General features: G+C 46.8%; 1 protein-coding gene across 1 annotated transcript; it reads right to left on the reverse strand.

Annotated features, from left to right (window-relative positions):
- Window positions 1-18,658: 18,658 nt before the first annotated feature.
- Window positions 18,659-34,894, reverse strand: LOC134352525 (tubulin polyglutamylase ttll6-like). The gene is made up of 4 exons (XM_063059791.1): window positions 34,656-34,894; window positions 30,935-31,116; window positions 25,069-25,228; window positions 18,659-18,709 (listed from the first exon to the last, which is right to left on the reverse strand). The coding sequence occupies exons 1-4, from the start codon at window positions 34,854-34,856 to the stop codon at window positions 18,659-18,661; spliced, it is 594 nt and encodes a 197-aa protein (XP_062915861.1). The 5' UTR covers window positions 34,857-34,894.
- Between the last annotated feature and the right edge of the window lie 37,195 nt (window positions 34,895-72,089).

Genomic DNA, 72,089 nt, shown 5'->3' on the forward strand with positions numbered 1-72,089 from the left:
AGATTGAACATCAAATCCCAAACCCCCCCCAATCGCTCCATTACACAAAAACTAACAGATCGTTAACATGGAAACTTCAGATTGAACGTCAAACAACAAAACCCCTCCCTCACACAAAAACGGATTGATTGTCTGCATGGAAACATCAGATTAAACATCAAACCCCAAACCCACCCCCCCCCATCTCATCTCTCACACAAAAACTAACAGATTGTCCACACGGAAACGTCAGAGTGAACATCAAACCCTAACCACGCCCCCCCCCCGAATCCCAACACACACAAAAAAACTAAGAGATCGTCCACACGGAAACGTCAGATTGAACATCAAACCCCAAACCCCCACAATCCCCTCCCTCACACAAAAACTAACAGATCGTCCACACAGAAACGTCAGATTGAACATCAAACCCCAAACCCCCACAATCCCCTCCCTCACACAAAAACTAACAGATCATCCACACGGAAACGTGAGATTGACCATCAAACCCCAAATCCCTCCCTCACACAAAAACTGACAGATCGTCAACACGGAAACGTCGTATTGAACATCAAACCCCAAACCTCCCCCAATCCAGTCCCTCACACAAAAACTAACTGATTGTCCACACAGAAACGGAAGATTGAACATCAAATCCCAAACCCCTCCAATCCCCTCCCTCACACAAAAACTAACAGATCGTCTACACGGAAACGTGAGATTGAACATCAAATCCCAAACCCCTCCAATCCCCTCCCTCACACAGAAACTAACAATCTTCCACACGGAAACGTCAGATTGAACATCAAACCCTAACCCCCCCACCAATCCCCTGACTCACACAAAAACCGAGAGATCGTCCACACGGAAACGTCAGATTGACCATCAAACCCACCCCCCCCCCGAATCCCCACACTCACAAAAAAACTAACAGATCGTCCACACGGAAACGTCAGATTGAACATCAAACCCCAAACCCCCACAATCCCCTCCCTCACACAAAAACTAACAGATCATCCACAGGGAAACTCAGATTGACCATCAAACCCCAAATCCCTCCTTCACACAAAAACTAACAAATCGTCCACATGGAAACTCAGATTGACCATCAAACCCCAAATCTCTCCCTCACACAAGAACTAACAAATCGTCCACACGGAAACTTCCGATTAAACATCAAACCCCAAACCCCCACAATCTCCTCTCTCACTCAAAAACTAACAGATTGTCCACACGGAAACGTCAAAGTGAACATCAAACCCTAACCACGCTCCCCCCCCCGAATCCCAACACTCACAAAAAAACTAAGAGATCATCCACATGGAAACGTCAGATTGAACATCAAATCCCAAACCCCCCCAATCCCCTCCCTCACACAAAAACTAACAGATCATCCACAGGGAAACTCAGATTGACCATCAAACCCCAAATCTCTCCCTCACACAAGAACTAACAAATCGTCCACACGGAAACGGGAGATTGAACATCAAATCCCAAACCCCCCCCAATCGCTCCCTTACACAAAAACTAACAGATCGTCAACACGGAAACGTCAGATTGAACATCGAACAACAAAACCCCTCCCTCACACAAAAACAGACTGATCGTCTACATGGAAACTTCAGATTAAACATCAGATCTCAAACCCCACCCCCAATCTCTTCTGTCACACAAAAACTAACAGATCGTCCAAACAGAAACGTCAGATTGAACATCAAACAACAAAACCCCTCCCTCACACAAAAACGGACTGATCGTCGACATGGACACTTCAGATTAAACATCGGACCTCAAACCCCCCCACAATCTCCTCTCTCACTCAAAAACTAACAGATCGTCCACACGGAAACGTCAGATTGAACATCAAACCCCAAACCCCCAACCCCCACAATCCCCTCCCTCACACAAAAACTATCAGATCGTCCACATGGAAACGTCAGATTGAACATCAAATCCCAACCCCCCCGCCAATCCCCTCCCTCATACAAAAACTAACAGATCATCCACAGGGAAACTCAGATTGACCATCAAACCCCAAATCCCTCCCTCACACAAAAACTAACAGATCGTCAACACGGAAACATCATATTGAACATTGAACCCCAAACGCCCCCCGAATCCCTCCCTCCCACAAAAACTAACAGATCGTCTTCACGGAAACATGAGATTGGACATCAAATCCCAAACCCCTCCAATCCCCTCCCTCATACATAAACCAACAGATCGTCCACATGGAAGCGTCAGATTGACCATCAAACCCCAAACACCGACCCCCCCCCCCGAATCCCCTCTCTCATACAAAAATGAACTGATCGTCAACATGGAAACGTCAGATTAAACATCAAACCCCAAACCCCTCTATTCCCCTCTCTCACACAAGAACTAACAGATCGTCCACACGGAAACGTCAGATTGAACATCAAACCCTGAACCCCCCCAAACCCCTCACTCAGACAAAAACTAAGAGGTCGTCCACACGGAAACGTCAGATTAAACATCAGACCCCAAACCCCGCTTCCTTATGAACTGCAGTGCATAAACGAGCCCTTCGGCCCATCTAGTCCATGGTGGAAATGTTTTCCTTCATCTCTGCTCCCAAGGGTCGACCGTTTATTCTGAGGCTAAATTTAAGAACCCGACTTGGATGATGAGCGGACCGACCCACAAACACCCTCCCACCCGCCGATAACACTACCGGCAATGGACGCACCCCACCCACCCAATACCGGATTGCCTGCCATTTATTTGGTCGTTACCTCTTCCGCCTCATCATCTTGGCCCGTGCTTCACGGGCATGGCAGAGAATTACGGTGTCGGTTTGGGAAGCGTCTTGCGGCGTCTCGCAGTCATCTTCCCTGTGGCTGGCAGTCGCAGCCCCCGAACTCCCTTTTGGAAGACTCTCCTTTGAGGAGCCTCGGGACAGCTCGTTCAGAGAGTGTTTCATTCTGCCGAAAGATCAGCGAGATAGAGAGAGAAATCTCCCCGTCAGACCCGAGTTTTCCGATCGTTCTCTGTCCCTCTGGAGAAAAGACTGAGAGAGAGAGAGAGAGAGAGAGAGCCCTGACAGGATTCTTGACGAGCCACCCCCTGTCACACCGACAGTCAAGACTCCACAACTGGGAACTGATGTCCAGCTGTTTGACAGTTGAGTCCCACTGGAATGGTGGGTTGGAATGGCAGCGGTGTAACAGGCACAAATAATCCCTTTCTTGGAGGAGGGAAGGAGGGAACAATGCCTTTCACACAAGTAGTGATGTGCTTCTGCACGTCCCACCCCTGTCAGCAGTGAGGAAGCACATGAGAGTTCCAGTGCAAAGAGTAGCCCGAGCTGAGAGTGCAAGCCTGTGCCTGTTCCTACAAGTAGAAAGATTGTAAACAAAATGCATACTTTTAGGTTAAATGGATGACCGAAGGGCTTCGAACACACGTTGCATTCGTATTTGATCTCCCCATTCTGTTTTTTCAGTGGGTAACAAAGTGACTGAAAACCAGGGAGACCTGCAGAAGAGGTCTTTCGTTTGCTCAGATTCATTGCCTCTTCACTCCCTGGAGCACGTGAGGCAGCTTTCAGATGCATTGGTGGTTCTGAGTTTATTGAGGTACATGAAGTTGACGGCTGGGCGAGGGGTATCTCCTTCAGCCCACCCCTGGAGCCATGGGTGAGAAGGCACTGGTGGGAGCAGAGATAGGAACGTCTTTTAGCTGCTCTGAAACATGATCCCTTTGCCTTTCTTCTGGAGGCAGCATGATGGGCAACACAGTCTGACTCATCATGGCATTGGAGAGGCAGTTTGCCACGACGAAGCCACCACAAACTGGAGGCATCTTGCCAAACAGGCTGAGGTTGTTCATGTTGTTGAAAGTGGCTGGGCTGCCGAGAGGATGAAGGCCACTGAATCCAGGTGAGTACTCAGGCAATGCATGTCTGGTATAGTGAGGAGATAGAGTGCTGTATGGATACATGTACTGACACAGGAGGTGGCCTCTCAGTGAACACATCTGGTAGGAGACCAAACCCTGGGCATGGCTAGAATGCCCGTTCATGGGCAGAGGGAATTTGTTGGAAGCTGAGGTTGTCGAACTAGGAGAAAGAATGTGAGGGGTTTGTTGAATTACAGAAATCTCAAACCCTAAACCACCTCCCCAATCCCCTCTCTCACAGAAAAACTAACAGATCGTCCACACGGAACTGTCAGATTGAACATCAAACCCTAAACCCCCGCCCCCCCCACCGAATCCCCTCCACCTCACAAAAACTAACTGATTGACCACACAGAAACGTCGGATTGAACATCAAACCCCAAACCCCCTCAATCCCCTCCCTCACACAAAAACTAACTGATCGTCCACAGGGAAACGTCAGATTGAACATCAATCCACAACCCCCTCTTCCCCTATCTCCCCGACACAAAAACAGTTGAAGTGATTTGGACATTTCATTTATTCTCTTTGGTTAATGTGTTGGGCAGTTGTTGGGATATAATTTTACTGCTACAGATGTTTCTGCCCCACCCTGGTGGATTTTCCGTTCATGGGAGTTATATGATTTTTCCATCTGTGTTCCAGCAAGTTGGGCACACTATGAAATGTACACCCTTTTGTTGTATCACAGCCTGAACATTGATCCTATCGCTGCTCAACTGTACCCGTTTTCTCTCCTCTTCCAGAACAGACTCGATGGGCTGAATGGCTTAATTCTGCTGTTTACAGTCTGTGCAAACATCTCGGGCGCCTGTATATAGTTGGGGTGCCCAAGACTTCTGCACACAGTATTGTGTTTGTCAATGTGCACTGAGAGCGTGCTTTTAAATCCGGCGGGAGCAAAGGGATGTTGGGAATTTTGCATGTGGAATACCACCGTAGGGGTGTGGGGACAGGTGGCAGAGAAGGTGTGTCTGGCGGGGGTACCGACACACCCGGCCCTGAGACACCAGGCAAGGTCATTTGATTCCAAACAATTGGTTTATCGATCATTACGGAATGTCTCTCTGATGCTTCCCACTCCCACCCTTTTCCCAACCATGATTCCCCTCTCCCTGCCCCACTTCCCACTCTCAGTCCACAATGGAGACCCACATCGGAATCAGGTTTATCGTCACTCATATATGTCATGAAACTTGTTTTATTTTGTGTGGCTACAGTGCAGTACAATACATAAAATTACTACAGTGTTCTGCAAATTTTTAACCTCCCTCGCTCTGTGTGTGTGTGTGTGTGTGTGTGTGTGTGTCTCTCTCTCTCTCTCTCTCTCACACACACACATATAATGTACACCTTGTGTGTTGTAAGATCTGTTATTCTCAATATGAGAAACTGTGTCTGATTCCTAGTCCCAACTTTTTGACTGAATAGATGCCAAATGATTAATGTCAGGAGAATGTCAGGTTTTCATGAGATCCTGTCTGCCACCATTGTCCATCTTAAATGCTGGTCTGCTGCAGTGTTTCTGGCTGTTTTAAATAGTTTGTTCCCTGCAATTTCTTTTTCATTCCCTTTCATGTCACTTGTGTTTGAATTTCTTTCCTTGCACAGACTGATCCAAATTGTTCTCATTTTCTTTGGTGATAAATGAGGATCAGATTTGATTAAGTTTTTTAAAAAGCAATCCCTGTGTTCAGATCCTTCCCTCACCTCTCCCGCTCTCATCCCTGGATGACGGAACTGCTGGCTTTGTGGCCAAGTTTGTGGACGATACAAAGACGGGTGGTGGGGGCCGGTGGTGTTGAGGAAGCAGGGAGGACTTGGACAGATTGGGAGAATGGACAAAGAAGTGGCAGATGGAATGCAGTGTCGGGAAGTGTACAGACATGCACTTTGGTAGAAGGAGTAAAGGCATGGGCTATTTTCGAAACGGAGAAAATTTTAAAAACCCGATGTACAGAGGGACTTGGGAGTTCTCACACAGGATTACCTAAAGGATAAGTTGCTGGATACGACAGCCGGGAGGAAGGCATATGTGATGTCGGCATTCATCCCGAGAGGACTAGAATACGAAAGCAAGGATGTGATAATGAGGCTTTATAGGGCACTGGTGAGGCCCCACTTGGAGTATTGTGAGCAATTTTGGGAGCCTTATCTGAGCAAGGATGTGCTGACATTAGAGAGGAGGTTCACGGGGATGATCCCAGGGATGGAAGGGTTAACGTGCGAGGAGCATTTGAATGCTCTGCTCTGGGCCTGTTCTCGCCAGAGTTGAGACGGGAGGATCTGACTGAAACCCGTCAGATAGTGAAAGGCCTCGACAGAGTGAACATGGTGGGCACAGCCTCAGAATAGAAGGTCCTCCCTTTAGAACAGAGATGAGAAGGAATTTCTTTTGGCAGAGGGTGATGAATCTGTGGAATTCATTTCACAGAATCACGGTCCTTGACCATGATTGTTCTTGGCATATTTTTCCTCAGAAGTAATTTGCCACTGCCGCCTTCTGGGTGGCGGGTGGAGATACGTCCCTACCAAAGGAGGTGTAAGGCACTCCTTCCCTCCACTAGCCTGCAGGTCACCCTTGGGCAGGGTGTAGCACCTGCTTAGCTGCCCCCCCCCACACCCTCCCAGATCTAGGTCACATGAAGCCACAGGAGCAGGTGGTGGATGGTCATATGAGCAGCCGGTGCAGATCACAAGTCCTGGTTATGCGACCACTGACGCCAGGCAGATAATCTCTGAAGAGTATTGATAATGGCTGCGGTCACCTGTCTTGTAAATAGCAAGGATGTCAAAAGATACAAGGAGGAGGCAGGGGAATGGGGTTGAGGGGGATAATACATTTTGAGGAGAGATTGAGTCGCCTGGGACTGGGACGGGAGTTCAGAAGAATGAGAAGAGATCTTATAGAAACATATAAAATTATAAAGGGATAGATAAGATAGAGACAGGAAAGTTGTTTCCACTGATAGGTGAGACTAGAACTAGGGGACATGGCCTCAAGATTCGGGGGAGTAGATTTAGGACAGAGATGAGGAGAAACTGCTTTTCCCAGAGGGTGGTGAATCTGTGGAATTCTCTGCCCAATGAAGCAGTGGAAGCTACCCCAGTAAATATATTGAAGACAAGGTTGGATAGATTTTTGCAGATCAGGGGAATTAAGGGTTATGGGGAAAAGTCAGGTTGGTGGAGATGAGTCCATGGCCAGATCAACCATGATCTTATTGAATGGTGGAGCAGGGTCGACAGGCCAGATGGCCTACTCCTGCTCCTATTTCTTGGGCTCTTATCAGCCTCGATGGAATGGTGGAGGAGATTTGAATTTGAATTTAAATTGCGTCTATTTAAATCTTGCATCCATCCCACAATGTGAGGGAGTAAAAATCTTTGACTCTATCGCAGTGTACAGACATGTGAATTTAGAAGTCTAATAGTTTGAAGAAGTTTGGTTCCTAAGGTTGTCAAGCCGAGGAGTGGTAATGGGGACAAGCTCCCACTACCTAAAGGTGCTCCTTACGGCATGTGACTCAAATAGCCTCTGACAACCAAGTTCAACTCCTGGCCTTCTCGTGTGGTTTAGCCTCTAAGCCCAGCGGAACTGTTTCTACTGACAGGAGAAGGGGCGAAGGTGGGTCCTACTGCCTTAAAACCAGTGCTTCAGGTAGATCGAGCTCATCAGCCTGGGAAGGCAGTCCATCTAAGAGAGGGAAAGCTCTGATTTCAAACCTCCGTTGCCTTGCAGCCATACCCACTCATGGGAAAGGCTTTGAGAGTAAATCCTGAGGACAGATCCGGAGCTGGAGTCCCTAAGGCAATCCGACACTGCCTTCAACCTCATTCTGGCAACTCCTGCGACGACACCGGTGCCAAGTTCTATCAGCCCTTGCCCTTCCCTTGGACAACGTCGGTGTCGTGGAGAGGGAAGACTTGCTGCATGGGCAACTGCCGGTCTTCCATAAAACCTTGCCCAGGCCTGCGCCCTGGAAACCTTCCAGGCGTGGATCCGTGGTCTCGTGAGACTAATGGATACCACCACCAGTTTGAAGAAAGAAGCTGTCCCGTAGCCTATTGATCCTGGCTTTAATGCTGTGGTAGTGAAGCAGCAGAAACAGTTTATGGTTGGGTGGGGGGTGACTGGTGTCCCCGATGATCTTCCTTTCTGCACCTGCTGCTGTAAATGTCCTCAATGGAGGGAAGTTCACATCCACAGATGTGCTGGGCTGTCCGTACTACTCTCTGCAGTGACCAGCAATCAAGGTTGGTGCAGTTCCCGTACCAGGCAGTGATACAGCTAGTCAGGATGCTCTCAATGGTGCCCCTGCAGAAGGTCTTGAGGATTTGGGGACTCGTGCCGAACCTCTTCAGTTGCCTGAGATGGAAGAGACGCTGTTGTGCTTTTTTTTGCCACATAGCCGGTGTGTACAATCCAGGTGAGATCTTTGGTGATGTGTATACCGAGGAGCGTGAAACTACTCACCCTCCCAACTGTTGTCCCAAATGGCCTAATTCTGTTCCTACCTCTGTGGTCTGGCATCATAAAGGTGTTTTTTTTCCCCTATGAAGGAGATCTCAGACACTGTGGCTAAATACATTTTGTTTCTCTCTTTGTTGCTCAGTCTGGACACCGTGAACGAAGAGTCATTGACTGGCACCTCTTCACTGTACTCCAGCACCTTCGCCCAAGTAATCTCTGTCAACGTAGAAAAGCAGTACACGAGAGACGTTGCTGTAAAATGCAATTACACCTTGACCCCCAGGATCACACCCCATAAGATCGACTGGATTGGAATTTTCAAGGTAAGAACCTCCCCGCCCCACCCGGCAAATACAAAATAGTAATCGGTTTATCGATTTAGAGACAGAGCACGAGATAGCCCTTCGAGCAGCCCCCACCGATTTTAAACCCAACCTCTCAACACACACAAACTGCTGGAGGAACTGCAGCACATAAGGCAGCACCCATGGAAAGGAGTAAAACTGGTGATGCTTTGGGCGGAGAGTCGTCTTCAGGACTGAGAAGGAAGGGGGATGATGCCTGAATAAAATGGTGGGGGTGAGAGGGAGGGGGAAGAGGCTAACTGGAAGGTGCTAGGTGATGCCAGGTGGGTGGGAAAGGTCAAGGGGGCTGGAGAAGGAAGAGTCTGACTGGAGATGGAGAGTGGACCATTGGAGAAAGGGAAGGCAGGTGAGAAGAAGTGAAAGGTCAGAGCCGGGAATTGGCGGGGGGGGGGGCGGGGGGAATTTTGTTCACCGGAAGGAGAAATCGATGTTCATACCATCAGGTTGGAGGCTACCCAGATGGAATATGAGTGTTGGGGCTCCCCCACCCTGAGGGTGGCCTCATCTTGGCACGAGAGGAGGCCATAGATCGACATGCGGGAATGGGAATTATCTTATTAACCTACCCGTCTTTGTTCTGTGTGAGGGACCCGGAGCACCGGGGGAAACCCACGAGCACACAGGAAGACCACACAAACGTGCTGACTGAGGATACGGGACTTTAACACCAATCCCAATGCCCTGAGCTGTAATAGCCTCACGCGAACCACGAGGCTACTGTGGAGTCCCACCCCTTACTATTGTCACATGTACTGAGGGTCATGTGGGTGGCGGGATGGAGATGAATCTCTACCAAAGGAGGTGTGAGGCGCTGCTTCCCTCTGCTGGCCTGCTGGTCACCCCTGGGCAAGGTGTAGCACCTGCGTAGCCCCCACCCCCCGATCAGGGTCACATGAAAGCATGAGAGCAGGTGGTGGATGGTCGTATGAGCAGCCGGTGCAGATCACAAGTTCTGATTATGTGACTGCTGACGCCAGGCGGACAATCTCTGAAGAGTATTGATAATGTGGCTGGGGTGAGGTCACCTGTCTTGTAAAGACACTGGCCAGAAAAAGGCAATGGCAAACCACTTCTGTAGAAGAATTTGCCGAGAACAATCATGGTCATGGAAAGACCGTGATCGCCCACGTCATGCAACACGGCGCATGATGATGTCAGGCGACGTGGCCCATAACGAATGAACTAAGAGACGGTGAAAATACTTGCTTCGCCTGCCTTCCGCAGAGATTGTTTCATTCCAACACGACATTTGAGGGAAGACAAGAACGGAATACAGAATATATTACAGTTACTCAGAAAGTGCAACGCCAGCAGATAATAAAGTGAACAGTTACAATGAGGTACATTGTGAGGTTAAGAGTCTATGTTATCCTGTTAGGGGATCGTTCAGTTGTCCTATAACAGCAGATTAAAAACTAACCTGGAACCGGGTGGCACTTTATCCGTCTGTCTGATGGGCGGGGAAAGGATGAAGTAATCCAGATTGACTAGTTTTGTCGTTTTTTACAAATGCTGCTTAACTACAGTACAGTGCAAAAGTCATAGGTATATATATATGTACTGTATATGGGTAGAGTGCCCAAGACTTTTGCACAGTACTGTATTTATCAATGTGGAGCAGAGAGTGAGTTTGTAAATCCGATGGGAGTAAAGGACGTTGGGAATGGCGAGGACGGAGCACTGCGGGAGGGGTGTGGGACAGATGGCAGAGAAGGAGTGCCAGAGGCAGGTGCAAACACACCCAGCCATGAGAGACCAGGCAAGGTCATCTGATTCCAAACAGTTGGTTTATTGATCATTACAGAATGTCCCTCTGGTGCTTCCCGCTCCCTCCCCTCTCCCTTTCCCTGTTCCCAACCATGATTCCCCTCTCCCTGCCCCCTTCTACTCTCAGTCCACAATGGACACCCACATCAGAATCAGGTTTATTGTCACTCACATATGTCGTGAAATTTTATTCCTCATAGCAGCAGTACAGAATTGAGAGCTACAGAGTAGGAGTTTGAAGAGGTTTGGTATGTCAACAATTGCACTTGAAAACTTCCGTGGAGAGCATTCTGACACTGTCAGATATGGGGGTGGGGGGCGGTGGGGGCTACTGCATAGGACCGAAAGAAGCTGCAGAGGGTGGTAAATCAGTCGGCTCCATCTTGGGTACCAGTCTACAAAGTACCCAGGGCATCTTCAAGGAGCGGTGTCTCAGAAAGGCAGCGTCCATTATTAAGAACCTCCAGCACCCAGGGCATGCCCTTTTCTCACTGTTACAATCAGGTAGGAGGGACAGAAGCCTGACAGCACACACTCAGCGATTCAGGAACAGCTTCTTTCTCTGCCATCCGATTCGCAAATGGACATTGAACCCTTGGACACTACCTCGCTTTTTTAATATATAATTTCTGTTTCTGCACATTCTATTCAACATGTATATACTGTAATTGATTTACTTATTTATTTTTCTTTTTTTCTTCTACATTATGTGTTGTGTTGAACGGTCGCTCCTAATTGGACAAATTACACGACACATGCCGGTGATAATAAACCTGATTCTGTGTGATACATAAATTTACTACAGTACTGTGTAAAAGTCTTGGGCACCCCACTATATACCTGAGCCTTTTGCACAGTGCTTTATGTCTTGTAGTTTTGTGATCTGCCTGCACAGCTCTTTGGCTTTTAGCTATCCTTCTGTTTTGCCGCAGGTTGGACGGAGTACAGCTGGAGATTACCGCACGTTTGTTTGGGCTCCTGTCCCGAAGGAGGCCGGTCAGGTAGAACGCCAGCAGCAAGTAACGTTCGAAGGTAAGGGGAGTTTGAAAGCTTCCGATGCACCCAGCTTGCTCGCAGAGTGTTGCCCAAAAGAGGGACCTTAGATGCTGCAAGTCGATTCAGTTCCTCAGTGAAGTTACTGATTGACTCTCGGAACGCAGGAGAAGTCCACGATTGGTTAATGTCAAGTGTAAAGGAGAACAAAATAAATGTTACTCCAGATCTGATACAGGACAAAAAAAAACACAAGATAACCAACACAATAAGATAAAGAACACTGTAATTTAAAAAAAAAATGGAATAAATATAAAAACATAAGATAGCTTATATACCCAGATTTCAAAATGGACATTCAACCCATGAACTCATTACATTTTTTGGTAAATTTTCTGTTTTTTGCACTACTCATTTAAATTTATCTATTTAATATACTGTACATATACTTGCTGTAATTCGCTTGTTATTGCATTGTGCCACTCCCGCAAAGTTAACAAATTCCATGACGTATGCCGGCGATGTTGAACCTGATCCTGAGACAAAATTTAAAGAGTGCAAAATGAGAGCAAAAAAAGCAGCGAGGTGGTGTTCATGGGTTCAGTGTCCGTTCATAAATCTGATGGCAGAGGGGAAGAAGCTGTTCCTGAATCATTGGGTGTGTGTCTCCAGGCTCCTGTACCTCCTCCCTGATGGCAGAGGGGAAGAAACTGTTCCTGAATCGCTGAGTGTGTGTCTTCAGGCTCCTGTACCTCCTCCCTGATGGCAGAGGGGAAGAAGCTGTTCCTGAATCATTGGGTGTGTGTCTTCAGGCTCCTGTACCTCCTCCCTGAAGGCAGCGGGGAAGAAACTGTTCCTGAATCGCTGAGTATGTATCTTCAGGCTCCTGTACCTCCTCCCTGATGGCAGGGGGGAAGAAACTGTTCCTGAATCGCTGAGTATGTGTCTTCAGGCTCCTGTACCTCCTCCCTGATGGTAGCAATGAGAAGAGGGCATGTCCTGGGTGATGGGGGGTCCTTATTAATGGATGCCGTCTTTCTGAGGCATAACCTTTTGAAGATGTCCTTGATGCTGAGTGGGAGGCGGGGTAGGCTATTTCCTATGTCGGAGTTGGCTGAATTTGCAACCATCCACAGTTGTTTCCAATCCTGTGCAGTGGCCCCTCCATACCAGACCAGTGATGCAGCCGGTTAGAATGCTCTCCATTAGTAGTAGAGCTACTAGAACTTGATGTTTCAATTCTTTATGGTAAGTTGGCACTCTCGATGCTGGCAGTGGGCTTGGAGTGGTGACAAGGAGGGAGGGTAGGTACGTTATCGGGGTCATCAGGTGGGCACCCTCCTTCTTTGATGTTTCGTTGATAAGCCCACGACGTCTCCAGAGGGCTCAACGGTGCTACCTGGCGTCCCAGATACACCCCACTCAGTTCCATACCCTCCTGTCTTCATCTTGCAGCCCATTTGTTGTCTTTCCTTTTAATCCAAATCCAGTTGCTGCTTTCTCCTGCTGCATTTGACAAGGACTTGATTGCTTGTTGGAGGGAGTGACCCCTCACCCCCATCTTCTTCAATAGACTGGTCGTAGATCTGGCAACGAATCCCCTGCATCCCACTTCTGCAGGGAAAATCTTGGTCTTCCAGCCCTTCTGGGCAGCTTCAGTTGCCAGTTCGGAGTACTTGGGCTTTTTCCTCTCATAAGCTTCTTCGACACCATCTTCCCATGGTACTGTCAATTCCACAATATATGCCAGCTTGGCTGTTGTGGACCACAGGACCATGTCTGGCCCGAGTGTTGTAGCTGCAATGTCTGGGGGAAACACAAGCTTTTTTTCCAAGTTCCAAGTCCACGTCCATTTTCCAATCCCGAGCAACCTGCAGCATGTTTACATCTTCTGATGTTATATGGTGCTCTGGAGGTTGGCCTGCTGGTACAAATCGTGTGATGTGGACATTTACTGCCCATGTTTATGGGAGAGCATTTGTGGTGATTCGCCTCTATTCCAAGATTGATGCCAGCTGTCTGAGAACTTGGTTATGCCGCCAAGTGTACCGCCCCTGGGTGAGGCTCGTGGTGATCCTGTTAAAATGTGCCTTAGTGATCCAGGTGCTTGACAAAGAGAGCAAGCGGGGTCTTCTCCCCACCACTGGTTCAGATCTGGGGTGTGGGTAGGAGGTCATAAGTGGCTCTGATGACAAAACTTAGCCGAGATCCCTCCATCTCCCAGATGTCACGCCAGCTAAGTTTCCTCTTTTCCAGGCTCTCCCAATTAGTCCAGTGGTCCTGCTTGGTCATTGAGACGGCCCTGGCGTGTCGCTCTGCCTCCTCCTGTCTTCTCAACTCCTCCACCATGAGCTGTCCCTTCTGCACTGGTGTTGCCCTGTGTCATTGAGGAGCCTTTGGGACAAGCCCGAGCCCGGCTCTCCCATGTTGGACTTGGCTATCCACATCCCTGAAGTGAAGAGCAGACTTAGCACTCTGAACGGCTTCAGATGGAGTCCACTTCCTCTCCGTTGCCACACAGGGGGCCACTGTTCGAATAACAGCATCTTCAGATTCAGTGAGTGCATTTGATTTCTTCCACATGACTTGCAATTGGTAATTCCAATTTGCCATTCCTGCACAGTCCAACAGGACCACCTTGCCAGATTGGGGAGAGGCTCAGGAGTAAACCCAGAGGGAAAATTCTGAAGCCGGAGTCCCTACATTGAGTTCAACACTAACTGGAAACTCCTCTGACATTGCCGGTGCCAAATTGTCGATCTCTGCCATTCCTTTGCATTCATCAGCTGCATGGAGAGAGCTAGCCTGCTGTGTGGGCAACAACTTGCTCTCAGTGTTGTACTTCCCTGGCTTGCACATCATGTAGACAGCTGGGACACAACATCCACGGTCCATTCCAACCAATGGAGGACCTCCAGGTCTAGCTCATTAACAGACTCCTTCAGCGGACTGGAGGACAGTCTCCATATGAAAGACCGGAAGAACTTAAGACATTGGAGCAGAGTTAGGCCTTTCAGCCTATCGAGTCTGCTCTGCCGTTTCATCATGGCTGATCCATTTCCCTCTCAAACCCATTTTCCCTTTAACCTTTGACGTCCTATCTAATTTTTTGGTGATGCGTTGCCTGAGCTGCCTATTCAAACATCCAATATCAGTCCATCCTTTCTGAGATAAGGGGCCCAAAAATGCACACAAGACTCCAGGTGAGGCCTCACTACTGCCTTATAAAGCCTCAGCATTACATCTTTACATGCAGAAAGACTGGAATCCTCTCTCTCTCTCTCTCTCTCACTCACGCTGACACCAAGCTGTCTGGCCAGGGCAAACATCTGCCAACAGGTTTGGTTGCTAACTTGAAAGCCAGCTCACGTTCCCAACCTCAAAAACAAAGCCCCGCTTGGGCTGAAGGCTAAAGCAGTGAAAAGACCCGTTGGCGTGACCCTCAGACGTTCGTTCAAAGATATCCCTGCAACTGAGGGCAGGAGTCCTTTAATAGAACATACAACAGTATAGTACAGGAACAGGCCTTTCGGCCCTCAATGTTGTGCCAGACCAATTAAATTAGTCATCAAATAGCTAACTAAGCTCATCTCTCCTGCCTACACAATGTCCATATCCTCCCATCTTCCTCACATTCATGTGCCTATCTAAACGTCTCTTAAAAATCTCTAATGTATATATCTCTACCACCACCGCAGGCACCCACCACTCTCTGTGTAAAAGATCCGCTCTCACATCTCTGAGATTACCCTCACTCACCTCCTCCTCTCCTTCGACTCCCCGCTCTGGTTCTCTGCCTGCTCTGGATCTTCTCATCTCGAATTGCCGAAGGGACATCAACCGTCTCGACTGCATCACTCCTTCACTCCTCCACTGAACGCACTGCCCTCGACTCTCCCCGCACCAATCCCAACCTGACCATCAAACTGGCAGGCAAATGGGATGCTGTTGTATTGTGGCCCACTGACCTCTACTTTGCTGAGGCCAGGCGGCGACTCTCAGACACTTCCTTACACCTACCCCTCGAGGAGGACCCCACCTCACACCATCAGAAAACTGTCTCCGACACATCACTGACTTCATCCACTCTGGAGAACTCCCAACCACTGTTACCAAACTCATAGTTCCCTTACCCTGCACTGCTCGCTTCTACCTCCCACCAAAGATCCACAGATCGGACTCTCCGGGTAGGCCTGTTGTCTCTGCCTGCTACTGCCCCACTGAACTCATGTCCTCATATCTCGATTCCATTCTAAGCCCTACACAAAAAGCTGCCTGATATTCAGGAGAACATAGATGGGCCCACGAGACCAGAACAGCACCTTATACAAAGTGGAAATTTCTCATCAGTCAAGCCTTGGAGTGAGACCATAAGCACCAGACTGCCACCTCCTACATAGGAACATAAGAAATAGGAAAAAGGAACAGGAGTAGGCCATCTGGCCCATCAAGCCTACTCCACCATTTCATAAGATCATGGCTGATCTGCCCATCGACTCATCTCCACCTACCTGCCTTTTCCCCGGAACCCAGCGGCCTCAATGACTAAAGACCGGTGGCATTGACCTCCAACGTCATGAAGACACTGGAGAGACTTGTTCTGGAGCTGCTCCGGCCTATGGTCAGGCCACACTTAGATCCCCTCCAGTTCGCCTACCAGCCCCGACGAGGAGTTGAGGATGCCATCGTCTACCTGCTGAACCGTGTCTACACCCACCTGGACAAGCCAGCGAGCACTGTGAGGGTCATGTTTTTTGACTTCTCCAGTGCGTTCAACACCATCCGCCCTGCTCTGCTGGGGGAGAAGCTGACAGCGATGCAGGTGGATGCTTTCCTGGTGTCATGGATTCTTGACTAGCTGACTAGCAGACCACAGTACGTGTACTTGCAACACTGTGTGTCCGACAGAGTGATCAGCAGCACTGGGCTCCACAGAGGACTATCTTGTCTCCCTTTCTCGTCACCATTTACACCTTGGACTTCAACTACTGCACAGAGTCTTGTCATCTTCAGAAGTTTTCTGATGACTCTGCCATAGTTGGATGCATCAGCAAGGGAGATGAGGTTGAGTACAGGGCTATGGTAGGAAACTTTGTCACATGGTGTGAGCAGAATTATCTGCAGCTTAATGTGAAAAAGACTAAGTGGCTGGTGGTAGACCTGAGGAGAGCTAAGGTACCGGTGACCCCTGTTTCCACCCAGGGGGTCAGTGTGGACATGGTGGAGGATTACAAATACCTGGGGATACGAATTGATAATAAAGTGGACTGGTCAAAGAACACTGAGGCTGTCTACAAGAAGGGTCAGAGCCGTCTCTACTTCCTGAGGAGACTGAGGCCCTTTAACATGTGCCAGACGATGCTGAGGATGTTCTACGAGTCTGTGGTGGCCAGTGCGATCATGTTTCCTGTTGTGTGCTGGGGCAGCAGGCTGATGGGAGCAGACACCAACAGAATCAACAAACTCATTCGTAAGGCCAGTGATGTTGTGGGGATGGAACTGGACTCTCTGACGGTGGTGTCTGGAAAGAGGATGCTGTCCAAGTTGCATGCCATCTTGGACAATGTCTCCCATCCACTACATAATGTACTGGTTGGGCACAGGAGTACATTCAGCCAGAGACTCATTCCACTAAGATGCAGCACAGAGCGTCATAAGAAGTCATTCCTGCCTGTGGCCATCAAACTTTACAACTCCTCCCTTGGAGGGTCCGACACCCTGAGCCAATAGTCTGGTCCTGGACTTATTTCCTGGCATAATTTGCATATTACTAATTAACTATTTATGGTTTTATTACTATTTATTATTTATGGTGCAACTGTAACGAAAACCAATTTCCCCCGGGATCAATAAAGTATGACTATGACGATGACTAATTCCCCTACTGTGTAAAAATCTATCCAACCTTGTCTTAAATATATTTACTGAGGTAGCTTCCACTGCTTCATTGGGCAGAGAATTCCACAGATTCACCACCCTCTGGGAAAAGCAGTTCCTCCTCATCTCCATCCTAACTCACTTCCCCCAAATCTTGAGTCTATGTCCCCTCGTTCTAGTCTCACCTACCAGTGGAAACAATTTTCTTGCCTCTCTCTTATCTATCTCCTTCATAATTTCGTATGTGTCTATACGATCTCCTCTCATTCTTCTGAATTCCAGCGAGTACAGTCCCAGGCTACTCAATCTCTCCTCATCGTCTAAACTCCTCATCTCTGGAATCAACCTGGTGAACCTCCTCTGCACTGCCTCCAAAGCCAGTAAATCCTTCCTCAAGTAAGGAGACCAGAACTGCATGCAGTACTCCAGGTGCAGCCTCACCAGTACCCTGTAGAGTTGCAGCATAACCTTCCTGCTCTTCAATTCAGTCCCTCTAGTAATGGAGACCAACATTCCATTTGCTTTCTTGATAGCCTGCTGCACCTGCAAACCAACCTTTTGTGATTCATGCATAATTACTCCCAAGTCCCTCTGCACAGCAGCATGATGGAAATTTTTACCGTTTAAATAATAATCTGCTCTTCCATTTTTCCTTCCAAAGTAGATGACCTCGCATTTACCAACACTGTACTCCATCTGCCAGAGCCTTGCCCACTCACCTAACCTATCTATACGTATCTCTCTGTATCTTCTGCACAATTTACTTTTCCACTCAAATTGGTATTATCAGCAAACTTAGATACACTACACTCGATTCCCTCTTCGAGATCGTTAATATATATCGTGAACAGTTGCAGGCCCAGCACCGACCCGTATGGCACCACCGCTGACTACTGATTGCCAACCAGAGTAACACCCATGTATCCCAACTCTGCTTTCTTTCAGTTGACCAATCCTCTATGATGCTAAAACGTCACCCCAACTCCTTGCATCCTTATCTTATGGATAAGTCTTTTATGCAGCACCTTATCAAACATATTCCAGAAATCCAAGTAAATAACGTCCATCTGTTCTCCTGTATCCACTGCGCTCATTATAACCTCAAAGAACTCCAGTAAGTTTGTCAAACAGGATCTGCCCTTGCTGAATCCATGCTGCATCTGCCTGATGGATCCATTTCTTGCCAGATGTCTTGCTATTTCTTCTTTAATGATAGCTTCAAGCATTTTCCAAACTACAGATGTTAAACTTACTGACCTATAGTTACCTGCTTTTGCCGACATCATTTTTTGAACAGTGGCGTGACATTCGCCGTCTTCTCATCCACCAGAACCTGCCCAGAATCCAGAGAATTTTAGTGATTACCAATGCGTCCACGATTTCTAAAGCCACCTCCTTAAGTACCCTGGGATGCAGACCATCAGGTCCCGGGGACTTAGCAGCCTTTAGACCCAACAGCCTATCCAACACCATTTCATGCCTAATATAAATTTCCTTCAATTCATCCATTACCCTAGGTCCTTTGGCCACTATTACATCTGGGAGATTGTTTGTGTCTTCCCTAGTGAAGACAGATCCAAAGTACCTGTTCAACTCGTCTGCCATTTCCTTGTTCCCCATAATAAATTCACCTGCTTCTGTGTTCAAGGGCCCAATTTTGGTCTTAACTATTTTTTTCCTTTTCACATACCTAAAGCAGCTTTTACTATCCTCCTTTATATTCTTGGCTAGTTTACCTTCGTACCTCATTTTTCTCCGCGTATTGCCTTTTTAGTTACCTTCTGTTGCTCTTTAAAAGTTTCCCAATCCTCCGGCTTCCCACTCATCTTTGCTATGTTATACTTCTTCTCTTTTTTTTTACACTGTCCATTACTTCCCTTGTCAGCCACGGCCTCCCCTTACTCCCCTTAGGATCTTTCTTCCTCTTTGGAATGCACTGATCCTGCACCTTCCGCATTATTCCCAGAAACACTTGCCATTGCTGTTCCACTGTCATCCCTGCAAGGGTATTGTTCCATTGAACTTTGGCCAGCTCCTCCCTCATAGCACCATAGTTCCCTTTGTTCAACTGTAATACTGACACTTCCGAGTTTCCTTTCTCCCTCTCAAATTGTAGAGGGAGGTGGCTCTGGAAATTGCAGGTGCATTGGTGATCATTTTCCAATGTTCCTTAGATTCAGGATCAGTTCCTGAGGATTGGCAAATGGCTAATGTTATCCCACTTTTTAAGAAAGGGGGGAGGGAGAAAACAGAGAACTATCGCCCTGTTAGCCTAACATCTGTAGTGGGGAAGATGCTAGAGTCCATTATTAAAGATGAAATAGCGGCATATCTTGATAGCAGTGATAGGATTGGGCCGAGCCAGCATGGATTTACCAAGGGAAAATCATGCTTGACTAATCTATTGGAGTTTTTTGAGGATGTAACCAGGAAGATAGACGCGGGAGATCCAGTGGATGTGGTGGACCTTGACTTTCAGAAGGCATTTGATAAGGTACCACATAGGAGATTGGTGGGTAAAATCAGAGTTCATGGCATTTGGGGGAGGATATTGACATGGATAGAAAACTGGTTGGCAGATAGAAAGCAAAGGGTAGCAGTGAATGGGTGTTTCTCAGAATGGCAGGTGGTGACTAGTGGGGTGCCACAGGGCTCGGTATTGGGACCACAGCTGTTTACGATTTACGTCAATGATTTAGAGGAAGGCATTGTGAATAACATCAGCAAGTTTGCTGATGATACTAAGCTGGGTGGCAGTGTGACATGTGATGAGGATGTTAAGAGAATTCAGGGTGACTTGGATAGGCTGGGTGAGTAGGCAGAAACTTGGTAGATGGCGTTTAATGTGAATAAGTGCAAGGTTATTCACTTTGGGAGCAAGAACAGGAAGGCAGATTATTATCTGAACGGTGTGGAGTTAGGTAAGGGAGAAATGCAAAGAGATCTAGGAGTACTTGTTCATCAGTCTCTGAAGGTGAATGAGCAAGTGCAGCAGGCAGTGAAGGGGGCTAATGGAATGTTGGCCTTTATTACAAAGGGAATTGAGTAGAAGAGCAAGGAAATCCTTCTGCATTTGTACAGGGTCCTGGTGAGACCACACCTGGAGTATTGTGTGCAGTTTTGGTCTCCAGGGTTAAGGAAGGACATCCTGGCTGTGGAGGAGGTGCAGCGTAGGTTCACTAGGTTATTTCCTGGGATGTCCGAACTGTCTTACGCAGAGAGGTCAGAGAGACTGGGCTTGTACACGCTGGAATTAAGGAGATTGAGGGGGGGATCTGATTGAGACATATAAGATTATTAAGGGATTGGACAAGATCAAGGCAGGAAATATGTTCCAGATGCTGGGAGAGTCCAGTACCAGAGGGCATGGTTTAAGAATAAGGGGTAGGTCATTTAGGACAGAGTTGAGGAGGAACTTCTCCCAGAGAGTTGTGGAGGTGTGGAACGCGCTGCCTCAGAAGGCAGTGGAGGCTAATTCTCTGGATGCTTTCAAGAAGGAGCTAGATAGGTATCTTATGGGTAGGGGAATCAAGGGTTATGGGGACAAGGTAGGAACCGGGTATTGATAGTAGATGATCAGCCATGATCTCAGAATGGCGCTGCAGGCTCGAAGGGCTGAATGGTCTACTTCTGCACCTATTGTCTATTCTCTATAAAACTTAGCATATAATGGTCACTACCTCCTAATGGCTCCTTTACCTCGAGGCCCCTGATCAAATCCGGTTCATTGCACAACACTAAATCTAGAATTGCGTTCTCTCTGGTAGGCTCCAGTACAAGCTGTTTTAAGAATCCATCTCGGAGGGACTCCACAAACTCACTTTCTTGGGGTCCAGTACCAACCTGATTCCTCCAGTCTACCTGCATGTCGAAGTCCCCCATAACAACTGTAGCATTACCCTTGCGACATGCCAACTTTAACTCTTGATTCAACTTGCACCCTACATCCAGACTACTGTTTGGGGGCCTGTAGATAACTCCCATTAGGGTCTTTCTACCCTTAGAATTTCTCAGTTCTATCCATACTGACGCTACGTCTCCTGATTCTATGTCCCCCCTCGCAAGGGACTGAATATCATTCCTCACCAACAGAGCAACCCCACCCCCTCTGCCCATCAGTCTGTCCCTTCGATAGGACGTATACTCTTGAATATTCATTTCCCGGGCCCTGTCCACTTGAAGCCATGTCTCTGTTATTCCCACAACATCACACTTACCAATTTCCAACTGTGCCTCAAGCACATCCACTTTATTTCTTATACTCCGTGCATCCATAGACAATACTTTTAATTCATTACTCCCCTCACCTCCCACATCAATTCCTATTTCACTTGGCCATACTGTACGATCCCTTCTTGAGCTTTCTGCTCTTTTGATTCTGCTGTCTTTCTGAACTTTTCTTATTCTCATTTTCCCTTTATCTCCATCCTTATGTTTCCAGCTCGTCCCCTCCCCCCCACTACTTAGTTTAAACACACCCGTGTTGCAGAGACAAACCTGCCTGCCAGAATGCTGGTACCTCGCTTATTAAGGTGCAACCCGTCCCTTTTGTACAATTCATCCTTACCCTGAAACATACCCCAGTGGTCCAAGAATGTAAATCCTTGCTTCCTGCACCAGTTCCTCAGCCACACATTCAGATCCATTATCTCCCTGTTCTTGACCACTCCAGCACGGGGAACTGAAGCAAACCGGAGATAACCACCCTGGAAGTCCTGCTTTTGAGCCTTCTTCCGAGTTCTCTGAAGTCACGCTGTAGAATTGTCTTTCCCGTTCTTCCCCACGTCATTTGTGCCCACATGCACCACTACTTCCGGATGTTCACCTTCACTCTTGAGGATTCTCTGCAATCGGTCCGTGACATCCTGAATCCCGGCACCAGGGAGGCAACACACCAACCTTCAATCTCACCTGTTGCCACAGAAACCCCTTTCTGTACCTCTCACTTTGGAATCCCCTACTACCACGGCTCTGCCTGACATCTGTCTCCTCGGCTTTGCCTCAGCGCCAATTGTTGACTCATAGACCCGTCCGCCTCTCAGACTGGCACTGTCTTCTGTCCCGACAGCTTCCAAGAGGGAGAACCTGTTTACGAGAGGCACATCTCCCGGGGTCTCCTGTACTTCAAGCATCCTTTCCTTGCTCATCGTCGTCCCCCTTCCCTCTTCTGGTATCCTGGGTGTAATGACGTTACTGTAGGTCCTGTCCAGAAAACTCTCGTTCTCCCAGATGAACCTAATGTCATCCAGTTTCCTCTCCAGTGCTGCAACACGGTCCTTCAGAAGCTGAATCTGGACACATTTTCCACAGGTGCAGGAGCCAGAGGCGCTATCAGTGTCCCTGACTTCCCACATCATGCACGCAGCACACTGAATCAGCCTAGCGGTCATCTCTTCACCACTTCTCACCCCGTCCAACTGTGGCATAGTCTCCACTCTCAGCCTCCTCGCCGAAGACTCCCGAGCCAAAGACTCGCACTTTTCTCACAAGGCACTTCCCTCGACAAGGCGGCTTCCCTAGAGCGAGCCTTGCTTATATCAGCTGATAATTTGAGTCATTAGCTTCACCTGCCGCTCCTCCTCCGACCTGGAAGGTCCGTTTAACTCGCTGCTCACCACCACAGAGGGATCAGAAGTGGAGAGAGTGAGCAATTTCATGTTCCTGGGTGTCAACATCTCTGAGGATATCGATGCAGTTGCAAAGAAGGCACAACATCAGCTACATATCATGAGGAGGCTGAGGTGATTTAGTATGTCTGCAAAGACACTTGCAAATCTCTACAGATGTACCATGGAGAGCATTCTAATCGGCTGCATCACCATCTGGTATGGTGGTGGGGGTGGGCACTGCGCAGGACCGAAAGGAGCTACAGAAAGTTGTGAACTCAGTCAGCTCCATCATGAGCACTCACCGCCCCCCCAGCATCCAGGGCATCTTCAAGGAGCGATGCCTCAAAAAGACGGCCTCCACCATCAAGGACCCCCATCGCCCAGGACATGCCCTCTTCTCATTGCAACCATCAGGGGGGAGGTACCGGAGCCTGAAGGCACAAACTCAACAACTCAGGAACAGCTCCTTCCCCTCAGCCATCAGGTTTCTGAATGGACAATGAAACCATGAACACGAGCTGACTACTTTTCTCCCCCTCTTTTTGCACTACTTAATTAATTTAACTATTATATATATACAGTAATTCACAGTTGTGATTATTATGTATTACATTGTACTGCTACCACGTAACAACAAGTTTCACGACGTATCCCAGTGATATGAACCAAATTCTGATTCTGTTCCGTATCACCAGTGATGAATCACCACACTTGATCAGAATCAGGTTTCACATCATTGACATATATTGGGAAAGTTGTTGTGAAACTTGCGACATAAAAACACTGTAAGTTGCAATAGGAAACATACTAAAAATTAAACTAAATGAGTAGTGCAAAAAGACGGCAAGAAACAGTGAGGTGGTGTTCCTGGGCTCAATGTCCATTCTGAAATCCGGTGGCACAGGGGAAGAAGCTGTTCCTGAATCGTTGACTGTGGGTCTTCAGGCTCCTGTACCTCCTCCCTGATGGTAGCAATGAGAAGAGGGCATGTCCTGGGTGGTGGGGGTCCTTAATGATGGTAAGAATAGATAGCTGTGGAGGGACAGAACATAGAACCTGACAGCACAGTACAGGCCCTTCACCCCACGATGTGGTGCTAATCTTTAACCTACTTTAAGGTCAATTTAACCTTTCCCTTCCATAGAGCCCTCCATTCTTCTATCATCCATGTGCCCATCCAACAGTCTCTTTAATGTCCCTAATGTATCTGCCTCTACCACCACCCCTGGCAGGGTGTTCCATGCACTCACTACTCTCTGTGTGAAGTATTTACCTCTGACATTCCCCCTATACTTTCCTCCAATTACCTTAAAATGATGCCCCCCTTCCCCATTAGCCACTTCCAACCTGGGAAAAAGTCTCTGACTGCCCATTTGATCTACGCTTTTTTCACCTCCTTCATCAAGTCACCTCTCACCCTCCTTCGCTCCAAGGAGAAAAGCCCTAACTCGTTCACCCATTCCCATAAAGACATGCTCTCTGATCTGGGGAGCATCCTGGTAAACCTCCTCTGCACCTTTCCAATCATGAGGCAACCAGAACGTGACACAATTGTGTTGTGGGTAGTGGGGAAGTGGTGTGGGATTAGAAAGAAGGCGAAAGGATTGGGGAGGGATGATAGAGGGGTAGTAGAGAATGTGGTTAAGACCATAAGATGCAGATCAGAATTAGGCCATTTGGCCCATCAAGTCTGCTCTGCCATTTCATCATGGCTGATCCATTTTCCCTCTCAGCCGCAATCACCTACCTTCTCCCCTTATCGCTTCATGCCCTGACCAATCAAGAATCTATCAGCATCTGTTTTAAATATACCCAATGACTTGGCCTCCACAGCCACCTGTGGAGCAAATTCCACGGATTCACCACTTTCTGGCTAAAGAAATTCCTCCTCTCCTCCTTTCTAAGGGGACACTCCTCCGCCTCTGTTCTGAGGCTGTGTTCCCTGGTCCAAGACTCTCCCTCCATAGGAAGTATCTCCCACATCCACTCTTTCGAGGCCTTTCACCGTTTGACAGGTGATGGTACACTGGGTGGCTGTGGGACACTGGAGAGGGAGGGAGGGGGCAGTGTAAACCTGCCTGACATATTCTTCCCGATCCTTGGTGTCAACTGTTTCCAAGAACTTCTCGTATTTCTCTGAAGTGGAGCTCGGGTAGATCCTTTTGAAGTTCTCCATGTTTTCGTCTTCGTACTTTTCCACCTGTTCCACCCAGGTAGCCTGGTTGTTTCGTGTCTCGTCAGCTCTAATGTGAAAGCAAAGAGGAGGTGTCAGTTATTCCTTTTGAAAATCGATCTCTTGCCATAAGACCAGAAAACACAGGAGCAAAATGAGGCCATTCAGCCCATCGAGCCTGCTCCAGAATTCCATCACGGCTGAGATATTTTCCTTCTCCAGCCTTCTCTCCATAACCTTTGACCCCCCCTTACTAAACAAGAACCTATCAACCTCCACTTACCCAATGACGTGGTTCCACAGCCATATTTTGCAATTATTTCCACAGATTCACCACCCCAGCTGTTGAAATCCCTCCTTGTCTCTGTTCGAAAGGGACATTCTTGTATTCTCAGGCTGTGTCCTCTGGTTTTAGATTCCCGTACAGAAAGAAACGGCCTTTCTACATCCACTCTGCCAAGGCCTTTCAATATTTGATAGATTTCAATGTGATCCTCTCACATCTTTCTAAACTCCAGCAAATACAGGCCCAGGGCCATCAAACGCTCCTCAAAACTTAACCCTTTCATTCCCAGGATCATTCTTTTGAACCTTCTCTGGACTTTCTCCAATGCCAGCCCATCTTTTTTTGATGTTAAAGGGCTGAAATGGTTAGCACGAGAGGGCACAGTTTTAAGGTGCTTGGAAGTAGATACAGAGGAGATGTTGGGGTAAGTTTTTTTACACAGAGAGTGTTGAGTGCGTGGAATGGGCTGCTGCCAACGGTGGTGGAGGCGGATATGATAGGGTCTTTTAAAAGACTCCTGGATAGGTACATGGAGCTTAGAAAAATGGAGGGCTATGGGTATCCCGAGGTAATGTTTAAAGTAAGGACATGTTCGGCACAGCTCTGTCAGCCAAAGGGCCTGTATTGAGCTGTACGTTTCTATGTTTCTATCATTATGTGCAGGGTCACATGACATCATCATTATGTGCCGTGTTGTATGACATGGGCGATCTTGGTCCCATGGCCATGATTGGGCCATGGCCCCAGGGGAAGCAGGGATTTAGATTCTTAGACCACTGGGATCTGTTTTGGGGCAAGGATGAATTGTACAAAAGGGACGGGTTGCACCTTAACAGGCGGGGGAGCAGCATTCTGGCAGGCAGGTTTGCCACTGCTACACGGGTGTGTTTAAACTAAATAGTGGGGGGGAGGAGAGGAAATATAAGGATGGAGTTAAAGGGAAAGAGAGAATAAGGAAAGTTAAGAAAGACAACAGAATTAACGGGGCAGAAAGCTCAGGAAGGGATCGGAGAGTATGGCCAAGTGCAATAGGTATCGATGTGAAAGGTGAGGGGAGTACTGTAATGGATTAAAAGTATTATATATCCATGCACGGAGTATAAGAAATAAAGTGGATGAGCTTGAGGCTCAGTTGGAAATTGGCAAGTATGATGTTGTAGGAATAACAGAGACATGGCTGCAAAAGGACCAGGGCTGGGAAATAAATATACAAGGGTATACGTCCTATCAAAAGAACAGACAGGTGGGCAGAGGGGGTGGGGTGGCTCTGTTGGTGAGGAATGAAATTCAGTCCCTTGCAAGGGGCAACACAGAATCAGGAGATGTAGAGTCAGTATGGATAGAACTGAGAAATTGTAAGGGCAAAAAGACCTTAACGGGAGTTACCTACAGGGCCCCAAACAGTAGCCTGGATATAGGGTGCAAGTTGTATCAAGAGTTAAAATTGGCATGTCGCAAAGGTAATGCTACGGTTGTTATAGGGAATTTCGACACGCAGGTAGACTGGGAAAATCAGGTTGGTCCAGACCCCAAGAAAGGGAGTTTGTGGAGTGCCTCTGAGATGGATTCTGAGAGTAGCTTGTACTGGAACCTACCAGGGAGAAGGCAATTCCGGATTTAGTGTTGTGTAATGAACCGGATTTAATAAGGGAACTCAAGGTAAAGAGGCCATTAGGAGGTAGTGACCATAATATGATAAGTTTTCAAATACAATTTGAGAGGGTGAAGGGAAAATCGGAAGTGTCAGTTTTGCAGTTGAACAAAGGGGACAATGGAGCCATGAGGGAGGAGCTGGCCAAAGTTGACTGGAAAGATACCCTAGCAGGGATGACAGTGGAACAACAATGGCAGGTACTTCTGGGAAGGTGTAGGATCAGTTCATTCCAAAGTGGAAGAAAGATTCTAAGGGGAGTAAGGGACGACCATGGATGACAAGGGAAGTCAAGCATAGTATAAAAATAAAAAAGAAGTATAACATAGCAAAGATGAGCGGGAAGCCAGAGGATTGGGAGACTTTTAAAGAGCAATAGAGGATAACTTAAAAGGTAATACGGGGAAAAAAGATGAGATACGAAGGCAAGCTAGCCAAGAATAGAAAAGAGGATAATAAAAGCTTCTTTAGGTATGTGAAGAGGAAAAAATTAGTTAAGACCAAAGTTGGGCCCTTGAAGACAGAAACAGGTGAATTTATTATGGGGAACAAGGAAATGGCAGACGAGTTGAACAGGTACTTTGGATCTGTCTTCACTGGGGAAGACACAAACAATCTCCCAGATGTAATAGTGGCCGGAGGACCTAGGGTAACGGAGGAACTGAAGGAGATTCATATTAGGCAGAAAATGGTATTGGATAGACCGATGGGACTGAAGGATGGTAAATCCCCAGGGCCTGATGGTCTGTACCCCAGGGTACTTGAGGTGGCTCTAGAAATCTTGGATGCATTGGTAATTATTTTCCAATGTTCTATAGATTCAGGATCAGTTTCTGAGGACTGGAGGGTAGCTAATGTTATTCCACCCTTTAAGAAAGGAGAGAGAGAGAAAACAGGGAATTATAGATCAGTTAGCCTGACATCAGTGGTGGGAAAGATGCTGGAGTCCATTATTAAGGATGAAATAGCAGCACATTTGGATAGCAGTAACAGGATCGGTCCGAGTCAGCATGGATTTACGAAGGGGAAATCATGCTTGACTAATCTTCTGGAAATTTTTGAGGATGCAACTCTGAAAATGGACAAGGGAGAGCCAGTGTACCTGGACTTTCAGAAAGCCTTTGATAAGGTCCCACATAGGAGATTAGTGGGCAAAATTAGAGCACTTGGTATTGGGGGTAGGATACTGACAGGGATAGAAAATTGGCTGGCAGACAGGAAACAAAGAGTAGGGATTAATGGGTCCCTTTCAGAATGGTAGGCGGTGACTAGTGGGGTACCGCAAGGCTCGGTGCTGGGACCGCAGCTATTTACAATATACATTAATGATTTAGATGAAGGGATTAAAAGTAACATTAGCAAATTTGCAGATGACACAAAGCTGGGTGGCAGTGTGAAATGTGCGGAGGATGTTGAGATAACGCAGGATGACTTGGACAGGTTGGGTGAGTGGGCAGATGCAGTTTTTATGCGGATAAATGTGAGGTTATCCACTTTGGTGGCAAGAACAGGAAGGCAGATTACTATTTGAATGGTGTCAAGTTAGGAAAGGGGAAGTACAACGAGATCTTGGTGTCCTTGATCATCAGTCACTGAAAGTAAGCATGCAGGTACAGCAGGCAGTGAAAAAAGCTAATGGCGTAACAAGGGGAGTTGAGTTGAGTATAGGAGCAAAGAGGCCTTCTGCAGTTGTACAGGGCCCTGGTGAGACCACACCTGGAGTATTGTGTACAGTTTTGGTCTCCAAATTTGAGGAAGGACATTCTTGCTATTGAGGGAGTGCAGTGGAGGTTCACGCGCGGGATGGCGGGACTGTCATGTGGTGAAAGATTGGAGCGAATGGGCTTGTATACACTGTAATTTAGAAGGATGATAGGGGATCTGATTAAAACATACAAGATTATTAAGGGATTGGACACGCTAGAGGCAGGAAACATGTTCCCGATGTTGGGGAGTCCAGAACCAGAGGCCACAATTTGAGAATAAGGGGTAGGCCATGTAGAACGGAGTTGAGGATAAACTTTTTCACCCAGAGAGTTGTGGATCTGTGGAATGCTCTGCCTCAGAAGGCAGTGGAGGCCAATTCTCTGGATGCTTTCAAGAAAGAGCTAGATAGAGCTCTTAATGATAGCAGAGTCAAGGGATGTGGGGAGAAGGCAGGAACAGGGTACTGATTGTGAATGATCAGCCATAATCACAGGGAACGGTGGTGCCGGCTCGAAGGGCTGAATAGCCTACTCCTGCACCTATTGTCTATTGATTGCTCTTGGCAAAGTTATCTACAGAAGTGGTCTGCCATTGCCTTCTTCTGGGCCAGTGTCTTTAAAAGACGGGTGACCCCAGTCATTATCAATACTCTTCAGAGATCGTCTGCCTGGCGTCAGTGGTCACATACCCAGGACTTGCGATCTGCACCGGCTGCTCATACGACTATCCACCACCCACTCCCTGATCAGTGGGATAACCAGGTGCTACATCTTGTCCAAGGGTGACCTGCAGGCTAGAGGGGGGAAGGGGCACCTTACACCTCCTTTGGTAGAAACGTATTTCCGCCCGCCACCCGGAACTGCTCACAATACTCCAAGTGCGGTCTGACCAGTGCCTTATAAAGCCTCAGCATTACTTCCTTGGTGATATGTTCTAGTCCTCTCGAGCGCAGTCGAGCCCACAGTCCTCACTCCACCTCTGCCTGCCTGCTGGATCCACCTCCTTTCCCCTTTGTTGCAGCTCTAAGCAGCAGGAGGAACTTCTGACACAAGAAAGTCTGCAGTTGCTGGAAATCCAAAATGCTGGAGGAACTCAGCAGGTCAGGCAGCGTCTGTGGAAGGGAATAGACAGTCGACATTTCGGGCTGAGACCATTCATCGGGACTGGAAAGGAAGGGGAAGATGCCTGAATAAGAAGGTGAGGGGAGGAGGAGAAGGAGGATAGCTGGGAGGTGATAGGTGAAGCCAGGTGGGTGGGAAAGGTAATAGTTAGAGGGGGTTGGTGTTCGGGGGGCGGGGGAGTAACTAGGATGGTTGAGCAGATGAACTGCCTGAGGGGAAAAAATCTTTTGAGATGGCATGAGGTCTCTTGTTTTCAGAAACCCAAGGTGCTTTCCCGAAGGGAGCTTTTGGAAAAGTGAGCTTGCAAGGTGGGTACAGTCTTCAATGATTTTCCTGCCCACTTCTTTATTCTGAACACATGTATGGCTTCCCCTTCTGGGGAAATAGTCCTTCCCCCTTTCCTCTGCTTCTGTTTCCCACTCTGGCCTCTCACCTCTTCTCACCTGCCGATCACCTTCCCCTGGGCACTCCTCCTCCTTCCCTTTCTCCCACGGTCCACTCTCCTCTCCTATCAGATTCCTTCCTCTCCCACCCTTCACCTTTCCCACCCACCTGGCTTTACCTATCACCTTCTAGCTATCCTCCTTCCCCTCCCTCCCCACACCTTTTTATTCCTTTCCAGTCCTGAAGAAGGGTTCCGGTCCAAAATGGCGACTGTTTGTTCATTTCCGTAAGAGGAGCAGAATTAGGCCATTTGGCCCATCGAAGCTGCTTTGCCATTTGATCACGACTGATCCCTTCCCATCTCAGCCTCAATCTCCTGCCTTCTCCCCATAACCCCTCATGCCCTGACTAATCAAGGGTCTATCAACCTCTGCCTTAAATATACCCGATGACTTGGCCTCCACTCCCATCTGTGGTGATGAATTCCACAGATTCACCACCCTCTGGCGAAAGAAACTTCTCGTCATCTCCGTTCTAAATGGGTGCTGCCTGGCCTGCTGAGTTCCCCAGCAGGAATATTCATTAATTATCGTTGCCCAACGTGGCACTCTTCAGTCTTTCAGTCACCTATACTCCCACGACCACCAGATCTTAGGCAGCTGTTCCTTCTTTCGCGGCCTCTCTTCCTCCAAGTCTTTCTGCCGGCCACAAGCTGCAAGGTTAATCATGCAGAGTGTATCATAAAGAAGATCCTCCTTCACCTCTTGATCAAGATTGGAGTCCATCACAGAGCTCAGGGAATGCTTAACCTGCAACGTTAATAATTAAAAATTAATAGTGTTGGCAAAAAAGAACAACAGTCTACAAATCAGTGAATTCAAATGAATTAAGGGCAGTGGAAGTAGGCAAACAAACTGTCTTTGTTCTTGCCACATGCTGAAAGGAGGTGGAGGTGGCCATTTTGTGAGACTGTCATTGCACACCCTCCATTTTGTGAACTCTTCGATTCTAGCTCTGGGATTATCTAATCAGAGCAATTGAATGTGGACGCAAGGAGTTTCAGCTAACGACCGGCTAACCCGGGACCACTCTCAGACAAGCAGCTATTTATAATGTAAAGTGACAGACTTGGAGAAGAAATCTACAACCTCATTAGGCTCAATGCCTGGGTCAGCTACCTTAACTGGTTTGAACCAGGCCGAGTTGAAAAAAACAAAGGCACGGGTCTGGGGGCAAAGACCATTGAACAATGCTGGCTGGAGCCCTGGACCAGAGCCATTAAGAAGGTGACCCAGGTAGGGTGCCACTTCTCAGCCCAGTTTTGCATCCTATCAATGTCCCGCTGTAACCTCTGACAGCCCTCCACACTATCCACAACACTTCCAACCTTTGTGTCATCAGCAGATTTACTAACCCATCCCTCCACTTCCTCATCCAGGTCAATTGGTGGCCACCGGGAGGTCCCGTTTTTCTCTGGTGGATGGACTACAGGTGCTCGTTGAAGTGGTTTCCCAAACTGGGCCGGGTCTCTCCGATATACAGGAAGCCACACCAGGAGCACCGGATACAACAGATGACCCCAACAGACTCACAGGTGAAATGTCACCTCACCTGGAAGGACCGTTGGGCCCCGAATGGTAGTGAGGGAGGAGATCCAAGTGCAGGTGTGGCACTTCTCCTGGTGGCCACCAATTTTAATTCTATTTCCTATTCCCATTCCAACATGTCAGTCCATGGCCACCTCTACTGCCACGATGAGGCCACACTCAGGTTGGAGGAACAACTCCTTATTCCGTCTGGGGAGCCTCCAACCTGATGACACAATTTCTCCTGCTTCCGGTAATGACCCCCCCACTTCAGTATTCCCCATTCCCATTTTGCTCCCTCACCTTATCTCCTTACCTGCCCATCACTTCCCTCTGGTGCTCTTCCCCCTTCCCTTTCTTCCATGGCCTTCTGTCCTCTCCTATCAGATTCCCCCTTCCCCAGCCCTTTATCTCTTTCACCAATCTCTCAGATCTTTATCTCCCCGCTCCCCATCTCCTGGTTTCACCTATCACCAACAACCTTGTACGTCTTTGTGTGTGTGTGTGTGTGTGTGTGTGTTGCTTTGGATTGCCAGCCTCTGCAGATTTTCTCTTGTTTTTAATCACCCTCTGGTGTCTTCCTCTCTGGAACCATTTTAATGTGGATTTAACTATGGACAAATGCCAGGTCTTTGTCTATGGGAACTATCATAAACGACCATGGTCCTCCACCCATCTACAGATGCATATCTTCCATTGTGTCATAGCCTAAGAGCTCTAAAAGACAGAAGTAGGCCATTTGGCCCATCTAGTCCATGACAAAATATTATTCTGCCAATTCCTATCAATCTGCACCTGTACCGTAGACCTCAATACCCCTCCCATCCACATACTTATCTAAACTTTTCTTAAATGTCGCATCCGCCACTTCCGCTGGCACACTCCCACCACTCTCTCAGTGAAGAAGATCCCTTTCATGTTCCCCTTAAACATTTCACCTTTCTCAATTAACCCATGACCTCTAGTTCTAGTCTCACCCATCCTCAGCGGCAAAAGCATGCTTCCATTTACTCTATGTTCCTCATGGTTTCGTACACCTTTATCAAATCTTCCTTGATTCCCTGTGCTCCAGAGAATAACTTTCCCTGTAACTCAGGCCCTCGAGACCCAGCAACATCCTTGTGAATATTTTCTGCTATCTTTCAAATCATTGATATTTTTCCTGTAGTTAGGTGACCAGAATACTCCAAAGTAGACCTCACCAATATCTTCAAGAGCTTCAATCTAACAACTCAGCTTCTGTACTCAACAATTTGATTAATGAAGACCAATGTGCCAAAATCTCTCTTTATGAACCCTTCTATCTGTTTCCACAGGGAGCAGATTTTGGGATAACAGTCGGAAAGTTGGATTAACTTTTTCTTACCTTAAGGCTGTCATTGTCAAACTGCTTCTGCACTGTGTTCGCTCTTCTACTCAAAGTCAAGTTCAAAGTAAATTTATTATCAAAGTACATATGACCATAGGCATATGTTGATTCACTAAGATTCACTTACTTGAGGACATTCACAGTATTTAAAAGGAATCAAACAAAACATCCAGAATAAATAAATAAACAAACAATAAATATCAAGAATATGAGATGAAGAGTCCTTCAAAGTGAGTCTATAGGCTGTGGGAGCAGTTCAATGCTGAGGTGAGTGAAGATATCCCCTTTGGTTCAAGACCCTGTACCTTCTTCCTGATGGTTGAGTGGGGTAATAACTGTTCCTGAACACTTCCATTGAACTCCTGCTGCTAAGTTAACAAATTTCATGACACATACCGGTGATAATAAACCCGATTCTAATTCTGATCATATTTGCCAACCTGCAACTGTGCCACGAGTTCACCGACCTTATTCTCTACACTGCACACATCCAAATATAACACCTTTTCGATAACAATAATAATGGAAAAGCGGAAAAAAAACACAATAATAATGGGAAAAAACACAGTAAATATAAATACATTAGATAGCTTATATGCATAGCTTGATTGTATGTCCATAAAGTGACGCTGGGCACAGGAGTTTCTGTACATAAGGTGACTCTGACAGGAAATGATAAAGTAGTGGTGGTTGCGGGTGTGTGGAGGGGTGGGTTAGTGGGTGGGGGTGTTGATCAGCCTCAGTACTTGGGGACTTACTGACTGCCCATTACAGCGCTGGTGTTTAGGACAACAGTGAAGGTCCTCCATCTGTGGTGGTGTTCAGAGATTCCTTGATCATGCCCGTAGCTTCCTCTCGGTTTTCACTACTGTCGGACATGTAAGTCCCAGGTGGAGACTCAGGAACACCACCACACTCAGATGTAGGAGGATTCTTCATTGCTGTTTGCGTAACGGTTTTGTTTTAGTGGTCAGTGCTGTTAGTGCTGAGTTGAGCCCTCAAACCTGGAGGACCGGTACACCGCTCTCAGTCTGGCCTCTACCCTTTGACCTGTTTGTCATGGGTGACCCTACCCAGAGCCAAAGCCTAAAGCCCCGGCTCCAGCGTGCAGACCTCTCCGGGACATTGAGGCGCGCAAGCCTCCAAACCCTACAACACGGTTGCGGTCCTCTTGGAGGACTGCTTGGGGAAAGTAACAGTTTTTGAGTCTGGTGGTCCTGGTGTGGATGCTACAGAGCCTCCTCCCTGATGGGAGTGGGGACAAACAGTGAGCAGGGTTGGTGCGATCCTTCACGATATTACTGGCCATCCCATCATGATGTTACATTTGCTTGTTTTATGTGGTCACCTAAATTATCTGCTTAATCTTTATGTATCCCAGAGGCGCGCGTACCTTCATCAGCCAGGGTTTGAAGGTGTGGTCCAGCAGGATGTCAAAGCCGAGGAGCTGAAAGCAAGCACTCCCAGACACGTGATTTGGGAAGAAGGTGAAGTAGGTGTTCCTGAGGGCTGGATACACAGACAGAATGGTTTTGATGATCACGTCTTCAATACTGCTCCACAGCACCTCCAGGTCATTGGCATTGCTCTCCATGTACTGGTTAAAGAAAGACAGCTTTCTGCAAGAAACAACATTTTACAGAGCCGTCAGTTCTAATCTATCGCAGGCCACCGTTCATCCATCGGATGGCATTGCCGAGTGACTTCGCTGATCAAGTACTCTGCCCACCATTTGTGTTATTGTGTGAGAGGTCAATACTGTCATTAGTTATTCATCATTAATAATGACTCCTGTCTGCAGATTTGAATGAGAGAGTGTTTAGCATTGTCTTTCCACTCACTTTTATCTGTTATTTCAGTCACGGTCCAGTCAGTTGATTCCTCATTTCTGTTCATTTCCTTTTCCCCGTGTTTTACCTGGCTCCTTGACTAAGGCACCTGATTCCCATCCCAACTGGAAACATAATAACTCTGGCTTACATCTACTTGGGACTGGACCATCACCTCAGCCAGTGCGGCGAAGCACGTTCCCGGCCACTAAGAATAGTGGACTCTAAGTTGCTTCGGTGCCTGGGGTTGCTTTGGGAATTCTGTCGTCTCGTGTCCAGCTGAGTATTGCCGGCCGTTTGCTACTGTTTCGAGTCAAGATACGAACGGACCATCGTTGTTTGGTTTTGTAGTTTCGTGTGCTGCTGAGTATTGCTGGCCGTTTGCTGCTACTCCAAATCAAGATACAAATTGTCTGTCGTTGTTTGGTTTTGTTGTTCTGTGTCCAAGTCCGGGCTCCGTATCCGAGTCCGAGTCCAAGTCCGGGCTCCGTGTCCCAGTCCGGGCTCCGTATCTGAGTCCGAGTCCAGGCTCCATGTCTGAGTCCGAGTCCAGGCTCCGTGTCCAAGCTGCATAACCAAGCTCTGGGTCCGGGCTACTCCGGTTTGTTGTCCATGTAAGCATCTAATCCTCACTCTCCGGCCTTCCTCGCAACTATTAATAAACACACTTCTGTTAATTCTACCTCCGTGTCGGTGTTCTGCAGTTGGGTCCGCTTCCAGTCGTCCATTGCAACAATTTCAGCTTCACTCCGTTCCTTAAGGTTGTTATAGCCATGGGGTGGTAATGGGGACCAGCTCCCGCTGCCTATTAAATGCTCCCAATGGCGTGTGCCTCAATATTGCCTCTGACAACCAAGTCACAGCTCCTGGCCTTCACGTGTGGCTTAGCTACTAAGCCCAGATATGGAGAGCAAGCTGTTGCCCATGTAGCAAGCTCCCCATCTCCACACAGTTGATGAACCCAAAGGAACGGCAGAGAGTAACACAGCCTGGTACCAGCAGCATCGCAGGAGTTGCCAGTCAGTGTTGAACTCAACGTGGGACTGCCGCAGATGTTTTCCCTCAGGGTTTACTCCTGAAGCCTTCCCTATGAGTGGGTGTAGTCGCAGGGCAATGGGAGGTTTGAGATCAGAGTTTTCCTTCTCCTAGACGAGGGGCCAGCCATGGTTGATGAGTCCCACCTGCCTGAAGCGACTGGATTTAAGATGCCATTAACCCACCTTTGCCCCTTCTCATGTCAATAGAAATGATTCTGCCCAGCATAGTGGCTAAGCCACATGTGAAGGCCAGGAGCTGGACTTGGTTGTCAGAAGTTATTGGAGGGCATGGGACAGGATTCTAGGACAAGAGGGCATAACTTCAGGATTGAAGGATATCCATTTAGAACTGAGATGCAGAGAAATTTCTTTAGTCAGAGGGTGGTAAATCTGTGGAATTTGTTGCCATGAGCGGCTGTGGGGGCCAAGTCATTGAGTTCATTTAAGGCAGAGATAGACAGGTTCTTGATTAGCCAGAGTATGGGGTGAAAGCAGGGGAGTGGGGATGACTGAAAGAATTGGATCAGCCCATGATTAAATGGCAGAGCAGACTCAATGGGCCAAATGGCCCACTTTGCCCCTATATCTGATGGTCTTATAGCATGCCATTGGGAGCATTCCGCCAGTTATGACAACCTGAAGTAGTGGCAACAGAGTTAAGGGCTTTACTAAGCTGCTGCTGTGTGCTCCCCTTCCTTCTGCAATGTGCCTGCTCACTAAGGTCGTTGCGTGAGTGAAGCCAGCGGAGAAAATTACTGGTAGATACAAAGCAGCTTCTTTATTCGACAAAGCAAGGTAGAGAAGGCATTTTATGGAGACACTGCTGGTCAAAAGGTCTGGCCGGCCTGACGTGGGGCTCGATATTTTATGTGCCAAACGGCAAAGGGCAACTCCATACTTACAATGCATGGACAATGCTTTCTTTGAAACTACATTCGACCTTCACGCCTCCTGATTCAGAGCCACACCACACACATCCAAATGAATTTTAATCACCATTGTCATTGTGCTGGGATTCATGGCTTTTAGAAACCCATTGTTCAGAGCTGGCCACATGTTCGGACTTGGTCACGTGTTGGCATGTGGCCAAGTGGTTAAAGCGTCCCTCCAGTGAGCTGAAGGTCGCTAGTTCGAGCCTTGGCCGAGGCAGCGTGTTGTGTCCTTGAGCAAGGTACTTAACCACTCATTGCTCTGCGTTAACACCACTGCCAAGCTGTATGGGTCCCAATGCCCTTCCCTCGGACAACATCGGTGGCGTGGAGAGGGGAGATATGCAGCATGGGCAACTGCTGGTCTTCCATACAACCTTGCCCAGGCCTGCACCCTGGAAAGCTTCCAAGGTGTAAACTTCCAAGGGGAACCTTCCATGGTCTCACAAGACGGATGCCCGCATATAAAGTTCAGATCTGCACTCCAAATAAAATCCACAACACATATTCAGATATGAAGACTGGTAGCCAAATTCAATTGCTAAATGTCTATGTCCTAACCCCAAAAATCACTCCAACGCTGACCTTCTATAATGTGCCTGCTCATGGTGAAGGGTGCACCCTGCTGCATATGGTCTCACCTTTTACTGCCTTTCTTTTCATCCGGGACAACGTTCATCATACGCTTGTTGATGGCATAATTGGTGAGGTGCTTGCGGACGTCATCCTGTGAGAGGCAGAAGATAAAGATGTTGGTTTCTCATTCAGGGACATTGCCCTCAGTTATCGTGTCACACTAACGCCACCCCAGTCAGAAGCTGCTCAAATGCTATTTTCCTCATTCCTCTCGGCTTCACTTTTCCTGTGGTGATGAAGAGCAGTCGGCAGGTGGCAAGAAGGTGAAACTGAAGGAAGCCTTGCATCTTAAAGCAGTTTTTGCAGCCCCAAAACATCGCCAAGTCAAAGGATCGCTCATCTGAAGCGCAGTGCATAAGGATGGGTGCCGTCAGTCAGAGCAAGGATGCGAGGCTGAGGCTTTATAACTCAGACCGAACTCTGGAGTATTGTGAGCAGTTCTGAGCCCCTTATCTAAGAATTGTGAGCTGGCATTGGAGAGGGTCTGGGGGAGGTTCACGAGAATGAAAGGGTTGTCATTTGAGGAGCATTGCTCCCTCTGGGCCTGTACTCACTGAAGTTTAAAAGGATGATGGGGGATCTCAACGAAAACCATCAAATATTGAAAATCAACATGGAGAGGATGTTTCCTGTAGTGGGAGGGGGGACAGCTGTCTCTAAGAACAGAGGGCAAAGCCTCAGAATAGAAGAACTTCCCTTTAGGGCAGAGGTGAGGAATTTCTTTAGCCAGAGGGTGGTGAATCTGTGGAATTTGTTGCCACGGACCGCGGTGGAGGACAAGTCATTGAGTGTATTAAAGCAGAGGTTGATAGGTTCTTGTTTAGTCAGGGCATCAAAGGTTAACAGGAGAAGGCAGGAGAAAACAGTCGAGAGGGATAATAAATCAGCCATCCTGAGCACAATCCTCCCCACTTTCGAGGACATCTTCAAAAGGCAACATCCATCTTGAGGGAGCCTCGCCACCCAGGTAAAGCCTCTTTTCATTTCTACCGTCACGGAGGAGACACACACTCAACAATTCAGGAACAGATTGTTCCCCTCCGCCATAAGATTTCAGAATAAACAATGAACCCATGTACAGTACCTCAATAACATTTGTCTCTTGGTCTTGTTTTGCACAACTTATTTAATTTTTAAAATATATTTCTTTTTGTAATTTATAACTTTCATTATTACGTACTGCAATGTACTGATGCCGCATAACCTCAAATTTCATGGCAAATGACAATGATAGTAAACTTGATTCTGATTCCAATTCTGCTTATGAAATATGGGCTGAGCTTTTCTTTTCGGAGTAGTCCACGTCATAAGATTGTAAGTTGTAGGAGCAGGATTGGGCCATTTGACCCATCCAGTCTTGTCTGACATTTCATCATGGCTGATCTATTTTCCTCTCAGCCCCAATCTCCGTATCCATTTATGCCCTGACAAATCAAAAACCTAACAAGCTCTGCCTTAAGTATACCCGACGACTTGGCCTTCACAGCATGCAGTAACGAATTCTACAAACTAAAGAAATTCCTCCTCATCTCTGTTCTAAATCGACGTCCCTCTACTCTGAGGCTGTGTCCTCTGGTCTTGGCCTCCCCCACTATAGGAAACATCCTCTCCACATCCACTCTGTCAATGCTTTTCAACATTCGATAGGTTTTGATGAGATTTCACACCCTCCCCCAACACCTCATTCTTTTAAATTCCAGTCAGTTAAGGCCCAGAGCCATCAAGTGCTCCTCATATAATAAGCCTTTCAATCCCGGAATCATTTTTGTCAACCTCCTTTCAACCCTCTCCAGTGTCACCATATCCTTTCTGGGGCCCAGAACAGCTCACAATACCCCAAGGGAGGGAGGCCTCGCCAGTGCCTTCTAAAGCCTCAAGGAGGAGAAACCCTGCAGATGCTGGAAATCTGAGCAACACACACACAATACTGGAGGAACTCGGCAGGCCAGGCAGCATCTATGGGAAAGAGCAAAAGGTTGACGTTTCAGACCAAGACCCTTCATCAGGACAGATGAGAAGTTACAGCAAGAAGGTGCGGGGGGAGGGGAGGAAGGAGTACAAGGTGGTAGGTGATGGGTGAAACTGCGAGGGGGGAGGGGGTGAAGTAAAGAACTGGGAAGTCAATTGGTGAAAGAGATAAAGGGCTAGAGAAGGAGGAATCTGATAGGAGAGGACAGGAGACTTTGGAAGAAAGGGAAGGGGAGGGAGCACCAGTAGGAGGTGATTGGCAGGTAAGGAGATGAGGTGAAAGAGGGAAACGGGAATGGGAATGATAAAGTTGGGGGCAATTACCAGAGGTTAGAGAAGTCGACATTCATGCCATCAGGTGGGAGGCTACCCAGATGGAATACAAAGTGCTGCTTCTCCAACCTGAGTGTGGCCTCATCGTGGCAGTCGAGGACTAACATGTCAGAATGGGAATGGGAAGTAGACTTGAAATGGGTTTTTCTGACAGACGGAGTGTAGGTGCTCTGCAAGGCGGTCTCCCAATCTGCGTCGGGTCTCACTGACATACAGGAGGTCAGACCAAGAGCATCAGATACAGTAGATGAACCCCAACAGACTCACAGATGAAGTGTTGCCTCCTGAATAGCAGTGAGGGACGAGGTGTAGTGTCAGGTGCAATGCTTGTTCCACCCGCTTGCCCTGCACCTCCTCTCTCACTTCCATTCAGGGCCCCAAATACTCCATAGATGCTCCTGGGCCTGCTGAGCTCTTCCAGCATTCTGTGAGTGTTCCATATAAAACATTATATCCTTGTTTTTATGTTCTATTCCTCTCAAAATGAATGCTAACACCTTCCTTATCACTGACTTAACCAACAAATTAACCTTTATGGAATCCTGCTTGAAGACTCCCAAGTCCCTTTGCACCTCTGAGTTTTGAGTTTTCTCTCCAGTCATACAATTGTCTATGCTTTTAAGTTTTCTACCGAAGTGCATGACCATACACTTCCCAACACTGTTTTCCGTCTGCCACCTCTTTGCATATTCTCCTACACTGTCTAAATCCTTCTGCACCTCTCTGCTTCCTCGATACTACCTGCCCCCCACCATCCCCACCGATCTTCGGATCGTTCGCTAGCTTAGCCTCGAAGCCATCAACTCCATCATTGAAATCCTTGATATATAATGTAAAAAGAAGTGGTTCCAACATAACATCCCAACTTCTGTACTCAATACCTTGACTTATGAAAGCCAGTGTGCCAAAAGCTCTCTTTACGACCCTACCTACCTGTGATTTCTTTTTCAAGAAGTTACGGATCTCTCTGTTTGAATGCATTTCTCAGTCCTAACGTTCACGGTGTTAAATTCTCTGTACTACCATAAAATCATAAGCCACAGGAGCAGAATTAGGCCATTTGGCTCATCGTCAGCTCCGCCATTCAATCATGGCTGATCCTTTTCCTCCCCTCCTCAACCCCACCACACAGCCTTCTCCCCGTAACCTTTGGTGCCACGGCCATTGAAGAACTAATCAATTTCTGCCTTAAATACACCCAACGACCTGTCCTCTACAGCTGCCTGTGGTAACAAATTCCACAAATTCACCACCTTTGACTGAAGAACTTTCTCCGCATCTCTGTTTTAAGCGGATGCCCCTGTACCTTGAGGTTCTGCTCTCTTGTCCTAGACTCCCCCACCATGGGAAACATTCTTTCCATCTCTACTCTGCCTAGGACTTCCAATATTCGAAAGGTTTCAATCAGATCCCCTCTCATCCTTCTAAATTCCAGCGAGTACAGGCCCAGATACATCAGATGTTCCTCATATGATAACCCTTTCATTCCCAGACTCATCCTCGTGCACTTCCTCTCAACCCTCTCCAATGCCAGCACATCTTTTCTTAGATAAGGAGCCCAAAACAGTTCACAGTGCTTAAGGTGAGGCGTCAGCAGTGCCTTATAAAGCCTCAGCATCATGTCCCTGCTCTTGTATTGTAGACCTCTTGAAATGAATGCTAACATTGCATTTGCCTTCCTCACCACTGACTCAACCTGCAAGTTACCCTTTAGGGTGTTCTGTAGAAGGACTCCCAAGTCCCTTTGCATCACAAATTTTTGAATTTTTCTTCCCATTTAGAAAATAATCTGAACATTTATCTCTTACTACCAAAATGCATAACTATGCATTTTCCAACATTGTATTTCATTTGCCACTTTCTTGCCCATTCTCCTAATCTATCTGTCCTTCTGCATCCTACCTGCTTCTTCCACACTACTTGCCCCTCCACCAATCTCCGTATCATCTGCAAACTTGCCATCTATTTCATCATCTAAGACATTTATATACAGCACAAAAAGAAATGGTCCAACACCGACCCCTACGGAACACCACGACTCACTGGCAGCCATCCAGAAAGGGATCCTTTTATTCCCACTCGCTGCCTCCGACTAATTAGCCAATGCTCTAACCATGTTAAAAACTTCCCAGTAATACCATGGGCTCTTAACTTGGTAAGCAGCCTCATGTGTGGCACCTTCTGAAAGCCCAAATATACAACGTCCACTGCGTCCCCTTTATCTATCCTACTTGTAATCTCCTCAAAGAATTCCAACAGGTTCGTCAGACAGTATTTTCCCTTAAGAAAACCGTGTTGACTTTGTCCTATCTTGTCCTGTGTCACCAAGTACTCTATAGCCTCATCCTTAACAATCAACTCCCACATCTTCCCAACCACTGAGGTCAGGCTGACTGGTCTATAATTTCCTTTCTGCTGCCTCCCTCCTTTCTTAAAGAGTGAAGTGACATTTGGAATTTTCATACCAGAGTCCAATGATTTTTGAAAGATCATTACAAATGCCTCAACACTCACTACCACTACCTCTTTCAAAACCCCAGTTTGCAGTTCATCTGGTCCAGCTGAAAAAAGTACCTTTTGGTCTTTCAGCTTTTTGAGCACCTTCAACCTTGTAATAGAAACTGCACTCACTTCTCTTCCCTCACACTCTTCAAATCTGGCACACTGCTAGTGTCTTCCACAGTGAGGATTGGTGCAAAATACTTACTTAGTTCATTTGCCACCTCTTGTCCCCCGTTATTATTTCTCTGGGCTCAGTTTCTAGCGGTCCTATATCCACTCTCATTTCTCTTTATCTTTTATATACTTGAAAATGCTTTTTCTATCAACTTTGATATTATTTGCTAGCTTGCTTTCATATTACATCTTTTCCCTCCTAATGATTCTTTTAGTTGCTCTCTCTAGGGTTTTAAAAGCTTCCCAGCATTCTTTCTTCCCACTAATTTTTGCTCTGTTGTATACCCTCTCTTTTGCTTTTACATTAGTTTTGACTTCCCTTGTCAGCTGCGGTTGTAGCATTTTGCCATTCGAGTATTTCTTTTTTTTTGGAATACATTCATCCTGCAACTTCCCCATTTTTTCCCAGAAACTTGTGCCATTGCTGCTCTGCTGTCTTCCCTGCCAGCATCTCTTCCCAATTTACTCTGGCCAATTCCTCTCTCATACCTTTACTTTACTTTCCGTTCCAATTTCCTTTTCTTCACTGAAATATCGCTACATCAGACTCTACTTTCTCCCTATCTGAATCATATTGTGTTCACTGACTCCTAAGAGTTCCTTTACCTTCAGCTCCTAATCGCCTCCAGTTCATTACATAACACCCAATCCAGTGTAGGTGATCCCCCAGCAGGCTCAATGACAAACTGCTCTAAAAACCCATCTCTTAGGCATTCAACAAACTCACTCTCTTGAAATCCATTACCAACCTAATTTTCCCAATCGAGCTGCATAATAAAATCTCCCATGACTACCATAACGTTACCCTTTCGAAACACCTTTTTCCTTTTCCTGTTGTAATCTGTGCTCCATGTCTCAGTTACTGTTGGGAGGCCTGTATATAACTGCCATTACCCTTGCAGTTTCTTATCTGAACTCACAAGGATTCAACATCTTCTGATTCTATGCCACACCCTTCTGCTGATTTGATGCTGTTCTTTACCAGCAGAGCTACACCACCCCCTCCGCCTACCTTCCTATCCCTCCGATACAACGCGTAACCTCATGTGAATATGATTTTGATATCAACATTTAAGAGAAGTTTGGATGGGAGGGGTATGGAGAGCTTTGGTCCAAATGCAGGTTGATGGGATTTGGCAGATTAAATGGTTTGGCACCAACTAGACGGGCCAAAAAGCCTGTTTCTGTGTTGTACTTTTCTCTGACTCTATTGCTTTTTCTTGAAATCAAGGCAGATTAACTCCGGACAAGATGCAGGGCCAATAACCCTGGCTAGATATATCCTTGAGTGTTATATCACACACCTCCCATTTTCAATCTGTTTTACAATGGAATCATCAATTTTTCTCAATATTTAGGAGGATTACCAGGATGCTGCCTGGATTGGATTGTGAGGATAGAAACACAGAAAACCTACAGTACATCACAGGCCTTCGGCCCACAAAGCTGTGCCAAACATGTCCTTACCTTAGAATTACCTAGGCTTATCCACAGCCCTCAATTTTTCCAAGCTCCATGTATCCATCCAGGAGTCTCTTAAAACAGTGGTCCCCAACCACCGGGCCGCGGAAAGGTACCAGGCCGCAAAGCATGTGCTACCGGGCCGCGAGGAAACGATATGATTTGGCAATATGAAACGATATGAGTCAGCTGCACCGTTCCTCATTCCCTGTCACATACTGTCGAACTTGAACACCCCCCCCCCCCCACCATTGGCCAGTCTGGTCCGCAAGAATATTGTCAATCTTAAACTGGTCCGCGGTGCGAAAAAGGTGGGGACCCCTGTCATTTCCGCCTCCACCACCACTGCCGGCAGCCCATTCCACTCACTCACCACTCTCTGAGTAAATAAATTACCCCTGACATCTCCTCCGTACCTACTTCCAAGCACATTAAAGCTATGCCCTCTCGTGCTAGCCATTTCAGCCCTGGGAAAGAGCATCTGATTATCCACACAATCAATGCCATTCATCATCTTAAACACCTCTATAAGGTCACCTCTCATCCTCCATCGCTCCAAGGAGAAAAAGCCGAGTTCACCTATTCTCATAAGGCATGCTCCCCAACATCCTTGTAGATCTCCTCTGCACCCTTTCTATGGTTTCGACGTCCTTCCTGAATTGAGCACAGTACTCCAAGTGGGGTCCGACCAGGGTCCAATATAGCTGTAACATTACCTCTCGGCTCTTAAACTCAATCCCACGATTGGTGAAGGCCAATGCACCGTATGCCTTCTTAGCCACAGAGTTGAGATAGGTTGAGAAAGCTATGGCTTTTCTCCCTGGAGTGAAGGAGGATGAGAGGTGACTCGATAGAGGTGTAGAAACTGGTCAGAGGCATAGATGGAGTGGATAGCCAGGGAAATGCTAAAGCAAGAGGGGATCGGAGGAAAGTATGGGGGAGGGGGAGGTCAGAGGTAATCTTTTTACACAAAGAGCGATGGGTGCGTGGAATGCACTGCCAGTGGCACTGGTAGAGGCAGATACACGAGAAGCATTTAAGAAACTCTTAGATTGCCACATGGATAGAAACATAGGAAACCTACAGCACAACACAGGCTCCTCAGCCCACAAAGTTGTGCTGAACATGTCCCTACCTTAGAAATTACTAGACTTCCCCATAGCCCTCTATTTTTCTAAGCTCCATCTACCTATCCAAAAGTCTCTTAAAAGACCCTATCGTATCCGCCTCCACCACTCTTTCTGGCAGCCCATTCCACGGACTCACCACTTTGAGTAAAAAACCTACCCCTGACATCTCTTCTGTACCTATTCCCCAGCACCTTAAACCTGTGTCCTCTTGTGGCAACCATTTCAGACCTGGGAAAAAGGCTCTGACTATCCACACGATCAATGCCTCTTATCATCTTACACACCTCTATCAGGTCACCTCTCATCCTCCGTCGCTCCAAGGAGAAAAGGCCGAGTTCACTCAACCCATTCTCATAAGTCCTGCTCCCCAGTCCAGGCAACATCCTTGTAAATCTCCTCTGCACCCTTTCTATGGCTTCCACATTCTTCTTGTAGTGAGGCGACCACAGTACTACAAGTGGGGTCTGACCAGGGTCCTATATAGCTGCAACATTACCTCTCGGCTTCTAAATTCAGTTCCATGATTGATGAAGGCCAATACACCGTATGCCTTCTTAACCATAGAGTCAACCTGCGCAGCAGCTTTGAGCGTCCTATGGACTCGGACCCCAAGATCCCTCTGATCCTCCACACTGCCAAGAGTCTTACCATTAATACTATATTCTGCCATCATATTTGACCTACCAAAATGGACCACTTCACGCTTATCTGAGTTGAACTCCATCTGCCACTTCTCAGCCCAGTTTTGCATCCTATCAATGTCCCGCTGTAACCTCTGACAGGCCTCTACACTACCCACAACACCTCCAACCTTTGTGTCTCAGCAAACTTACAAACCATCCCTCCACTTCCACTTCCTCATGCAGGTCATTTATAAAAATCACGGAGAGTAAGGGTCCCAGAACAGATCCCTGAGGCCGACCTCCATGCAGAATATGACCCGTCTACAACCACTCTTTGCCTTCTGTGGGCAAGCCAGTTCTGGATCCACAAAGCAATGTCCCCTTGGATCCCATGCCTCCTTACTTTCTGAATAAACCTTGCATGGGGTACCTTATTAAATGCCTTGCTGAAATCCATATACACTACATCTACTGCTCTTCCTTCATCATTGTGTTTAGTCACATCCTCAAAAAATTAAATCAGGCTCGTAAGGCACGACCTGCCCTTGACAAAGCCATACTGACTATTCCTAATCATGTCATACCTCTCCAAATGTTCATAAATCCTGCCTCTCAGGATCTTCTCCATCAACTTACTGAGGTAGGACTCACTGGTCTATAACTTCCAGGGCTATCTCTACTCCCTTTCTTGAATAAAGGAACAACATCAGCAACCCTCCAATCCTCTAGAACCTCTCCCGTCCCCATTGATGATGCAAAGATCATCACCAGAGGCTCAGCAACCTCCTCCCTCGCCTCCCACAGTAGCTTGGGGTACATCTCATCCGGTCCTGGCGACTTATCCAACTTGATGCTTTCCAAAAGCTCCAGCACATCCTCTTTCTTAATATCTACATGCTCAAGCTTTTCAGTCTGCTGCAAGTCATCACAATAATCACTAAGATCCTTTTCCATAGTGAATACTGAAGTAAAGTATTCATTAAGTACCTTTGCTATTTCCTCCGGTTCCATGCATACTTTCCCACTGTCACACTTATTAGGTCCTATTCTTTCATATCTTATCCTCTTGCTCTTCACATACTTGTAGAATGCCTTGGGGTTTTCCTTAATCCTGCCTGTCAAGGCCTTCTCATGGCCTCTTCTGGCTCTCCTAATTTCCTTCTTAAGCTCCTTCCTACTAGCGTTATAATCTTCTAGATCTCTAACATTGCCTAGCTCTCTGAACCTTTTGTAAGCTTTTCTTTTCTTCATGACTAGATTTATTACAGCCTTTGTACACCACAATTCCTGTACCCTACCATAACTTCCCTGTCTCATCGGAACGTACCCATGCAGAACTCCACACAAACATCCCCTGAACATTTGCCGCATTTCTTCCGTACTTTTCCCTAAGAACATCTGTTTCCAGTCATGCAATATATGTTGTCTGCATGGATTTCAGTGAGACCTTTGACAGGGTCCTGCACGGGAGGCTGGTCCTTACTGTTAAAACTTCTGGCAAGCTGGCAACGTGGGTTAAAAGATGGCCGAGGATGGTGGAGGGTGTTTCAAGCAAAGCTTGGGTTGTGTTTATAGTCAGTTGTACTGTATAGAAGCATGCCCTCTTGTCCATTGCATCTATACTGACAATCACTCCTTGCTATAGTAAACCCACTCAGCCACACTAACTCCACATCCCTCCGTCTTGCTCACTGAACCTGTAGAACAGGCCCATTGGCCCACAATGTTGTTCCAAAGTAACTCTTCCTTTTCAGTCCGGACGAAGGGTCTGGGCCCGAAACGTCACCTGTTTATTCATTTCCATAGGTGCTACCTGACCTGCTGAGGTCCTCCAGCATTTTGTGTGTGTTGCTCTGGGTTTCCAACACCTGCAGACTTTATAATTAAAGCAGCGCCTAATTGAACCATATCCTTTTGCCCGCACGTGGCCGATATCCTCCATTCTCAGCACGTTCATTTGCCTGTCTAACAGTGTCTTAAATACTTCAATGCTCACACAAAACGCTGGAGGAACTCAGCAGGTCAGGCAGCGTCCATGGAAATGAATAACCAGTCGGCGTTTCAGACCGTGACCCTTCACTGGATCGTAAACACTTGTTTCATACCTGCATCCAGTTCCACCAGACCCGTCGGTGTGTTCCAGGTACTCAAATCCTCAGCACATCTTTGAGCTGTTCTCTTCTGGCTCTTACATCTCAACTGTGAGCCGTCTGTCTTTGCCTCAGAATTTTGTAAACTTCTGTCAGCTCGTCCCTCCCTCAGACTCCATCACTCTGGAAAAAGCAACCTCTCTGGTAACATCTGCAGTACCAGTCAGCATGTCTTCTGTACCTTTTTCAGACCCTTTAAAGGGGAGACCAGAGCTGAATTCAGTACTCCAAATGTGACCTAACCAGAGGTTTATCAGGTGACTGTCCAGGTTTTGTTCCTGTCTGCACCACCACCACCTCCTTTGGCAGCTCAGCTACCAACTCCTGCATGAAAAGGTTACTCCTCCGATCTTCTTCAATACATCTTCCCTCTCTCCTTCAACCACTGATGGATAAATCCTGGTTAGAAGTGAAAACCGCACAGTGAGATTTCAGTTAACACCACCACCATCTTCATCATCATGTGGTGTGGGCGATCGTGGTCTCTCCATGGCCACGATTGTTCTTGGCAAATTATCCTGCAGAACTGGTTTGTGCCATTGGCGCCTTCTGGGCCGTGTGTGTCTTTACAAGACGAGGTGACCCCCCCACCCCACAAACCCCCAGCCATTATCAGTGCTCTTCAGAGATTGTCTGCCCGGCGTCAGTGGTCGCACAACTGGGACTTGTGATCTGCACCGGCTGCACACATGACTGTCCACCATCTGCTCCCACGGCATCGCGTGACCCGGATCAGGTGGGGGGGCTTAAGCAGGTGTTGCACCTTGCCCAAGGGTGACCTGCAGGCCTGCGGAGGGAAGGAGCACCCTACACCTCCTTTGGTAGCGACGTATCTCCACCCCGCCAACCCGTCCGGTGAACGATGTTTGTGAAATTGTGCGTTTGTGATTTGATTGGAATTTGTGTGGAAAGCAATAACAGATGGATTGCATTAAAAGGAAGTTCAAGCATTCTGTGCCCCCTCTCGTCAATGGCATAAAAATGGAGCATCCAAATTATTCTCCTTTTGCATCCCCTAACCCAAATGAGCTCAGCTGCAGTTTCTGACTGTAGTCTGCTAGTTGAGCTCTAACCCGTATCTGGCCAGTAAACGATCAGTTGTGGTAGTGGGAGCCTGCGTGAGAGGCAGAAATAGGAGATTTTAATATGGGTAATATCCAGTATCGCTTTAGATTTAAGTGAATGTGCTGCTGTCTTGTTTTGAAGGTCAGAGGTACTAAAGATTGCTTTTAAATCACAGCACTTTACAGAACAAGTTCAAACCACTATTGGAGAAATTGGGTCAGGACCAAGATATGGATGTAAAGTAGTTTGCACAGGAAGCCATGACTGGTTAAGTTGTGGCTTTGGACCCAGCTCGGTACGAGCATAAGCATTCTCCCTTCGAGCAGTTGTGGCCTGCATTGTCCCAGAGTCTGTCACTGGGTCTCTGAAGATGAGCACAAGACAAGATGGGTGTCTGCTGGGTTCCTGCTGTAGGTGCACTGATGGTAGAAAAGGCTCTTTAAACTAAAGATGTGTGTTTTGTAATCTGCACATGTAATTAGTGAGGATCAGGGAAAAACATGCAGTCCTCAGCACGTTCATTAAAGGGGATAAAACACAAATTATGGATTCAAAACTCTGAACCAGCAAGAGGGTTATTCGAGGTGCTGGAACAATGCTGTGATATTTGGAACTGTTTCCAGTTGGAGGGATTTGCTAATTGTTCAGAATTATAAACCTCGTTATAGAGCCAAGCATGAAGTTCTCAGTTCTGTCTCTTACTTGCCTCCCTGTTTCTGTAGGCCGAATATTTTAAGAACCAATCCAGAGTTGTGAGTACAATCCTCAGTAAAGAGTTCTGTGTTTATATTAGGTGATTTTTAGGGTTTAGGAACGGGTGTTAAAATCTAGTGCCAGACATCCCACCCTGCAAAAACTCATTTCAGGGAGGGAGCACCATCAATTTGCGGGAGACTTCCGGGAGAGGTGGGATGTCTGCAATAGAGTAGCCGTTAGCAGCTAGCCAGCTAGTTTAAATAATGTTAGCTCTGCTAATGAACAAATGACACCTGTTAAACTCACCTCAGCACGTCTTTTACAGTCTTAACCCACCACGGGCAAGAGAAAAGTCACTGTTGCAAACAGTGCAGCGAGCAACACTGTCATTATTTTGACCCCTGTTAGGCAGGGGTACACTTCAGTGTAGTCTGGGGTGACGTATGTTTTATTTTTTTTTTTGGAACACTCTGCCATGCTGCGCTCTCGCTCGCGCTCTCTCTCTCTCTCGTGGTCGCTCGCGCACTCTCAAGTGCTCTCGCTTGCTCTCTCTCTCTCTCGCTTGCTCTCTCTCTCACTCACTTGCTTGCTCTCACTCTCTCTCGCACTTGTGCTCTCTCTCGCCCTCTCTCTGATGCTCTCTCTTGCTTTCTCTCGCTCGCTCTCAAAAAGATTGATTTCCGTGATATTGTATATAATTTGCGGGCATCAGGGAGCCTCTATTCATATGCGGGAGACTCCCGGAACTTCCAGGAGAGGTGGGATGTCTGCAGTGCTGCCATTCAATAGGTCTTCTAGTGACTGAGGCCTCCGTCGGTCAGAGTCGACCATGGATGTTGTGTCCTAGCTGTCCAGATACGCCAGCCTGGGCAGTACGAGATGGAGAGCAAGCTGTTGCCCCATGTAGCAAGCTCCCCGTCTGCACGCACCCAAAGGAACGGCAGATTGAGTTTGGTACCAGGAGCAGCACAGGAGTTGTCAGTCAGCGAGGACTGCCTTCGGGACACCAGCTCCGGGTTTACTCCCGAAGCCTTCCCTGTGAGTGGGTACAGCCGCAAGGCAGCGGAGGTTTGAGATCCGAATTTTCCTTCTCCTAGATGAGCTGACGAGTCCCATCTGCCCGAATAGGTCTGGAAGCAACAGGAATTAAAAGTTGGCAATTATATGAGTTCACTTGCAATATTTTAGAAATGACATACTCCATCGCTAGAATTCCCACAAGTTGTCGTCATAGCTTACAGATAGATGCGTGTTCTGATTATCTTCAGAAACGTTCACATTTTGTCTCCTTTTAATATCTAATCTGCATGTTTTCCTTCTTATCTAGTGCTTGCCTTATCGTAGAAAGGAGTGAAGAAACGGCTCTCCAGACTTGCAACGAGATCTACTGCCGACATCTTTAAAAACCTTCTTCCACTCTCTCTTTGTACCGTGTAGGAAAAAGGAAAGTTACGTCACATCTGGAGTTTCTCCAGTTAGCGGACGATTTCCCTCCACGCCTCTCTGACATAGTGGGGAACCATGTACGAGGCAAGTTACAGCAGTGGTTTGCCATTGCCTTCTGCCGGGTGAGTTTCCAAAGTGATCACCAGCTCGTAACCCAGCACGGACGGAAAGTGTGCAGGGGAGCCGGCTGGATTCGAACTCGGGGTGACGCCACTACATCACCAGCTGGGTCAGCCTACTGTATAATACGGGGACTACTTTATGTTGTAGTAACACGTCATTGCATGCGCTATTAGGCGCACATTGATACGTATGTGTGTGTTCTGCATTGTTTTCTACTAGTAAAGAACCATGAAACTTAGCTCCCGTCTCCAGCATTTTTATTAATAGCATTGTTGTGTAGCCAGGCCACATATACAACACTCTTAAAAGAATTACCCCGGAAATGTAAACGTCTCGTACGTAGTGTCACTGGATTTTCGTTGCCTTGTAGATTCTAGTTCTGCAGTCTTTCTGCTGTCTCAATTTAGCTTGAGATATCAAGCTGTCTACTCCCCCTATTTATTTTCATTGACTGTAGTGTACCCAGTGACATTGTGTATCCGATGGGTTTAGCTGTTAACAAGAATGTGAGGTGATGAGCTTTGCTGCTCTGTCGACAGTCACTTGTATCCAGCATGCCTCCTCCTCATTTCCCAAAACAGCTTCGCTCGTATTCCCAGCATCCAGTGGCAAATGCTGGAATTAAAACTGAAGATGTTGTCCAATCTGAAAATGTTCTTGGATGGGGTGGCAGAGGGGGGGGCCAGTGAGGGGTCCACGTTGGATGGGCCTTGGCTTGGGGAAGTGGTCCACATTGATGGGGCCTGACCCTGATGTAGGAGAGGGTTTCGCATTTGATGGGGCCTGGTGAAGGGGTGGAGTCCACATTGATGGGTTCTAAGGTGGGGCCCACATTTAATGGGGCCTCATGTGTCTGCACTGCATTGTCCCCAGGTTGCTGAATGACGTGCTATAAGTTTTGACCGACCTTAATTTCCCTTTTAATCATTTTTAACATTAAAAGAAAGAGTGCCCGTTAGACAGTTATTGAAATGACTTTCAATGCCGACCTCATTATTCCAGTGACTTGAACAGCAGTGCCAGTGGATGCTGTGATTACCTGATGGTTTGGTTATGCAGCCATTGCTTCTGTACGTATTAGTTAAAGTAGATCTTTCAATAGCTGAGCTTCTCTTCCCGACCAGAATTACACAATATTGTATCATTCCAGTGGTCTAGTCACATTTGGGATGCCATTTCAATATTGCAAATCACGTAATTTAATCTCTGATAGCTTTTTGAATGATTTTAGAGATTGTGTTAGGCACGTTTAACCTGTTACCGGTGGACGTCTTTCTCCTAATTTGTACGTGACATCGTTGTTTTGACTGCTTTCCCTAATAAAGTGGATTAAGGTAAACGCTGCTTCATGTTGCACACCAGAGAGGTGCAGGATTTACCTCCTTGCGACTTTTGCGGAGCAGAAACACGTAAAACGCATGTCATGTGTTTCATTTCCTTGTAATTTTTTCCTTCTGTTAAATTTCCTTTTGAGGTAGCTTTCTGTGCTGTTCACTGGGTTTTAGACCAAAGTCTTGCGCACAAATCAGAGTTAGTCACTGAAGATTTAGTCAACGTGGAGAGACAAGTACAGCAGGGGAACAGGCCCTTCACCTCTTCTCTCTGGCGTCTTCTCTCTTCATCTCTTCCTAACAAAAGCCCCAAGCCCAACCTTAGTGTCCCTCACCAGAAAAACCTCCCCTTAATCATAAGACCATAAGATGGAGGAGCAGAAGTAGGCCCATCAGCCCATCGAGTCTGCTCTGCCATCCAATTCTTCCAGTCATCCCCATTCCCCTTGCCTCCTCCCCATACCCTTTGATGCCCTGGCTAATCAAGAGCCTATCTGTCTCTGCCTTAAATACACCCAATGATTTGGCCTCCACAGCCGCTCATGGCAACAAATTCTACAAATTTACCACCGTCTGAATAAAGAAATTTCTCCGCATCTCTGTTCTGAATGGATGTCCTTCAATCTTGAATTCGTGCCCTCTTGTCCTAGACTCCCTGACAATGGGAAATAACTTTAACATATCTAATCTGTTCAGGCCTTTTAACATTTGGAATGTTTCTATGAGATCCCCCTTCCCTCATTCTGGACCGCCTTGTGATTGGTAAACATTAGCATAGAACTCCGCAAAACACTTACTAATTTTTTTCCGGGTCTGTCCATTAAAAGCCATCTTCGCCTTTATACGATGTATGGCCCTGGAGGCCCGCATCTGTCTTAACTGATGGGCTAATAATTTATGGGGCTTTTCACCAAGCTGAAAATACCTCTGTCTGACTTGTGTCAGTAGTTTTAAGATACTCTTGGACGTTATAGAATTATACTCATACCGTAAGACAGTAATCTTATTAAGTAATTCTGCTTCCTGGTCATATTTCTTAAGTTCTTGACCATTTGTGATAAATATGCTGCCATTAAGATTCCATCTCCCCTGCCTGTGAACCGTTGGATCCTCCGTTCAGCATTTCTTTGACTTCTTCCCACCTAATCCCTTTAATACCAAGATACTTTTCTGCAGACTTGACTATAATTTTAATTTTTTCAGTTCTTTTGCTTGTTTGTGCTGAACAATTAATTGCATCCACCATAAAAAGTACGAAATCCTTTCTACTCATTAATAGTGTATCCTTATTTTTCATATTAGAACCCTCACAATTCACCAGTTTATTATTCCCTGTATTTGTTTGCTTGACAGCCTTTTTTTCAGTAAATTCTTTCACTGCCTCTGCATAACTGATTCCTTGAGTTACTTTTACATATTGTATCTCAGCCGCCTTCTTGCTATAAATGCACCCTCGATAAGCTGCGCTGTGTTCCTCACCACAATTGCAGCATTTCAGCCCAGCGCCCACTTCACGTTTCCCATATTCATGCTCTCCAGCGCATCTCCCACATCTTTGTTTTCCTCTGCAGAACGCCGCAATGTGCCCGAATTTCTGACATTTATAGCGTCTTAAAGCTGGTGGTATATATGTTCTAACCGTATAACACATATACCCTAAGTGAACGTTAGTCAGCAATCTCTCTTCATCAAAGTTAATCATTACTGATAAACTATCACACTTCTTCCCATTTCTTGTAACTTTTAAACGTTTGGCCTCAATAATTTTTGCTCCTTTAATGTTCTGTTTAATCTCATCCATAGTAACTTTTGTTGGTATTCCCGAAATAACTCCTCTAGTCCACTTTCTATTGTCAAGTATTGAGCATTGTACTTCTTTGCCGTCTATTTTACTTAGTCTTATCACTTTGCCTTGCTGAGCACTATCCTGACAAATCACTAATAGCCATCCATTTCATAAAATCTTTGCTCTTTTAATCTCCCCTATAATTTTGTTGAGCATCTTCGTCAAACAAATCGGGTTCCAATCACCAAAAGACGCCCCATCTTCGCTTAGTTTTATAATTGCTTTAATCTCATCTTCTTTCCATTGTTTTGCTCTCCTGCTTTGATCATCCGCTGACTCCTCAGAGTTTGATATCCCGTACCTCTGCTTTCTTTTTTTCCTCTTTCCATTCCGTTCCTCTTTCCCACCGACCTCCATCTCTAGTTCACTTCCACTCTTGCCAAAAACTTCCCTCAACAGCTTGGCTCTTTCCTTGATGTCCTCTCTCTCCGCCATTTTCCAGTGAGCTCCACAATCAGCTCATCAGTTGAACCTCCAGACACAGGTGTATTTTTGCCGGTGAACGCAGCAGACCAGGCAGCAACTCTAGGAAGAGGTACAGTCGATGTTTCGGGCCAAAATGTCGACTGTACCTCTTCCCAGAGATGCTGCCTGGCCTGCTACGTTCACATGCAACTTTGATGTGTGTTGCTTGAATGTCCAGCATCTGCAGATTTCCTCGTGTTTACAGGCATATTTTTACTACAATCAATTGAAACACCTTGTTCGCACACAGGTGATCTCCATTTAACTAATTATGCGACTTCTAAAACCAATTGGCTGCACTGGTGATGATTTGGTGTGTCATATTAAAGGGGGTGAATACTTATGCAATCAATTATTTTGTGTTTCATATTTGTAATTAATTTAGATCACTTTGTAGAGATCTGTTTTCACTTTGACATGAAAGAGTCTTTTTCTGTTGATCAGTGTCAATAAAACCAAATTAAATCAACTGTGTTTCAATGTTATAAAACAGGAGAACTTGCAAGAGAGATAAAGACTTTTTACAGGCACTGTATAGTTCTTGGGGTTAAATTAAATCAACTGTGTTTCAATGTTAAAAAACAGAAGAACTTGCAAGAGGGATAAAGACTTTTTACAGGCACTGTATAGTTCTTGGGGTTAAATTAAATCAACTGTGTTTCAATGTTAAAAAACAGAAGAACTTGCAACAGGGATAAATACTTTTTACAGGCACTGTATAGTTCTTGGGGTTAAATTAAACCAACTGTGTTTCAATGTTAAAAAACAGAAGAACTTGCAAGAGGAATAAAGACTTTTTACAGGCACTGTATAGTTCTTGGGGTTAAAGGAAGCGAAGAACATGGGGAGGAAACAGGAACATGATTCAGAATCTGGAAAAGGTCCCGATACAAGAGCTTGGCCCGAAACATTGACAGTTCCTTTCCTGCCACAGATGCTGTTGCACCCACTGAGTTACTCCAGCAGGTTGTTTGTTGCTCCAGATTCCAGGATCAGCAGTCTCTTGTGGCTCTCCGGAATCTTAATGATCCGCTGTGATCATATTGACTGGTGGAGTAACTCAAAGGGCTGACTGGCTACTCCTACTTTTTGTGGAATGGATGAGGCCTAAGGCTCCATATCTTGAGCATCTCCCCGGGATCCTACAGCCACCCATCCCCCACCAGCTATTTTCAAAGGAATTCCAAATTAAGCATGTACCTCCCTACCCAGAAGAGTCTTGCTCTCTAAAGACATTAGCAAGCCAAGGAAGATGGAAAATTCTGTGGTGAGGTTGTTGCAAATTTTAAGAGCGTGAAAACTGGTGGAGAAGGGAAAGAAATTTTGAGGGAGGTAAAGAGTTCAACACAAGAGGTATTGGAAAAGAATGAATTCAGGTTAGGAGATACAAGCATAAAAGATGGGAGTAGGAGGAGGTCTTTTAGTCCTTTGTGTCTGCTCTGACATTCAATAAGATCATGGCAGATCCCCTGCCTTTACTTCATTTCCTGGACTCCCTGATAGCCCAGAAATCAGTATTTGCCTTGGCTTTGAATTTACACAATAACTCTGCCTCCCTTGCTCTCTGGGCACAGTTCCACAGCTTGGACTGAAGACATTCCTCTTCTCACCACTAAATGGCCAATCCCCCAATACTGAGGCAGACATTAGAGACAATTAGAACAGCCTTTCAGCACCCAGGCCGAGGAGCTCATTTGTATTTCATACATTTCAGTTAGGTCACCTTGCATTCTGCTACAGAGGTGATCAACCCATTCCGATCAAAAAAATCTTAATCTCAAATCTCCAGGCAGAAGTTAAAGCAAGGTTGGGTAAGAAGGCACATTTAACCAGGGCCTTTGCCTGTATTCATTTCAATGCCGTGAAAGATTTAGAAGTACAAAGTCAGTCTACAACAGGCATTCAGCATAATGACACATTACCACCCCTCTGTATTTTGTGTGTCGCACTAAGTTATTTCTGGAAATAATCAAATTTGATTTGTTCTCAGGTGCATACTAATTTCAAATTCCTTATTATTGAAATTAACTTCAAGTTTATTAGTATCCGACTTTCCAGGGGGCGCTCATGGAGTGAGCTATACTTTGGCGTCGCTCCATTCCCTTTATCTTTTTTACAGGTACCACCCTTATTTACTTTATCTATACCTACGCTAAAGGATTTATACTACAAATATATCTTTCAACTTTGATTTTTACTTATTGAAAATGCATACCAGAGCACGAGAAGTTAAAAATGGAAAAGGCTCCGGTGGGAACGGAAAAAAAGATGGTGATCCTGAAGCATTGAAGGAGACTCCATTAACTGTTGAAATAATGAAGGAACTTCTAGAGAATACACTTAACCAAAGATTCGCTGTGTTTGAAGAAGTTTTGAAGACAATTCAAGATGACGTTAAATCGTTCAGACGCGAAATTGATCAACAACAAATTAGAATCCTGGAACTAGACGAAGATGGCCGCAAAAGGGATCGAAAAATTGAATCTCTTGTAAAAAATTTAACTTCGGTAACTCAGCAGTTGGAGCGTTATAAAGCAAAGATTATCGATCTTGAAAATCGCTCTCGACGACAGAATCTGCAAATAATCGGTTTTCCTGAAGATGTTGCGACGGGAGATCCTACTAAGTACTTTTCTAAATTGGTTAGTGGATATGTTTGGTCCAGATATATTGGAGGAACCCCCATTGTTAGACCGCGCACATCGTTCTTCACGTGCTAAACCAGCTAAACAATTTAAACCGAGGCCCGTCATTATTCAGTTTAATTATGTTCATGTTAAGGAACAAATGATACGAGCTGCTCGGCGGAAAGGCATGATCGAATTTCAAAGTTTTAAATTTCGTATCGTTGAGGATTTCAGCCAGGAAGTATTGAAAAAACGGATGGCTTTTAAACCACAGATGTCAGAACTTTATTGCCAGGGCTATAAATTAGCGTTGCTGTTCCCAACCTGTTTGAGAGTTGTTATGCCAGACAATTGTCGTCGTTTGTTTAAAACTCCGGGTGAAGCTCAAAGTTTTCTCGACAAATTGTCTTCCTCTGCTGAGGACTAATTAATGCACTGTTTTCCTTTTTTTAAATCTGTTTTTCGTTTCCTATTTTTTAAAAAAAAGTTAATATTTAGCTCAAACAACAGGAAATCCGCAGATGCTGGAAATTCAAGCAACACACATCAAAGTTGCTGGTGAACGCAGCAGGCCAAGCAGCATCTGTAGGAAGAGGTGCAGTCGACGTTTCAGGCCGAGACCCTTCGTCAGGACTTTTATTTAGCTTACAGATTTAGATTTTTATATTCTGAGGGTTCTTGCCTTGATTTTGTAGTGTAGGTATTTTTCACATTCTTAAATGATAGTACTCTTTTTTGTTAGTGATTTTGTATATCTCAGGTTTAATATTTTTCCTTTTGAGAGCAATTTAGTTACAGTTTTAATGTTTGCTTTTCCTTTTATTTGAAATGTTACTGGAGAAGTATTACATTTTAAGATGGTGGATTGCTTCCTTCTCCTTCCCAGAATTCTCTCTTCTTGCGTCATTTCCGATCATTTCTCTACGAAAATCTAATAATATGAACTGGGGCTTGTTTTTTTTGAAATATGAGTAAGTTTACTAGCATCCAGGGCATTAGTCATGGAGCAGTTCTCAATGTCTGTCATTTGACGTGTGAAAGCCTTGCCTCCCTCACTTGCAGATGCAATCAGTGCCACCAATCCACGAGTCATTGATGATACCCAGGCACGTAAACTCTGCGTTGACTTGAAACGCTGCATGTATTATGAGACCTGCACGACGTATGGACTCAATGTGGATCGAGTGTTTAATGAAGGTAATGGCTTTGTGTCTGGCACTCAATGTTTGCCGTTTGCAGCTTGTGCGAATAATATGGAGAAAGGATAAATGTAAAACCGATCCTCTCACATTCCTTCCAGGACAAAACTGTATTTCGCCAACAAGGAGATATATTGGAATTTAGAATCTTTGTAGTGTGGGAAACATAGGAACCAGTTTTCACACAGCAGGGTCCCACAAACAGCAGTGTAACGCAGACCAAATTGTATATTTTAGTGGTGAGTATCGGTCCCAGGACACTGGAGAACTCCCCTGACCCTTTACTTGTGACAGGATCTGAATGTGCAGACAGAGTCTGGTGCAATGTCTTATTTGGACCTCCACCCTCAGCAGATCATTAGCCTTGATTTCACCATCCAAACCCATCTTAACGCTCCCCCCCCTCGACCCCACTCCCCTGCTCTCCGCTTTCCACAGAGATTCCTCTCACTGTGATTATCTTGTCCATTTGACCCTCCACACTAACCTCCCTTCTGGCACATATCCCTGCATGTGACAAAAGGTGCCCATTCACCTTCCCTCACTGATGCACCATCAATTACTCCAAACGACTGGAAGTAGAGTAAATACCGAACGGCTTTTATTAACAGTAAATGGCCCAACGTCCATGCTGGGTGTCTGCCCCGGACTGAGGGAGGAGCAGTGACACAATCGCCTTTATTCAGGGGTCTGTGGGAGGAGCCACAGGAGCAGTCAGCAGAGGGGCCTGTCCAGGCAGGTAACCCAGTTACAACATATATACATGGTTCACCACACTCACCACCATTCAGAGCCCTAAGCAGTTCTTTTAGGTGAGGCAGCACTAGCTGAAATCTGGAAATCTACTATTTCCGGTACTCCTGATGTGGCCTCCTCTGCATCGGTGAAATCCAACGTAGATTGAGGTACACTGTGTCGAGCATCTTTGCTCCATTTGTAACAAGCAGGATTTCCCAGTGGCCAACCATTTTAATTCCAAAACCTATTCCCATTCCGACATGTTGGTCCATGGCCTCTTCTACTGCAACGATGAGGCTGCTCTCGGGTTGGAGGAGCAACGCCTCATATTCCGTCTGGGTGGCCTTCACCTTGATGGCATGCACATTGATTTCTGTATCTTCTCTCCCCTTCCCTCTTCTTCCATTGCCGACTCTAGCTCTCTCTTACCCCTTCCGTTCTCACCCGACTATCACCTCCCTCTGCTACTCCTCCTCCTTCCCCTTCTCCCAACGTCCACTCTCCTCTCCTATCAGATTTCTCCTTCTTCAGGCCTTTACTTGTTCCACCTATCACCTCCCAGCTTCTGACTTCATGCCCCCTCCACCCTCCACACCCACCTACCTTCCCCCTCATCTGACTTTACCTATCACCTTCGAGCTTGTCCTCCTTTCCCTCCCCCATATTTTTGTCCTGGCTTTTTCCCTCTTCCTTTTCAGTCCTGTTGAAGTGTCTCAGCCAGAAACACTGACTGTTTATTCCTTTCCATAAATGCTACCTGACCTGCTGAGTTCCTCCAGCATTTTGTATGTGTTACTCGAGATTTCCAGCACAATCTCTTGTGTTTTTGATTTGTGCAAGTCAAGACTCTGGAGGGGCTTTGAATTTGACCCGAGGAATGTTGTCCACTGCGCCACGATTCAAATGGAGGGGCCTCAGTAAGACCACTACAGGCTCAGTGAACTAAATAGTTTCTGTTCATGTTGCAAGTGATTCTACTAGTGGTAATACTTCACTGTGAATTCATGGCATTGTTTGGCTGTGAGCTAGTTGGCGTGAATGGTGTTACATTCATGCCTGATTGAATTTCAGCCCCATAATGGTCAGTGGGTAATGAGCAGGAATAGATGTTTTCTGCAGTCGCAGTATTCCTTTTGCTGATCGTATCGGCACTGACCAGTTATAACATCTGGGACCCTTTGCTGTCTGTGGGGCTTGTAATCAGTGCTTTTCCTTCTGATCTGCCTACTTTGCACAATGCTTTGGAGGCAGGTTGGTTCTATTGGAGTGATGTCTTACCTCACTCTGGTGAAAACAGAGCAGTATCTGTGACCAGTGACGGCCTCCTACTTAATTCTTACTGAACATAGTCTCTGCTCACAAAGGATGGAAAGGGGTATCCCACACCAGGGCAAAGGGTTCAGTCTGTAAGTGTACAAAATGAGACGGGATGCTTTGTAAAACCCGAACTTCACGAAGATGATTGAGAGCAGTTGAATATTACACTAAGTGTTGTTTGAATGGGCCGACCTCTTGCACCTTCCCAAATGAGGGGGGATGAAAGGAAAGAAACAGAAATACTGGAAGGACTTGCTTGCTGGATAAGTTGTGTTTAGTTTCACATTCCAGCAACCGCAGCTTTATTTATTTAGCACTTCGCTCGCATGAGTTTCATAGCCTTGGGAATTGTGAGAGCGTTTCACAGCCAACACGCCACTTTTCAATAATGCTGATGTCCCCTAACTTGAACAGAGCCCTGTCACCCCGGCCTGCTGTCCTACCAGCCTAGCAGCACCTCGGTTTTAAAATTCTCATCCCTTCTCATCCTTTCCTGTGCTGTCCCTTTCCTAGATTGGAAAGTTAGCTGACACCTCTGATCCCCTCTGTTTCCCATCTCATGATTCCTCTCACTCGGCCACTGGCAGTTGAGACACTCTTCCTCACACCCCTCAGCCTCTCCACCTTCATTATAACCCTCCTCAGAACCCCGATCTTTCATCGTCTTAATGGTTCTTGATGTGACTTGGTCTCACACTTTTTACAGGCTCTCTTGGGACAATGCAGGCTCTGTCTAAATGGAAGTTGTAGTTTTTATTGAATTATAATCATTGCAGGGCTAGCTAAGATGTAGAAATTTCTATTTGTCAGGGAGGATGAATTCACTGTTGAGCCAGATTGGGACCATCTGTAACCCGGGCACCCAAATGAACACATGCAGCTTCAGTTTTTACTTCTGCTTCCTCGAACTGAGGAACTCTGTTAGCAGATTCCGGTCTTCAGCGGTCTGCAGAGTGCAGACTGTTGCTGAACGCTGGTTAGCTCTGTGGCCATGACAGGAAATCTGAAGCCTGAGAGAAAGCAGGGAAACCCAACAGCTTAGAAGAGGAAGGCTGTGCTGCAGACACCCTCCACCAGCCAAGTGTGTGCACACACTGATCCAGAACTGTCGCAGATTCGGGTATTAAGCCAGATCAGGCTTGATTACTGGTAAACTCTTTTAAGTCTGTTGAAGAGCCGAGGGGTAATGTTACAGCTATATAGGACCCTGGTCAGACCCGACCTGGAGTACTCTGCTCAGTCCTGGTCACCTCACTGAACTCGGTCTTTTCTCCTTGGAGCGGCGGAGAATGAGATCCGCGAAGCATGCAGTGATGCAGCGGTAGCCAGGACACACCCAGCACATTTTTTTAAAAAGGCTTCTGAACCTTCTCCCGAAGGGAAGAGGGACGAAAAGTCTGTTGGCTGGGTGGGTTGTGTCCTTGATTATCCTGGCAACACTGCTCCGACAGCGTGCGGTGTAAAGTGAGTCCAAGGACGGAAGATTGGTTTGTGTGATGTGCTGCACCGTGATCATGATCTTCTGCAGCTTCTTTCATTCTTGGACAGGACAACTTCCATACCAGGTTGTGGTGCACCCTGGAAGAATGCTTTCTACGGTGCATCTATAAAAATTAGTGAGGGTTTTAGGGGACAGGCCAAATTTCTTTAGTTTTCTCAGGAAGTAAAGGCGCTGGTGGGCCTTCTTGGCAGTGAACTCTGCTTGGTTGGACCAAGTCAGGTCATTTGTGATATTGACCCCAAGGAACTTAAAGCTTTTGACCTGTTCCACTTGCGCACCACTGATGTAAATTGGGTCGTGCGGTCCGCTACACCTTCTGAAGTAAGCAACCAATTCCTTCGTCTTGCTGACATTGAGGGATAGGTTATTGTCTTTGCACCATGCCACCAGGTTCTTAATTTCCTCTCTGTACTCAAACTCATCATTACCCGAGATAGGGCCTACAATTGTTGTGTCATCAGCAAACTTATATATTGAGTTTGATGGAAACTTGGCTACACAATCATGAGTGTACAGTGAGTAGAGCAGGGGGCTGAGTACTTAGCCTTGTGGTGCACCGGTGCTCAGAGTGATTGTAGAGGAGATCTTGTCCCCTATTTTTACAGCTTGGGTCCTGTCTGTGAGGAAGTTGAAGATCCAGCTGCAGATCTGAGTGCTAAGGCCCAGGTTCCGGAGCTTAGGAATCAGTTTATTTGGAACCATGGTATTAAAGGCAGAGCTGTGGTCAATAAAAAGGAGCCTTACGTATGCGTCTTTATTCTCCAGGTGTTCTAAGGAGGAATGTAGGGCCAGAGAGATGGCACCTGCCGTTGACCTGTTGCTCTGGTTGGCGAATTGCAAAGCGTCGAGGTTGACCGGTAGGCTGTGGTTGATGTGTGCCAAAACCAATCTCTCGAAGCACTTCATAGCAATTGATGTGAGAGCCACAGGTCGATAGTCATTCAGGCATGCCACCTTCCTCTTCTTCGGCACTGGGATTATCATTGCCTTCTTAAAACACGAGGGGATCTTAGACTGAAGCAAGAAGCAGTTGAAGATGTCAGCAAACACTCCAGCTAGCTCCCTTGCACAGGCCCAGAGAACCCATCCTGGGATGCCATCTGGGCCCGTAGCCTTCCTTGGATTTATCTTCAGGAAGACCCTTCTAACATCCTCCTCGGTGACGATGAATCTCGATGCCACCAGGTCTGGTTCATCCGGAGGGAGTGGGACGCTCCTCTTCTGTTCGAATCTTGCGTAGAATACGTTAAGTTCGTCAGGAAGAGAATCGCCACAGTTATTGATATTCCCAGCCTTTTCTTTGCACCCAGTGATCTCATTTAGACCCTGCCATAGTCTACTGGCATCCCTTTGGTTAGCCTGGGCTTCCAACTTGGCTCGATATTGCCTCTTGGTGCCCTTAATGGCTTTCCGGAGTTCATGCCTGGATTCTGTGTAGCGACTGGTATCCCCGGACCTAAAAGCCGCAGCTCTAGCCTTTAAAAGGGACTTGACCTCATAATTCATCCAAGGTTTCCGGTTAGGGAATACCCGGATCGTCTTGCGAGACACACAGTCCTCCGTGCATTTCCAAATAAAGTCCGTGACAGCTAAGGCATACTCATCGAGGTTAGCTGCTGAGTCCTTGAATACTAACCTTGAATACCTGGTCCATTTCTGACACCTCCCTTCCCTTTCTAGATCTTTCTGTCTCTATCTCTGGAGACAGCTTATCTACTGATGCCTACTAAAAGCCAACGAACTCTCACAGCTATCAGGACTATTCCTCTTCTCACCCTGTCTCTTGAAAAAATGCCATCCCCTTCTTGCAATTCCTCCGTCTCCGCCGCATCTGCTCTCAGGATGAGGCTTTTCATTCCAGGACGAAGGAGATGTACTAGTTTTTTAAAGAAAGCGGTTTCCCTTCCTCCACCATCAACTCTGCTCTCAAACGCATCTCTGCCATTTCACACACATCTGCTCTCACCCTATCCTCCCACCACCCCACTAGGGATAGGGATCCCCTTGTCTTCACCTACCACCCCACCAGCCTCCAGGTCCAACAAATAATTCTCTGTAACTTCCGCCACCTCCAATGGGATCCCACCACTGAGCACACCTTTCATCCCCCCCCGCACTTTCCGCAGAGATCGCTCCCTACGCGACTCCCTTGTCCATTCGTACCCCCCATCCCTCCCCACCGATCTCTCTCCCGGCACTTATCCTTGTAAGCGGAACAAGTGCTACACATGCCCTTACACTTCCTCCCTTACCACCATTCAGGGCCCCAGACAGTCCTTCCAGGTGAGGCGACACTTCACCTGTGAGTCGACTGGGGTGATATACTGCATCCCGTGCTCCCGATGCAGCCTCCTATATGTGGGCGAGACCCGACGCAGACTGGGAGATCATTTCGCTGAACAACTACACTCTGTCCACCAGAGAAAGCAGGATCTCCCAGTGGCCACACATTTTAATTCCACGTCCCATTCCCATTCTGATATGTCTATCCATGGCCTCCTCTACTGTAAAGATGAAGCCAGCATAGAAATGGCTAATATTAGGGGACATCATTTTAAGGTGATTGGAGGAAAGTTTAGTGTCTGAGGTAAATTTTTCACACAGAGAGTGATCAGTACATAGAACATGCTACCAGGAGTAGTGGTACAGGCAGATACATTAGAGACTTTTCAGAAAGTTTTAGATACGCACATGGATGAACGAAAAATGAAGGGTTATGTAGGAGGGAAGGGTTAGACTGATTTCTGAGTGGGTTAAAAGGTCAGCACAACATTGTGGGCTAAAGGGCCTGTGCTGTGTTGTATTGTTCTATGTAATACTATATTCCTCATTTTCCCCCATTTGTATTACTTTGATGTACATTTCTTGTAATGGGATACGTACTTAAGTAATGATATGTCTGGATGACATACAGACAAAAGCTTATCATTGTATCTCTGTACATTTGCCTACATTAAACCAACTACCAATTCCCTCCCATCATCAACTCTATGAGAGCAACAGTCTGCTGAAGCAACTCAGTGGGCTGTGCAGCATCTGTGAGGGGAAAGGAATTGTTGGTATTTGGGTCAAAAACCTACCTCAATGCTAAAATGTTGACAATTCCTCCCTCCCTCCCTGCCCTCACTGCCCCTCCACAGATTCTGCTCAACCTGCTAAGTTCCTCCAGCAGACGAGGTGTTGCTTCAAGTTCCAGCAACTCCAGAGTCTTGCTATGGGAGCCCTCACTATTGTTTCTCTTTCAGTTGCCCAGAAGGTCTCAGCAGTTAAGAAGCAGCAGCAGCTTTTTGTCACATCATGCAAGTCTCTGCCGAGCTCTCCAAGCCATTTTTCTGGCTCCGTCCCAGTCTCTGCCACTCACAGCAGCCAGGTGAGAATGAGAGTGTGAGAAAGTGAGAGTGAGGTGGGGTGTGTTAGCAATCCACCACTGGTATTGTGCTCCAAATGTTTTGCAAATCGGCTGTAACCCAGTTATTGACTCACTTGCTGGTCTCTACTGGGGATGCCCAAGAAACTGTCCACGATGTTGAGTATGGAGAGAAATAAAGAGTCGATATTTCGAGCCGAGACCCTTTATGAGGACTGATGAAGAGTCCCTGCCTGAAAACATCGACTGTTTATTTTCCTCCATAGATATTGACTGAGTTCCTCCAGCATTTTGTGTGTGTTGTTCAAGATTTCCAGCATCTGCAGAATCTCTTGTGTCCACTAGGTTGTATGTGAAAGGGCCTGGAGGTCTTTACATCAAAGACATACAGACATAGGATGCAGGAGCAAGCCATTCAGCTCTTCAAACCTTCTCCAACATTCAGGAAGGTTATTGTGACCTGATTGTCACCTCATCTTTGTATTGCCACCTGCCCCGGTGACCTTTCAATCCCCTCTTGACTTTGCTTCCACTGCACCGTGAGGAAGAGCATCTTAAAGATTACCATCCTTACAGGGAGACTTTCATCTAATCTCTATCTTAAATGAACAACCTTTGATTTTTAGACTGTGACTCCTAGTTTTGGCTTCTTCCGTGAGAAAACTTCCTCTCTACAATTTCCTGTCAGAGCTCCTTGGGATCTTATATGTTTCAGTTAAGTCCTTCTATAGGTATATTGACCGTATCGTGATGTTTGAAATCATGATAGAGTGAATGCATGCAGTCTTTTCCCAAGGGCATAGGAGCCAAAAACTAGAGGCTGTGGGGTTAAGGTGAGAATATAAAGACATAACAGGGACATGAGTAGGCAACTTCTTCAGTTAAGTTGCCAGAGGAAGTGGTTGAGGCAGGACCAATAATGACATTTAAAAGACATTTGGATAGATACATCAGCAAAGGTAGAGCCATGGACTAATTTATACTTTGGAGTCAGGCGTGTAATTAAGGTGTCACACACCTCTCAGCAAACCAAATGGCGATTATGTTTGATATACTCCTGGGCTAAAAATCAAGCCTATTCTGTTTGCTATGAAGGATTAATAATGGGCTTGGTAACTCTTGGCTGCCCGGAACGCCGTCTCCGCACCCCACTGCCCACGGGAGGACTGCAGTGAGGAGGAGTCTGTGACCCACCTCTTTGCACACTGTCAGTTCGCAAAGGGGGTGTGGAGGAGGATGGACGGGCTAGTGTCACGTTTCATCCCCAGCAGCGGCGTAACAGAGGACTCTCCGATCTACGGGCTGTTCCCGGGGACGCACACAGAGACCGACATCCAGTGCTGCTGGCAGATCATCAACTCGGTGAAAGATGCTCTTTGGTCGGCCCGAAACTTGATGATCTACCAGCACATGGAGATGTCCGTGGGAGAATGCTGCCGACCGGCACATTCTCGGCTGCAGGAGTACGTGCTGAGGGACGCACTGAAACTCGGTGCAGCCACCGCAAGGGCCGGTGGGGAAGGACCACGGTATAGGTTTCTTCACCCGTGGGAGTGGGAGGGGTCGGGTGGCAGGGAGTATACCCCTCAACAATGATGTGGTAAGGTGAACAACTGGAGTGCCACGTGGGTGGCTATAAATACGGATATGTACTGAGTATAATGGAAACGTATGTAAAGGATGGGAAGTTATTGAATGGTTTATTGTATATATTTATTTTTGAATAAAGTATATTTTGAAATTAAAACAAACTCTTGGCTGCTCTGGATCAGTAGGATTCAGGGTACGTTCTTCAATCAATTAATCAGTGCGAGCCCTGGCAGATCAGTCCGTGTCAGTGCCTTGGGACTGAATTGAATCAATGTTTGCACGATGTGTTTTGGGCAGTTGTGTGTCAAGCTTCTGTCATTACTTGAGAGCCTCCAAATGAGACGACTGATCAGATTCAAGTTCAGAGTTATTTATTTATTTATTTATTTATCAGGTACATCAAAACATACAGTGAAATGAGTCATTTGCATTAAAAACCAACATCATGTAAGGATGTGCTGCGTGTTGCCACACATTCTGCTGCCAACATAGCGTGCCCACAGAATTCAGCAGAGCAACACCAGCAACAACAACTCAACAACACACACACATACCACCTTCCACCCCAGGCCCCAGGCTGCCTCTGGGTCTCCAGCCTCCAGTGGACTGGCAGGCATCAAGCCTTCAACTGTCTCGTGGACTCACAAACCCAGGGCTTTGGCCATCGATCCTTGACTTCCGGACTTGTTGAGTTTGGTCTTCAACCTTCAGGCTTCGATCTTCACTATCGACACTAGGATTCACCAATGAAGGGACCCCATACTCCAGGCCTCGAACTTCAGACTCAATGACTCACTGATCCAGGGGTCACTGGCCCTTGTGTCTCCTGGCCACCCAGACCTCTGAACCCAGGACACATGGACCAAGGGAATTCAATGAGCTGGTGGGGGTTGCGGGGTGTGGTCACCAGCCCTCTTGCACACTGGACTTTGTCCATGATGCTTGCTGACCCGATATCTGTCCATGTGCATTACTGGCCTTTAACCGTGGAGCACTCCAACCTGGACTCTGGCCTGACCTCTAACTCTCACACATCCCTATCCCTGAGCCCTAACTCCTCGCTCTGTCTCCAAAACCATCCCTATGAACCTAAAAAACAACTCAGTCTGAACGGCGACCTCGATGAACATTGCAGCTTGGTGCCTTCTTGACCAGAAGCAATCAGCACTGCTGGAGTTTCCGCTTTCCCAGTGTGGACTGTGCATCCTCACTCAGATTATCCTCAATTACCCGCTGGTTGGCAGATTCTGGCCCTGGGTATATCCAGTGGCATGCTGGAGTACTGTTGGATTTTGCCATACTAAGCACTGGTTTAGAGGAAGACTTGGGTTTCTGTTGTACCTGTCAGGGATCTCAAAATACTGCACAGCCAATAGCACATTCTTCAAAGTTCCAAGTAAAACTTTATTATCAGAGTAGATACATGTCACCACATACAACCCTGAGATGCTTTTTCTGCAGGCAACTGTAAACAGCATCAATAGATAACAAACTGTACAAATGCAATAAATAAGGAGAGCATGAAATAACAAGATAAAGACTCCTTAAAGTGTGACCATCAGTTGTGGGAACAGCAGAAATAGAATGAGTGTAGTTATCCGCTTTTGTTCAAGAGCCTGATGGTTGAGGAGTAGTATCTGTTCTTGAACCTGGTGGTGCGAGTCCTGAGGTACTTGTTCCCTCTACCTGATGGCAGCAGCGAGAAAAGAACATGGCCTGAGTGGTGAGGACCTTTGATAACAACTACAACTCTTGAAGCTGTAGCTGTTATGAAGTGGGAACGACAACACAGCAAGATCCCACATTCAGCAATGTGATGGCTTGTTGTGATGATGTTGCTTTTATTTGTTTATTTTATTCAGAGATAATAGGCCCTTCCGAGCCACGTGACCATGTACCCGATGTAAATTGGGGACTACTTTGTCGACCACCTCAGCTCCATCTGCTAAAAGTGGAATTTCCCAGTGGCCAACCAGTTTATTTCGTAAACATCAAGAGTCAGACGGCACAGGTTCAATTCTGGCACATCTGTACGTTCTCCCCGTGACGGCGTGGGTTTCCTTCGAGTGCTCATTTCATCCCCCATTCCAGTTGGTAGGTTAACTGGTCATTGTAAATCGTCCCGTGATTAGGCTAGGATTTAATCGGGGGATAGCTGGGCAGCATGGCTCGCTGGACCTATTCTGCACTGTAATCTTAATAAATAGATGATCAGAGGTATCAAATTGGCCCACTCCTCCTCTATAGTGTCGGCCAAGTTGTTCTGGTGAGTTGGCATTAATGTACCAGCTACTGAAGATGACTGACGAAGAACTTTGGCAGACACATGACAACTGACTTGAAACATTTGATTTATGGAAACTGGCCAGACCAAGACGACTGATGCTGCGATACTTATCCCGGCCAGCTCCATTTTGCATGAAGGAATAATCCATGACTAAACTACCACAATCTGAAAGGCCAAATATAATTCATGCATTCCTTTTCAAAACGCACGACTGGAGCCAGATTTTGTGGATGAAGTGGGTCCATCTGGGAAGCAACATCACAATCTTTCTACCTTTGTCTACTAGCTTGCTTACTCGAAAGTCGGGAATCCACATCACACTACCAAGGATGGTTCATGAAGCAATCCCTTTCACATCTTTGTTTTACTTCAGAGGCTGTCCTCTTCAATCTGGTGACTCGATTTCAGGCTGATCGGGCACTTTGCTGTCTCCAAGCGCTTCATAAGCCCACGGTCCACTCCACCTCTCGCTGAAGAAGATTGAAATCAAGTCAGGCGCGCAGGGCAACGGAGTATGCAGTGCCGTCTATCAGCCTCTCGCTGGCTGCTGCTGGAGAAGGCGCCAGCTTGTGGCAGCCTCTCACGGGCTGTTCCCGAGGGAAGGGCCTCGCGCTCAAGTGAATCTCCCTCTCTCCCCCGATGCTGTCGGCCGATGGTACCTGAGCATGCTTTAATCGAAGTAGATTTCGATTCATTCAGGTTTATGATGTGCTCTAGTTTCTAGTTCCAGTTTATCTCTCTATGTGATGATGCGCTTCTGTAGACACAATCGGTGGACAGTGGTGTGGCTGGGTGGCCCGACATCCACCCCAGTTTCTTTGATGAAAGATCCGATCAAGTGACATGTACACGAGAAAAGATACAGCTTATTAGGCAGTCAATGATTCCTTAAGGTTGTCATGGCCAGGGGCGGTAATGGGGACAATCTCCCACTACAGACTAAATGCTCCTAATGGCATGCACCTCAAACAGCCTCTCACACCAAGTCCAGCTCCTGGCCTTTGCATGTGGCTTACTGACAGCAGAAGGCAGGTCACTGACACTTTAAAACTGGTCACTTCGGTCAGATGGGGCTCATGGTTAGCAGCTCATCTAGGAGAAGGAAGACTCTGATCTCAAACCTCCAATGCCTTGCGGCTATACCCACTCACAGGAGTAAACCCCGAGGGAAAAATCCGGAGCCGGATTCTCCGAGGCAGTCCTACGTTGAGTTCAATGCTGACTGGCAACTCCTGCGACGCCACTGGTACCCAACTGTATCGGTCTCTGCCGATCCTTTGGATTCATCAGATGTGTGGAGAGGGGGAACCTGCTACATGGGCACCAGCTTGCTCTCCATATCATACTGCCCTGGCTTACCTATCACGTAGACAGCTGCACGTAACATCCATGCTGGACCCTGACCAACGGAGGGCCTCGGGTTAGGCAGTCAGTGGTACAAACGTAAAGAACACCGTTCACTCTTTTTCACAATCTCACAACCTTTCAAGACTCTGCACAAGCAATGAAGTGCACTTTGTAAGGAGCAGCCACCATCGAAACATGAAGTCAAGTGGCACACAATTCCTTTCCATTAGCTGTCATCCAGTTCTGGGATCAGATCAGGATGCCAAAGGGGAGGCATGCTGGCATGCTGTTCTCACTTGGAGAAGTGTCACCTGGATATGTGGTACGACATTAAATAGAGTCATAGAAAAGTACAGCGCAGAAAAGGCCCTTTGGCCCCTCTCGTCCATTCTGAACAATTCAAACTGTCTACTCCCATCGGCCTGCACCAGGTCCAAAACATCACCACCCCCCCATATCCCTACTATCCATGTACCTATTCAAACTTCTCTTAAATATTGAAATCAAAACTGCATGGGCCACTTGTGCTGGCAGCTCGTTCCACTCTCATGACCCTCTGTGTGAAGAAGTTTCCCCTCATGTTCCCCTTAAACTTGTCACCTTTCACCCTTAACCCATGACCTCTGGTTGTAGTCCAACCCAACCTCAGTGGAAAAACCTGCTTACATTTACCCCATCCATACTCCCCCATAATATTGTACCTCCATCAAATCTCCTCTCAATCTTCTGCATTCTGAAGAATACAGTCCTAACCTATTCAATCTTTCCTTATAAGTCAGGTCCTCCAGACCAGGCAACATCCTTGTAAATTTTCTCTGCATTCTTTCAACATTGTTTACATCTTTCACAGGAGTTCAAAGTTCAGGGGTGTCCAGGGAAGGGGTCGCACCTCTGGTGAAGGGGCTTGCCATCTCCATTCTGGGGCAGTTCACTCACCTTTGCTCCCCACCGGACACTCATCTCTCCCCTGTGGCTGCAAGCAGCCATTTGCACGTGACAGCAGTCTCATACTCCGGTGAGATTGGGACAAGCCAGTCCTAGCACCCAAAGTCAGCCTCAGCGGACTGGGCGGGTGCGATCTACAGTAAAACCCAACGGCCAGGAAGGTGG

Source organism: Mobula hypostoma, chromosome 10, assembly GCF_963921235.1.
Source record: "Mobula hypostoma chromosome 10, sMobHyp1.1, whole genome shotgun sequence".
Taxonomy (NCBI): Eukaryota; Metazoa; Chordata; class Chondrichthyes; order Myliobatiformes; family Myliobatidae; genus Mobula; species Mobula hypostoma.

Excerpts from the sequence above, each read along its gene's own strand:
- LOC134352525 (XM_063059791.1), bottom strand. The coding sequence starts at position 34,856 with ATGGAGAGCAATGCCAATGACCTGGAGGTGCTGTGGAGCAGTATTGAA. Across the intron at positions 25,229-30,934 it reads TGGTGGTCGTGGGAGTATAG|AGCTGACGAGACACGAAACA; the intron begins GTGACTGAAAGA and ends CTTTCACATTAG. Across the intron at positions 18,710-25,068 it reads CCAAGGATCGGGAAGAATAT|GTTCTGGTGGATGAGAAGAC; the intron begins GTCAGGCAGGTT and ends GATTCTGGGCAG.